The sequence below is a fragment of the Hordeum vulgare genome, chromosome 4H, assembly GCF_904849725.1.
Source record: "Hordeum vulgare subsp. vulgare chromosome 4H, MorexV3_pseudomolecules_assembly, whole genome shotgun sequence".
NCBI lineage: Eukaryota > Viridiplantae > Streptophyta > Magnoliopsida > Poales > Poaceae > Hordeum > Hordeum vulgare.
In genome coordinates, this window is record NC_058521.1 from 268,120,167 (window position 1) to 268,192,255 (window position 72,089).

Genomic DNA, 72,089 nt, shown 5'->3' on the forward strand with positions numbered 1-72,089 from the left:
CTCTAAATATAGGCCAACGGAGGGCATAGGAGGAGGTGGGACCCACCCAGGCGACCTCCTGGCGCGGCCTAGGGCCTGGCCGCGTGAGCAGGCCGCCTGGGAGGCCCCTGGCTCCCCTATGGCCCTCCTTCGGTGATACCGAAGCTTCTGTTTTGCTGATTTTTTATTATTTTTTCTGGATTTTTTCGGGCTTTAGAAAATTGGGTAAAAGCCCCTGCAAAAAAGACATCAGCATACAGAAACTGGCACTGGGTGCACTGAGTTAGTAGGTTAGTCCAAATATGTGTAAAATGATATAAAACTGTAGCAAAACATGTAAGAATATCATCCAAAAGATCATGGAACAAGCAGAAATTATAGATATGTTTGGGACGTATCAGCTGCTCGCAGCCGGCTTCATCATGGAAGTTTTCCACCTGGACTGGCTGGCAACCCAGTCCTAGTGCTGAAGAAGAACAAGACATGGCGCATGTGTATCGATTACACAAGCTTGAATAAGGCGTGCCCAAAAGACCCCTTCACCCTTCCATGCATAGATCAAGTGATCGACTCCACGCTTACTCCGGCTACCACCAAATCAAGCTAGACCCGGCCGACCGGCTCAAGACCTCCTTCATCACACCTTTTGGATCCTACTGCTACACGACGATGACATTCGGCCTGAAGAACGCTGGCGCTACCTTCCAGCGCTGCATGCAACAATGCCTCCTATCGCAAATCGGTTGGAACATTCACGTCTATGTCGACGACATTGTCGTCAAGAGCAAGCAGCATTTCACTCTCCTTGAAGATCTGCGGGAGACCTTAGCCAACTTGCGCGAGTACAAGATCCGGCTTAATCCGGAGAAGTGCGTCTTTGGAGTTCCAGCCGACAAGCTCTTGGGTTTCTTCATGTTGGCTCGCGTCATTGAAGCTAACCCCGAGAAGATCAGAACCATCGAGCGCATGGCCAAGCCGGCTCGACTCGTCGGTGTCTAGAAGTTTGCCGGCTGCCTGGCATCCCTCCGCCGGTTCATCAATCGGCTGGGAGAGAAGGCGCTACCACTCTATTAACTCATGAAGAAGACAACCATATTCGAGTGGAATGATCAAGCGGACGAAGCTTTCGCGACCTCAAGCGTGTAATATCTAGCATGCCAATCTTGGCCGCGCCAGCAGAGAGGGAGCCCATCCTCATCTACATCGTAGCAACCACACGCGTGGTGTGTGTGGTTTTGGTAGTGGAGCGCAAGGACGAGGGCAAGGTGCTGCTGATTCAGCGCCCTGTCTATTATCTGAGCGACGTCTTGTCCGCCTCCAAGCAAAACTACCCCCACTATCAAAACATGTGCTATGGCGTGTACTTTGCCGCCAAGAAGCTGAAGCAATACTTCCAGGAGCATGCCATCAAGGTGGTGAGCACTTCTCCACTTTCAGAAATCCTAGGCAACCGTGATGCCACGGGTCGGATCGCCAAGTGGTCCATCGTCATGGCCGACCATGACATCCGCTACGAGTCGCGCACCGCCATCAAGTCTCAGGTGGTGGCCGACTTCCTTGTCGATTGGGCCAAGACCCAATTGTTGTCGCCGCCTCCCGAGTCCACACATTGGCAGATGCACTTCGACGACTCGAAGATGCAAACTGGCCTGGGATCCGACATTGTCTTGACGTCTCGCAAAGCTGACCAGCTCAAGTATGCTCTCCAGATACATTTCGCCGCCTCCAACAATGTCACCGATTACGAGGCACTCGCACACGACCTTTGTCTTGCCAGAGAAATCGGCATCCGGCGGATCCTTTGCTTCGGCGAGTCTGATCTTGTGGTGCTGCAAGTCTCTGGCGAGTGGAACGCTAGGGACACCAACATGGCCAGCTACCGCTTCCTCATCCAGCAGCTTAGTGGCTCCTTCGAGGGTTGCGGGTTCCATCATGTCCCCCGAGCGGACAACGAGGCGGCTGATACATTGGCAAAAATGGGCTCCACAAGGCAAGCAATCCTAGTAGGCGTCTCCTTCGAGCAACTCCACAAGCCCTCCATCCAGCCATCTCCGGAGTTGGCATCAATCTTCGTGCCTGCGGACCCATCCGTCCCAATGACTCTGGGCCCAGAGAAACCATAGGGATCATCAACTCCGCCGGCTATGCTCGCTCTGCCGGCTCCGGCAATCTTGCTGGCTCTACCTGTTTTGCCGGCTCCAGCAACTCCGCCAACTACGCCAAACCTCGAACCCTGTCGGCTCAACACCTAGTGGGTGGCCGTCATGGAGGTGGACAGCATGCCGGCTGCTATGATGGCACCAGAGATATTAGGTCTTGAGCCGAGGACCACAACAACAAACTTGGGGCTTCAGATGCCCCTAACCTTCAGGTCGAGCTGGAGTCGGCTCCCGTGTCGACTCCCTCATGAGCACACCCCATCCTGGCCTTCCTTCTTTGCGACGAGCTTCCTCAAGATGAGGCGGAGACGCGGGAGATCCAACAATGATCTCCGGCGTACGCCATCATCAACCATGAGCTGGTTCGACGTAGCGTAACCTGCGTGTTTGAACGTTGCGTCGAGTCAGAAAAACGGCAAGAAATCCTCAAGAACATACGCCAGGGTGAGTGTGGGCATCATGTCGCCTCCAGAACCCTGGTGGCCAAGGCGTTCCACCATGGATTATGTTGGCCAACGGCCCTCGAGGAGGCGACAGCCTTGGTCGACAAGTGCGAAGGATGCCAGCACTTCAGCATGCAAAGCCACTTGCGGGCCTTGGTTCTCAAGGCCATCCCCCTATAATGGCCCTTCGCCATCTAGGGGCTGGATATGGTGGGTCCATTCAAGACCGCTCCAGGCGGCATGAAACATCTCCTCGTAGCCGTCGACAAATTCACCAAGTGGATTGAAGCCAGGCCAATCAAGAAGTTTGATGGTCCCAAGGCCGTCAAGTTCATCAAGGACATCTCCGTCCGCTACGGCGTCCCCCACAGCCTCATCACCGACAATGGTACCAACTTCGCCAAGGGTGCAATGGCGCTCTTCTGTGCCAAAGAGCGCATCCAGCTCGATCTGGCGTTGGTGGCGCACCCGCTGTCAAATGGCCAGGCAGAAAGGGCAAATTGCGTAATCCTGCCCGGCATCAAGCCAAGACTCGTCTGGTCAGTCGGCTGCTGGATCAAAGAGTTGTCGGCTATGCTGTGGAGCCTCCACACCACGCCGAACCGGTCAACCGGCTTCACAACATTCTTCCTTGTATATAGGTCCGAGGCAATCATCCCTGCGGATGTCGAGTTTGACTCGCCTCGTGTTACCCTATACATGGAGGCAGATGCAAAATATGCAAGAGAAGACGGCGTCGATCTACTCGAGGAGGCACGAGAGTTGGCCCTGAGCCGGACGGCCATCTACCAGCAGAAGCTGAGGCACTACCACAGCAAGAAGATCATGCCTCTCTCCTTTCGTGAGGGGGACTTGGTGATACGTCCATTTTGCATCATGCTTTTATGTTGATATTTATCGCTTTATGGGCTGTTATTACACTTCACGGTACAATACTTATGCCTTTTCTCTCTTATTTTATAAGGTTTACATGAAGAGGGAGAATGCCGGCAGCTGCAATTCTGGTCAGAAAAAGGAGCAATTTTGAGATACCAATTCTGCGCAACTCGAAAAGCCGTGAAAATCAACGAGGAATTATTTTGGATTTTATAAAAAATACTGCATGGCAGAAGTACCAGAGGGGAGCCACCACGAGGCCACAAGCCTACCAGGCACGGCCTACCCCCTCACCATGCCAAGGTGGCTTGTGAGCCCCCTGTTGCCCCTCTGGCTCCCATCTTTTGCTATAAGGAGGGTTTCGTTCTAGAAAAAATCAAGAGGAGGCTTTCGGGAGGAATCGCCACCGCCACGTGGCGGAAATTGAGCAGAACTAATCTAGAGATCCGGCAGGGCCGTCCTGCCGAGGAAACTTCCCTCCCGGAGGGGGAAATTGTCGCCATCGTCATCACCAACACTCCTCTCATCGTAGGGGACTCATCACCATCAACATCTTCATCAGCACCATCTCATCTCCAAACCCTAGTTCATCTCTTGTAACCAATCTCCGTCTCGCGACTCCGATTGGTACTTGTAAGGTTGCTAGTAGTGTTAATTACTCTTTGTAGTTGATGCTAGTTGGATTACTCGGTGGAAGATCATATGTTCAGATATCTAATGCTATTCAATACCTCTCTGGTCATGAACATAATTATGCTTTGTGAGTAGTCACTTTTGTTCCTGAGGACATGGGATAAGTCTTGCTATAAGTAGTCATGTGAATTTGGTATTCGTTCGATATTTTGATGCGTTGTATGTTGTCTTTCATCTAGTGGTGTTATGTGAACGTCGACTACATAACACTTCACCATTATTTGGTCCTAGAGGAAGGCAATGGGAAGTAATAAGTAGATGATGGGTTGCTAGAGTGACAGAAGCTTAAACCCTACTTTATGCGTTGCTTCGTAAGGGGCTGATTTGGATCCACTTGTTTAATGTTATGGTTAGACTTTGTCTTAATTCTTCTTTCGTAGTTGCGGATGCTTGCGAGAGGGGTTAATCATAAGTGGGATGTTTGTCCAAGTAAGGGCAGCACCCAAGCACCGGTCCACCCACATATCAAACTATCAAAGTAGCGAACGCAAATCATATGAACATGATCAAAACTAGCTTCATAGAAATTCCCATGTGTCCTCGGGAGTGCTTTACCTCATATAAGAGTTTGTCGAGGCTTGTCCCTTGCTACAAAATGGATTGGGCCACTTTGCTGCACCTTTGTTACTATTGTTACTTGCTACTTGCTACGAATCATCTTATCACACAACTATCTGTTACCGATAATTTCAGTGCTTGCACAAAATACCTTGCTGAAAACCACTTGTCAGTTCCTTATGCTCCTCGTTGGGTTCGACAGTCTTACTTATCGGAGGACTACGATAGATCCCGTACAATTGTGGGTCATCACTTGGTACTCAGAAGAATCCAGCGAACAGCCATCCAGCACAAGCTCTCTTCCCGATGGGAGGGACCCTTCATCATTAGCAGGGCTTTGCACAACAATGCATATTGTCTGATAGACGCCCAGAAGACACAGAAGCGCAAGAGAGCGACTCCGGCAAAGAAACGGAGCATCCATGGAGAGCGACATTGCTTCAGCCGTTCTACTTCTAGAACCAAGAGAGAAAAACATGTACGTATGTATCCTTTACCCTTTTCGAGATTTCAATGAATGCAATGGGTGCTCCAAGACAGTACTTGGGGTATACCTTTTTCAACTTCATGAAAAAAGTTGTCAATACAAGAGTGGGCTCTCCGGCCAACTCTTCAGGCTCGAGGGCTCGCTAGACGGCCCGAGCTACTTCCTTAGTCGTAGTCGAATATATAGTGCACGTCAAGCCGAAACCCTTACCACCCCGCACAAGCTACAAACCGGCTCCTGGCTATCCGACTACAGGGATCGTGGGAAGGAAGGCCGACTACAAAAAAAATCCGACTACGAAAGGGGTTGTCGGCTCGGGTTGGTTTGATCGCTTCTGATCTTCCTTTCTAAGGAGGCCTCTGCTGGCTCGCTCCAATTCTAATTATCTCGGTGACTTCAAAAAATCCGAGGCTCACGCCTTTGAAGACAGAAGCCCCATCCCAAGCACCGACCGGCTCCCAGTTGTCGGACTGGCGGGCTGGATCCTGGAGGAGGCAAGTTGTTGGACAGATGGAAGCTAAAGAGAAACAAAAGACAGAAGCGAGCCGGCAAGCACAACCTTCACAAGCACAATGCAAGTACATAAACGTATATTACATTCAAAAGCATGTAAAGGCCCACGGTCGAAGTTCATTACATAACACCCCAAGTGGGTGGAACTGCTGGACTAACAAAAGAAGCGCAGAAAAACGAAAAAAGCTTCAGTTGGTGGCGGCTCCACCCATCGCTCCGGCGTCACCGGTGGCACCTAAGGCGGAGGCGCCAGCATTGCCAGCCCCGCTTGAGGTAGAGACGCTGTCATCCGCCCGAGCGCCTTCGGCACCGTCCCTTGCGGCAGAGTCGACATAGGCCTCGTCCCTGGAGTCGGCATCCTCAAATGTTGTCTCGTCGGAGCTGCCATCGACATCGTGGTGAGCCAGCTCGAATTGATCCTCCGGGATCACACTGCCATCAGCTTCACGCTCGAGGTTGAACTCATTCCATGCAGCGAAGGATGCGATGTCGCTGGCCATCACCTCCAGCTCGTCCTCGACGGCTGCGAGCTCCGCTTCTGCGTCGGCGCGTTGTGCTGTGAGTCGGCACAAGTCTAGGTATTTATACCATGAGTTGGCCAAGTGGAGCGCCATATACGCTCCAGCTCGTGCGGCCGACGCACGCGAGGCATCCAGACGAGAGCTTCTGGCTTCAAGCCAGCGGGACAATCAGCTCATTAACGCCGGCTCCACCGTATCGGGCCAAAGGTCCTTCACCATCGTGAGCTCGGAATCCTGGAGCCGGTTCATATAATACGCCAGCTCCCACATACGGGCCTTGGAGTCAATGGTTATCTCCTCCACAGTCCAGTCGGCGATGGTGTCCACCTCAACGCCGACAGCACGTCGCTCGTCACGATTGGCCTCCACGGCTGCTTCCGCCGCATCCGTGTCCCTAGGAAGAGTTCTAGGAGCACGAGAAGGGGAGAAATGTGAGGAAACATAGAAAATAGAAGTTAACGGCAAGAAAAACATAAGATAAGGAAAGGGCGGCTAATGGTTGAGGTGAATGTCGACCTCACCCGCCTCCTCTAGAGCCTCGCGGTCCCGAACCATGCGCACTTGAGCCAGGCGGGTCATCTCGCCCCGAAGGGCCTAGGCCGCCTCGGTCTCCTTCACCAATTGGGCCTGCGCGTCCTTCGGGGCGGCTTCCCGCTACGCCTTCTCATCAAGGTGCAGCTTCTCCAAGCGCTCCAGGTCGGTAGCGTGGGAGGCTTCCTTCAGCTTCAGGGCATCGTATGGGCGGCGTGCAGCAACTCCAGCTCCGTCTGATGGGCCGCCTCATGGTCCTTCTTCTTCTTCTAGAGAAGTTCCACTTCCTGGCGCAGCCGGCCGTCTTCACCATGCAAGGCATCACGCTCCAACACGGCTTGGTCGAGCCGGCCTTGAAAATCGTTGGTCCGCATCTCGGCCTCTTCGAGCCAGGCCAACAGCGCGTTGTGTGCTTGCACTTGTCTGTTGTGGAGATCCTACGGCAAAGAGAAGCAAAACAAATCAAGAATAAGACTCGACCCGACTAACTCTCAGTCGGACCGACTCTCGGGGCTACACCTAGTGGGGGCGCTTGCGCGCCCCCACTGAAAACGAAAGAAGAAGGCAAGACGCCGCAAGTAAGACTAGGCTCGGCTAACTCTCAGCCGACCCGACTCTCGAGGGCTACAACCAGTGGGTGCGCTGGCGCGCCCCCACTAAAGCAAAGAAAGAAGAAGAAAAATCTCAATCGAAAGGTGCGGGAATTGAAGACTTACCGCGGTCCATTCCTCGAGGCGGTTCAGGTATTTCTTGGCCACCAGGGCTGCCAGTGCCACCTTGTTGCGGCTGCAGGAATACGCCGCTACAAGGGCAGAGACCCCACTCGGAGTGGCGTCAGGAGGCAAGTTCGCGCGGCTAGCCTTGGCCGCGTTCCAGGACTCTAGGGGCCGGCTCCTGGAGAAGGGGCCGGCTCCGGAGGCGGATGGGCCATGGCCGGACGCGACCATGGTGCCGTCTCCTGGCCGCGCGCTTTTGGCCGGCTCCCTTGACGCATCCGTCCGGCTAGGTGCCTACGGACCCTCGGTCTGCACGGTCTTATCCTTCACCACCAGGGCCGTCTCCGTGTCGGGTGGTGGGATCTTCGTTCCCGGCGCGTCCGTTAGCGCCTCCAGTGTGATGACCACTCCAGCGTCAGGCGCGTCGGGCATCACATCCAAATCCACTCGCGCGGAGGCATAGCCTGGCCCGGTGGCCTTGATGGTCTCGGTCACGCTTGCTCCGGCGCGAGCCGACTCATCGGTCTGGGCCTCCACATTCGCCCGCGAAGCGGGATCATGCTTCGTTTTCGAGCGCCTCTCCTTGGTGGTCAACTTCTGGGCAGGGCTGGCTGCGCACTTGTTGGGTTGGGCCTGGTTCGCAGCCGCCTTCCGGGCCGCCTCCTTCAAGGGACGGTTCTCCTGCTCGATCAGCGCCATCTTGGCGGCATCAGCTTCGGCCAAGGCGGTCTGCTCTACAGCAGTGGCATCACCTTCCTCCGCCGTCTGGGCCTCCCTGCTCGCCATAAATTGGTAAGTGCATATTTCCTACCCAAGAATGAAGAAAGGGGGAGGAAAGAAGGAATGCAATTACATACCCAGCAACAACGAGAACTGGCCGTCTACCAGCGACGACTCACTCCTTCTTCGAGCCTCCCCCGCGACCTCCAACATGAGGCCATGTTGTAGTTTGTTTGGAGGTCGGCTTGGCGGTAGCGACCTACATGCCTTTCCGCCACGCTCCTTCGCCCTCCGCGCCCGGCTCATAGGCGTCTCAATGTTGCCGCGTCATGGGAGGGCTGGAGACCTCCTCTAGCTCTTCCAGGTCATCCACGTCAGCTACACCGCGCAATGGAGGCGACACATCATCATCATCTGTCCAATCAAGCAACGTAGACGCAAAAAACTCACCAACCAGTTCGGTGTCCTCCGACTCCGCCACGTCTTCCACATCTTCGGAGGAGGATGGTTGAAGCTCCACCTCGTCCTCATCCTCGATTTCAATGGGGCCCGACACCTCCATGTGGGCAGCCGGGGGCTGGTAAACTTGCAGATGCTCTAATAGCTGAGGATGTAACCGGCGTCCGGCGTGAGATGTCGGATGGTATTCTACAAAAGACAAGAAACACAATCAATGAAGGAACATACCGTTGGAGCCGGATGGCTTCGGTCGTAAGGGGCCATGCCCCACTCCCATTCACCACCTTCATCCATGGAGGCGGAGGAGATCAAGATCACCTGGTGTGCAATCCTGCCGGCTCGCAGGGTCTTCATAGAGAGCCGGCATGGATCATGTCGGCCACCCATCTGGTAGATCAAGTGCGGCCGATACTGCAGAGGCAGGATCCAGCATGCCATCCTGGTGGAAAACAAATCTCTGGCCAGAAGGCCTTGAGTCTTCAAAATCTCTAGGTGGGCGCATATCTGCTTCACCTCTGGGATGGGCTTCAGAAGCGTACTATTCCAATTTAGCTTCGCAATCGGAGGCATGTTGATGTAGTCCGGGAGGGGATCCAGATTCATAACGTAGAAGAATCCCCTATGCCACTCCTTCACCGTATCCGGGAGAAGAAGCTTCGGGATGCCGGAGGCAGACCAGTGATGAACGAGGGCAGCGCCGTAAGGGGTCATCCTCTTGATACTAGGAACATCGGTTGGCATCGACTGCTGCTTGAAGAAGAATAGTTGGCGCCAAAAATCCAAGCGGGGTTCAATCCCCACAAACCCCTCGCACTGGGTGACTAAGGCCGCCAACTGGAGGACGGCGTTAGGCGCAAGGTGGTGCGGCTGCAGGCCGAAATGCACCAAAAAGCGCGAGAAGAAGTCGATGGCGGGTAGCCCAAACCCGCGGAAGAAGTGCTCTTGGAAGACCACCACATCGCCGGAGATCCTTCGGCGTCATGGAGGCGCACCACCATGCGTTCCGCCAAGGGCAGCATACGGCGGTGGCGAAGCACCTCAATGTGACCGTCGACGACGTCGCTGCCTTCCCAGGAACCTCGTGCTTTCGCCTTCTCGGCGGCGGCTTGGGACATAGTAGAGCGGCGGCGAGAAGCTCTACAAGACGCGTGAAGCTCCGGCGATGAACGGCGGCGAAGGCGTGAATGGTGTCTCCTTTTCTCTCTTGCTCGTGGAGGGAAGGGGCACTGGAACAGAGTAGGACGAGGGCAAATGGCCTCTTCAGCGCCCCCACCCCTCTATTTAAACCACAGAGGAGAACGTGGGGAGGGGATCCGGTGCGCACGATCCCCATCCCCCCGGAATCAGGAAGGAGCTTTAATGCGCTCCGAAATATCAACTGTCGTGGCACAATCCGCACAGGATCCCCACGGGCCAGTGCCTTCATGCGTGTAGCTTGTTAGGGCCCAGCACCCAAAGCCCGACACATGGCGCACCATTTCTGCGTGCGAAGAAGCCGAGGCATCCGCCGGAAGCCAGCCGGGTCCCGGCCAGACGCCTTCCATACAACGACTCTCAAGGCCCGCGGGCGGGATACTCAAGCCGGCGAGGCCCTTTGCCTCGAGACGGCGGACTTGCCCTACTTCGGGGACTAGTGACGGGGATAACCCTGGGGTAGGCTCATCAAGCCTACTCCTCTATACTTGTGTATAGAAAGGAGGAACAACATCCTCAACCGCCATCTCCTCCTTACCGGCTACGAATTACTTGTCGGCTAGGAGTGTAGCCGTCTACTCTATGGCCGACTGGCGAGACCGTTAACCGGGTGAAGGGCACCTGTCGTATCAATCCCCAGGATGTGACGGGGGCCTTCGATTAAAGGTGATGGTACCTTAGCACGGGAACGATGGAGAAGCGCACGCATGGCTACAGTGGTGGTCGCCGTACCGCTGACCGATGCCGGCTCTGAACCGTATACCTTGCACAGTACCCGCGTGCCATATCCCACTCCATTACCTGGCCCGGCCTCGCTACAGTAGAGATGGTCGTACCGCTTACTGGCGCCGGATCCCGCTAGACGACGCCAGTTGTACCGCATGCGCCTTGCATGGGTAGCACGCACCAATCCCATAGGCTAGCCGGCGGGCCCCATGTCCATATGGGACCTCGCAGCCAGCGGGGCCCTCAAACATAGTGGTCCCCCTAGCCGGCCTAAGAGGCTGCTAGCCGGGTCCCCCATAATGTACCTTATATCCACTTCGTAGGCCGGTGGGTTCGACAATAAAACCCCCCGGCCCCCTCAATGCAGAGGGTCGGCCATTCTTGAACCCACACACAAAGGAGAGGCAAAACTCGAGCCGTCTTCTCATTCTTCCTCCTCCATCTAACAGCTCAAGGAGCATACTATAAACACTCTGGTTCATCAACCACTCCGGCAAGACTAGGGGTATTATCTCCCACGGAGAGCCCCGAACCTGGGTACATCATGCGTCTTGGTCGCTAGTTACCAATCCCGTTCCCGAAGCCCCTCGGTGTCCTTTCGGTCCCAACCACCCACGATAAGCCTACCTATGGCAGCTGTCATGAGAAAACAATGACAATGACTCAAGTGGAAGTGCCACAAGTAAGTGGTACTATCATTACTACTTTAATTCTTTTGGCATCAATATTATGAACATGTGTATTACTACGATCGAGATTCAATAAACCATTATTCTCTTTAAATGATTAATCGTATTGCGATAAACACAATCTAATAATGGCTATGCTCAACGCAAACACCAAATAACAATTATTTAGGTTTAACACTAATCCCAATGGTAGAGGGAGCGTGCGATGTTTGATCACATCAACCTTGGAAACACTTCCAACACATATCATCACCTTGCCTTTACCTAGTCTTCGTTTATTCCATAGCTTTTATTTCGAGTTACTAAAACTTAGCAATCGAACCGGTATCTAATACCTTGGTGCTACTAGGAGTACTAGTAAAGTACACATCAATATCATGTATATCCAATATACTTTTGTCAACTTTGCTAGCATTCTCGTCTACGAAGTATCTTGGGTAGTTCATGTTTAGTGACTGTTCCCCTCATTCTAGAAGCACTTAGTCTCGGGTTTGGGGTCAACCTTGTCTCTCTTCACAAGAGCAGCAACTGGTTTGTCGTTTCATGAAGTATCCCTTCTTTCCCTTGCCCTTCTTGAAACTAGTGGTTTTACTAACCATCAACTATTGATACTCCTTTTTGATTTCTACTTTCGTGGTGTCAAACATCACGAATAGCTCAAGGATCAGCATATCTATCCCTGATATGTTATAGTTCATCACGAAGCTCTAGTAGCTTGGTGGCAGTGACTTTGGAGAACCATCACTATCTCATCTGGAAGATTAACTCACTCTCGATTCAAGCGATTGTAGCACTCAGACAATCTAAGCACATGCTTAACGATTGAGCTTTTCTCCCTTAATTTGTAAACAAAGAATCTTGTCGGAGGTCTCATACCTCTCAACAAGGGAACGAGCCTAAAATTCTAATTTCATCCCTTGGAACATCTCATATGTCTCGCGACATTCGAAAGTCAGCGCCTCAACTGTAAGTCGTTTAGGCATTATGCACTGAAGTATCATGTAGTCATAAAAAATGTGTATGTCAGATCTTCGCAACATCTAAAGACGATTCTTGGGGTTTAGCACACCGGACGGTGCATTAAGGACATAAGACTTCTATGCATCAATGAGGACAATCCTCAGTTTATGGACCTAGTCCGCATAAATGCTACTATCATGTTTCAACTAAATTTTCTCTAGCAACATATTAAAGACGGTAGAGCTACAGCGCAAGGTGCAACATAATTTGCAAATACCTTTTGACTATGTTCATGATAATCAATTCAATTAATCATACTACTTAAGAACTTCATCTCAAATTGACATCCCACTAGTCATTCGAGTGTCGCATGATCCAAATTCACTAACACAAGTCCGATAATCACGTGAGTTGAGTTTAGCTTCAATGGTGAACATCTCCATATTGATCATATCATCTATATGATTCATGATCGACCTTACGGTCTCTTGTGTTCCGAGGCCATGTCTGTACATGCTAGGCTCGTCAAGTTTAACCCGAGTGTTCCACGTGTGCAACTGTTTTGCACTCGTTGTATGTGAACGTTGAGTCTATCACACCCGATCATCACGTGGTGTCTTGAAACGACGAATTGTTGCAACGGTGCACAGTCGGGGAGAACACAATTTTATCTTGAAATTTTAGTAAGGGATCAACTTATAATGCTAACGTCATCCTAAGAAAAAAAGGGGCATAAAAGGATTAACATCGCATGAAAATCATAAGTGACATGATATGGCCATGAACTTGTGCTTCTTGATCTCCATCATCAAAGCACCAGCATGATTTCCATCGTCACCGGCACCACACCATGATCTCCATCATCATGATGTCCATCATTGTGCTTCCATCGAGGTTGTCGCGCTAACTATACTTTTACTACTAAAGCTACTACCAGCAATAAATCAAAGCATCTCCAAGCGCAAAATATTTAAGGACAACCTATGGCTCCTGCCGGTTGCCATAGCATCGACATGCAAGTCGATATTTAACTATTACAACATGATCACCTCATACATCCAATATATCATATCATGTCTTTGGCCATATCACATCACATGCACACCCTGCAAAAACAAGTTAAACGTCCTCTAATTTGTTGTTGCATGTTTCACGTGGCTGCTATGGGTATCTAGTATGATCACATCTTACTTACGCAAAACTAGAACGGTGATATGCAAGTTGATATTTAACCTTCTCCAAGGACCGCCTCGGTCAAATCCGATTCAACTAAAGTTGAAGAAACAAGCACTTGCCAATCATCTTTATGCAACAAGTCGCATGTTAGTCGATGAAACCGGTCTCTCGTAAGCGTACGAGTAATGTTGGTCGGCGCCACTTCAATCCAACAATACCTCCGAATCAATAAAAGACTAAGGAGGGCAGCAAATTGAACATCAACGCCCAAAAACTCTTTTGTGTTCTACTCGAGATATCATCTACACATGAACCTAGCTCTGATGCCACTGTTGGGGAACGTTGCACGGGAAACAAAAAATTTCCTACACACATGCAATACCTATCCCTGGTGTTGATCATCTACGAGAGGGGAGAGTGAATCTCCATACCCTTGTAGATCGCTAAGCGGGAGCGTATATAACGCGGTTGATGTAGTGGAACATATTCGCGGTCCAAATCGCAGCCCGTATCGCGATCTCATCACGGTCTGTCCGCGATCCCATCACGATCCATCCCGATCTAGTGCCGAACGGACAACACCTCCACGTTCAGCACACGTACATCTCAATGATGATCCCCGCCTTCTTCATCCAGAAAGAGAGGCGGAGAGGTAGATGAGTTCTCCAGCATGGCGGCGTGGTGGTGGTGCTGGTGAACTCATCCAACAGGGCTTCGCCTAAGCACCGCCGAACTAGACTAGAGGAGAAACAAATCTAGAGAGAAGTAGAGGCAGCTATGGCTGATTTCTGTGTCTCAAAACCCTCAAAACCTCTAGTATATATAGGCGGAAGGCAGACTAAGCAGACTTGGCCCATACTCCAAGGATAAGGGGTCGGCCAAACCCTATGAGGAAGAGTCCACCTTCCCACAAGGGAGGTGGACTAGTTTGGGAGGACTGCTCCTTCCTTTCCTTTTAAAGGACTTTTGCCTTTTATCTCCACTCCTAGCCACATGTGCTTTTGAAATAGGCTTCGTCCAGCCCACTGATACGTCTCCATCATATCTACTTTTCCAAACTCTTTTGCCCTTGTTTTGGACTCTAATTTGCGTGATTTGAATAGAACTAACCCGGACTGACGTTGTTTTCAGCAGAATTGCCATGGTGTTGTTTTTGTGCAGAAATGAAAGTTCTGGGAACGTCCAGAAAATTTACGGAGAATTTTTTGGGAAAATATGAAAAATACCTGCGCAAAGATCCAGCGGAGGGGATGGGCCAGTGGGCCACAAGCCCTATTGCCGCGGCCACCCCCCTGGCCGCGCCAACCAAGTTTGTGTGGCCCACGTGGCTCTACCGCCCCCAAACTCAGCTCTATAAATTCACTTTCGCCCAGAAAAAAATCAGAAGAGAAGAGTTCTCGCGTTTGCGATTCGGAGGCGCCGCCACATCCTGTTCTTCATCTGAGGGAAGATCTGGAGTCCGTTTTGGGCTCCGGAGAGGGGAAATCGTCTCCATCGTCATCATCAACCTTCTTCTCTCTCCAATTCCATGAAGCTCTTCATCGTTTGTGAGTAATCTATACGTAGGCTCGTTGGGCGGTGATGAGTAGGATGAGATCTATCATGTAATCGAGTTAGTTTTGACGGGGATTGATCCCTAGTATCCACTATGTTCTGAGATTAATGTTGCTACTACTTTGCCATGCTTAATGCTTGTCACTAGGGCCCGAGTGCCATGATTTCAGATCTCAAATTATTATGTTGTCACCAATATATGTGTGTTTTAGATCCGATCTTGCAAGTTGTAGTTACCTACTATGTGTTATGACCCGGCAACCACGGGGTGACAATAAGCGGAACCACTCCCGATGATGACCGTAGTTTGAGGAGTTCATCTGTTCACCAAGTGCTAATGCGTTGTTCCGGTTCTTTATTAAAAGGAGAACCTTAATATCCTATAGTATCCTTTTGGTCCCCGCTAGCACGGGAGGGATGGACAATAGGTTTCATGCAAGTTCTTTTCCCTAAGCACGTATGACTAGACACGGAATGCATGCCTACATCACATTGACGAACGGGAGCTAGCCACATATCTCTCCGTGTTATAACTGTTGCATGGTGAATATTATCCAAATGAATCACCGACCCATTGCCTACGAGTTTGTCCCACTTCTGCTGTTACTGTTGCTGCTACTTTCTACTGCTGTCACTACTGCTGTTCCTTGCTACTTTGTTACTCGTTACACTGCTACTACCTGCTACAATACTGGTTCGCACGGCCTTGACGAGAAACAATATTTCCCGTCAACGGGCAACTTCTGGCACCATTGATACGACAGTTAGGAATAGTCTGCCATCAATAGATCATTTCTGATACCGTTGTTATCACACTACTTTGCTGCTGATACTTTGCTTGCAGATACTAATCTTTCAGGTGTGGTTGAATCTGATACATTCAGCTGCTAATACTCGAGAGTGTCCTTTCACCTCCTGACTGGCGAATCAACAAATTTGGGTCGAATACTCTACCCTCGAAAACTGCCGTGAACCCATGCGCTGGTGGGTCAATGCAAGACAATTGCTAATTGTTGAGCAAATGGAAGCAGTTCTGGCTCTGTTGTCGCGAAGGCATCAAGTTAGGGACTCGTCAACAACATTCTTCTAGTGCCGTTGCTGCGAATGTGCTAAGCAGCATTTTTCTGGCGCCGTTGCCGGGGATCTGCTAAGCAGCATTTTTCTGGCGCCGTTGCTGGGGAGGTATTGCTATATTCTCTGAGTCACTTGGGATTTATATCTCCTGATCACTAGGAAGAATCTGAAAGATCCAAAAACCAAAGTCTTGCCCTCAACCACGAGGGGAGGTAAGGAACTGCCATCTAGCTCTGCACTTGATTCACCTTCAGTTTTGAGTAAGTTTGCGACATCACCTCCTGCTAGAAATCTTGATATGTCGCCTGTGCTTGACGATGCTTATGATGCTACTGCTGGAGATGCTATGCCTAATATTGCTAGAATTGTTATGCCTGATACTGCTTTGCCTATTGATGCTAGAGATGCTATTTTTCCTGATAATGCTATGCCTGATAATGCTAGAAAAACTATGCCTCATACTGCTTTGCCTGATGATGCTAGAGATGCTATTTTGCCTGATGATGCTATGCTTGATACTGCTAGAGATGTTATGCTTGATATTGCTAGAGATACTACTTTTCCTGATATGCCACTAGGGGTATTCCTTGATGCTCATATTGCTACAGTTACTGCCAATGCTTGTGATGCTTCTGAAACTGCTGATACTATTGAGATAGAACCTGCTTTTGCTCGTGCTAGATCTAGCTCTCCTAGATATGAATTTTCTGATATACCTGAGGGTTATGTTATGGAGGGAGAGATAGCTGAGGATTTTCTTGCGTGTAAGGATGCCTATGACGCTGAGAAATTACTTCTCAACTGGAAGGAAATATCTCTGAAAGCTAGCATGAAATACGACCCGAAGTTTGCCACTTCACCTATCTTTATCACCGATAAGGATTATGAGTTCTCTGTCGATCCTGAGATAATCTCTCTAGTCAAATCTATTCCTTTCCACGGTTATGAGTCTGAGACGGTTGAAGCCCATCTTACCAAACTTCATGATATAGCTACCCTTTTCACTAGTGAGGAGAAGATCCGCCACTACTATATCCTTAAGTTGTTTCCTTTCTCTCTAAAGGATGACGCTAAAGCCTGATTCCCTTCTCTTGCTTCTGTATGTGTGAGTAGTCCCCAAGATATGGTCTATTACTTCTGTGAGAAATATTTCCCTGCCCATAAGAAGCAAGCCGCCTTGCAGGAAATATACAACTTTGCTCAACTCAAAGAAGAGAGTCTCCCACAAGCTTGGGGGAGGCTCGTCCAGCTACAGAATGCTTTGCCTGATCACCCTCTTAAGAAGAACGAGATACTTGATATATTCTGTAATGGACTTACCAATGCTTCTAAAGACCACCTAGATAGTTGTGTCGGTTGTGTTTTTAGGGAACGAAATGTAGAACAAGCTGAGACTCTACTGAATAACATCTTGATCAACTATAATGCTTGGACTATTCCCGAACCACCTCCTAAGCCAACTTCGAAGAAAAGAGGTATTCTATTCCTCAATCCCGAAGATATGCAAGAAACCAAGATATATATGCAAGAGAAAGGCATTAGATCTGAAGATGTCAAAAATCTACCACCTATCGAAGTGATCCACGGTCTCGATAACCCGATACACGTAGTGGAAGTAAATTCTCTGCGTAGGTTTGATGAGAGTGATATTCCTTTTGATAAACCTCCTAGCCTATGCTTTGATGAATTTGACAACTTTGTTGCCAAGCAACAGAGTTTCAATGATTATGTTAGCAGACATTTGGAACAAAGTACTCGTATGCTTAGTCATTTAAGTGCTTGTGTAGACAGAAATGTCAATGATCTGAAGCTTCTGAGTAAACATGCCTCTATGATTACTACTCAGGTAGAACAAGTACTTAAAGTTTAGAATGACCTGCTCAATGAATTAAAGGACAACTCTGTCAGAGTTATTACTAGAGGAGGCAAAATGACTCAGGAACCTTTGTATCCTGAGGGTCATCCTAAGAGAATCGATCAAGATTCTCAAGGAATTAATGCAGATGCACTCAGTCATCCTAAGGAGAAGAAGAAGGATGAAAGAAACTTGCATGTTAGTTCACCAAAAACTGTCACACCTGAAGAACCAAATGATATTTTTGCGTCTGATGCAGAAACACAATCCGGTGATGAACATGAACCTGGTGACAATATGGACAGCGATGTTCATAATGATGCTCAACCTAGCAATGATAAGGATGTGGAGATTGAGCCTATGGTTAATCCTGATAACCCACAACCTAAGAGATACGATCAGAATGACTTCACTGCTAGGAAGCATGGTAAAGAAAGAGAGCCATGGGTTCAGAGCGCTTTCTTCCTAAGCCATCCAAGAAAAAGGATGATGAGGATTCTGAGCGCTTTATTGAAATGATAAGACCCGTCTTTCTGCAGATGCGGTTAGTTGATATGCTCAAAATGTCTCCGTATGCCAAGTACATGAAAGATATCGTGACCAATAAAAAAAAGATACCAGATCTTGAGATCTCCACCATGCCTGCCAATTACACTTTCAAAGTGGAACTCCTAAGAAACTTGGTGATCCCGGAGTGCCCACTATACCTTGCTCCATTAAGGGAAACTACGTAAGAACTGCCTTATGTGACCTTGGAGCCGGAGTTAGTGGTATGCCTCTCTCTCTTTATCGTAGACTTGAACTGGATAAGTTGATACCAACTGAAATCTCTGTGCAAATGACCAACAAATCAACTGCTTTCCCTGTTGGCATTTGCGAGGATGTGCCTATTGTGGTTGCTAACACCACTATCTTAACAGACTTTGTTATCTTGGATATTCGCGAGGACGATGCCATGGCTGCCATGCTCAGAAGACCCTTTTTAAACACTGCAGGGGCTGTTATAGATTGCAACAAGGGCAATGCCACTTTCCATGTCAACGGTAATGAGCATACCGTGCACTTTCTGAAGAAACGATATCAAGTACATTGCATCAATGCTATCAAAAAAACTCCGTCGATTCTTATTGGGAGCTTTGAATGCCCTATTCCTCATGTCAAGATGAAGTATGATTTGCTTGTTGGGGAGATTCATATCCCCATTGAGGTAACTTAGTGGCTATTCGAAAATTCTGCGTTCTCTTTTGCGATTCGAGGAAGTTTTGTCATACGGATTTGATCAACCCCATTGACGGATTTCTTTCGATGACCATGAAATGGATGAATCAAAGAGTCACATACCTCTGTTTTAAGATTTCACTTTCTTTAGCTTAGAAGAAAAATGATAGGTTTAGTTTAGTTTTTCCTATTTTCTGTTTTACCATCTCGGAGAAAAATACCCCGAAAATAAAAGTTCTCCGATGGTCCTGAAAATCTAGTATGATTTTTTCTGCAATATTTGAAAAATACTGGGACTGAGAGCTGGCCTGGGGGCCACCCTAGTGGGCCACAGGCCCTGTCACCGCAGCCTACCCCCCTGGCCGCGGCAAGCAATCTTGTAGGGCCCATAGGGCCCCCCTCCACTCATTCCAGCTCCCATCCTCTTCTTCTTCCTCCAGAAAAAATTGTTTCGCAGCTCAAACCCGTGTTCTTACTCATTTGGCTGTGATTTTAGATCTCCTCGCTCAAAGCACAATTCTCCGAGCCGTTTTGGGGAAATTACTCCTTGGTAAGTGACTCCTCCATTGATTCAATTAGTTTTTTCTCTAGTGCTCTATCCTTCGCGTATTCTTGCTACCCTGGTGACCCTCTTCTTGAGTTTGAAATGTTGATTTTAGCTAGTCCCAAGTAGTTTTAGCGCGTGATACGGTCTCTAGGCACTAGTAGGAGTAGTTGCTACAAGGTGTGGTTGGTCTTTATTCACTTTTCCCTTGAACATCAAAATTACGGCAAAGAGAAATTATGTTCAGGAGGAAGTTTCATGGTGGTTCCTCGAGTAAGAAGGGTCCCCGTCTTTCTTTTTGGGAGCCCGATCCTTATCAACTAAGGGACGCACCGGTACAACCATGTGAATGGCCTTCCGATGAGTTCATGATCGAAGCAGGCTTCAAGGATGAGTTTGATACACTTGTCCACAATGCCGGGTTCGAAGAATTCCTCTCAGATAAATGTGAATAGTATTCTATGCTCACTGCCTCTTTCGTGCGTAGATTTAAATTTTCAGTTGGCCGTGACTCATCCATACTGTTTGATTTGTACAATAAATCCTATGCCATGGAATTGGAGGATTTCAATAGTATTTGCAAAATACCCGATGTGGGTAATCTTAAAGATCCTGCTAAATCTTCGGTTAGAGATTTTTTTCTCTAGTATATCTGTTGGAGAAACTAGAGACATCACGCAAGCTACCATAGGAAGCATTCATTTCCCTGGCTTGCACTACTCTGCCCTCTTCATAGGTAGGTGCATTAACGGTAAGGTTGAACATTGTCACCTATGCACATCCGACCTTAGTATCCTTAAGAGCACGGTTACAGGTGACAAAAGCTTCAACATGGGAGCTATTATAGCAAGGAGGCTGAATAAAAATGCTATTGAGGGAGATTTCTTTGGCGGCATCTATGCCACTCGCATAGCAAATTTTCTTGGAGTACCCATCCGCGCTGGAGATCCCCCGCTCCATACAACCTTCCTTGACGGCGTCTCTTTGACACGCTACCAGTTTCTTGAGAGGGATGATGAATCCCTCCTATACCGATTGATATTTAACCGGCAGCGTGTCTTCCTTATTACCCTTCCTGCTCCTGCTTTCTTTGACTTTCAGGTAAAACGGAGATACTACATAACCATAGGAGAGGCAGAGGAGTATGAGAGGGAAGCGACCGCTGCTCGTCTTCGCGAGGCAGCTATTCAGGCAGGGGCTGCAGCGCTCCTATATAACCCCGATTATGCTTTTGGATTTCGCCAAGACCGTCCTTGGGAGTAGACCAAGCTAGGCCAAAAGCCTAAGCTTGGGGGAGTACGTGTTCTCATCGACTTCACATTCACACTTATGCTTTCACTTTGTTAGCCGGTGTTTACACTTTGCCACTGTATTATCCATGCTAGTTTATTTTTGTTTTCTTGTTTTCTTGCTTTGTGTCCTTTCGAGAAAACCCAAAAAGATTTTCCTTTCTTCTTTCTTTTGCTTGTTGGGAGGTTTCCCGTGTAAATAGTTTTGTTTTTCTTTGGGTCAAGGTAGAAGATATTGGTTACAATGTTTAGTGGCTCTTGCATGCATACCTGTTTAGCTTTCAAAGAACCATATTACTTTGTCTTCTCCTTTGTGTTTGCCTGCAGATTCAGCTTAGTCCAATGCACGAGCACTCTTATTATTGTTCACATCGTTCGATCGTGCAAGTGAAAGGCAATAATGATGATATATAATGAAGTGACTGAGACTGGAAAAGCTGGTATATACTCTGTCTATTTTGTTTTTGTAAATATGACTAACTTGTCATCCCAGATTCAGCTTTGTTGTAAGAGAACTATGTTCGCAATGACAACTTAGAGATCATAGTTTATAATGCCATGCTTATTTAGCTAGGAGCTTATAATGGTTTGTCTTGAATGCCAACATAGATTTTTGAGATGACTATGATGTAGTATGATAGGATGGTATTCTCCTTTGAATGATTCAAGTGGCTTGACTTGGCGCATGTTCATGCATGTAGTTGAAACAAAATCAACATAGACTCTATGATGTTCGTGTTCATGGTGATTTATATCCTGTTCATGCTTGCACTCAACGTTAGTCAAACTCATTGCATCTTGATGACTATTGTCGCTCTCTAGTTGGTCGCTTCCCAGTCTTTTGCTAGCCTTCACTTGTACTAAGCGGAATACTGCTTGTGCATCCACTTCCATAAACCCAAGAGTTTTTCCATGAGAGTCCACCATACCTACCTATTTGCAGTATCTACCTGCCATTCCACGTAAATTTGCATGTGCCATTCTTTAAACCTTCAAGACATAATCTGTTTTGCATGCCCGAACCGCTCATGTGGTGACAGGGGTCTATTGGTATCTTCCATGTTAGGCGTGTTATTCTCGACATGTGTTTATTCACTGTCATTCACGAGAAAGGGGCCGGTAATTGGAATGCCAAGTTGCACGCTTAAATCGAAAACATAACTGTAAAACAAGACTCCCCCCGGATTGATGTTAGTATGGACGGTACTCGAGGATTCGGCTAGCCGTGGAGTGTGATTGATTGGTGGTGGGGGAGTTAAAACTTTACTTTTCTGTTTGGGAACCGCCTATATCATGAGTAGCGTGGAAGATATTGAGAACTCTTGGTCATCGCGTTGACAATGAAAGTATGCCATCCAAAATTATTATCTCTGTTTTCAAAACTTGAGCTCTGGCACCTCTGCAAATCAATGCTTCCCTCTGCTAAGGGCTTGTCTATTTATTTTCCTGTTGAGTCATCCTCTTCTTATATAAGCACCAATTAGAGAGAACCTCTGTCATTTTTATGCTTTGCTTTTGATTGATATTGAGTATGACTATGACTGGATCTTCGTTGCTATGAATTACAATGTTTAGTCAGCCCTTGATCTTTGATAGTGCTCTGCATTTATGTTTTGCGGTCTCAGAAAGAGCTAGCTAGATATCACCTATTCATATTGCTTCATGCTTGTTTTGATTGAATTGTTGGTATCTGAAACTCATTATTATTTGCTCTCTAGCTGATTATGCCATTGATATTATTTTACCGTGAGACCTTTGTGTCACCTGCTTATGTGGTTAACTTGTGATCTTGGTGAAATTCTGGTTATGAGTTAGACATAGTTGCAACAACAAGATCAAACTGAGTTTATCAAAGTTTTTCTTTCTCTTTCAGTTTGTCAAGTGAGTTGCTTGAGGACAAGCAAGGTTTTAAGCATGGGGGTGTTGATACATCTCCATCGTATCTACTTTTCCAAACTCTTTTGCCCTTGTTTTGGACTCTAATTTGCGTGATTTGAATGGAACTAACCCGGACTGATGCTATTTTCAGCAGAACTGCCATGGTGTTATTTTTGTGCAGAAATGAACGTTCTTAGAAAATCCTGAAAAGTTACGAAGAATTTTTCTGGAAAATATGAAAAATACCTGCGCAAAGATCCACCGGAGGGGATGGGCTAGTGGGCCACAAGCCCTGTTGCCGCGGCAACCCCCTTTGCCGCGGCAACCAAGTTTGTGGGGCCCACGTGGCTCTGCCGCCCCCAAACTCAACTCTATAAATTCACTTTCGCCCAGAAAAAAATCAAAAGAGAAGATTTCATCGCGTTTGCGATACGGAGGCACCGCCACATCCTGTTCTTCATCTGGAGGACAGATCTGGAGTCCGTTTTTGGCTTCGGAGAGGGGAAATCGTCGCCATCGTCATCATCAACCTTCTTCTCTCTCCAATTCCATGAAGCTCTTCATCGTTCGTGAGTAATCTATTCGTAGGCTCGTTGGGCGGTGATGAGTAGGATGAGATCTATCATGTAATTGAGTTAGTTTTGACGGGGATTGATCCCTAGTATCCACTATGTTCTGAGATTGATGTTGCTACTACTTTGCCATGCTTAATGCTTGTCACTAGGGCCCGAATGCCATGATTTCAGATCTGAAATTATTATGTTGTCACCAATATATGTGTGTTTTAGATCCGATCTTGCAAGTTGTAGTTACCTACTACGTGTTATGACCCGGCAACCCCGGAGTGACAATAACCGGAACCACTCCCAGTGATGACCATAGTTTGAGGAGTTCATGTGTTCACCAAGTGCTAATGCGTTGTTCCGGTTCTTTATTAAAAGGAGAACCTTAATATCCTATAGTATCCTTTTGGACCCCGCTACCACTGGAGGGACGGACAATAGATGTCATGCAAGTTCTTTTCCCTAAGCACGTATGACTACACACGGAATGCATGCCTACATCACATTGACGAACGGGAGCTAGCGACATATCTCTCCGTGTTATAACGGTTGCATGATGAATATCATCCAAACGAATCACCGACCCATTGCCTACGAGTTTGTCCCAATGCTGTTGTTACTTGTTTTGCTCTGCTACTGTTACTACTGCTGCTACTTGCCACTGTTGCTACTTGCCACTACTCTCACTACTGCTGTTACTCGTTACACTGCTACTACCTGCTACAATACTGGTTCGCACGGCATTGACGGGAAAGAATATTTCCCGTCAACGTGAACTTCTGGCGCCATTGATACGACAGTTAGCAATAGTCTGCCATCAACAGATCATTTCTGACACCATTGTTATCATACTACTTTGCTGCTGATACTTTGCTTGCACATACTAATCTTTCAGGTCTGGTTGAATCTGATACATTTAGCTGCTAATACTCGAGAGTGTCCTCTCACCTCCTGACTGGCGAATCAACAAATTTGGGTCAAATACACTACCCTCGAAAACTGTCGTGAACCCACACGCTAGTGGGCCATTGCAAGACAATTGCTAATTGTTGAGCAACTGGGAGCAGTTCTGGCTTTATTGTCGCGAAGGCATCAAGTCAGGGACTCGTCAACAACATTCTTCTAGTGCTGTTGCCGAGGATCTGCTAAGCAACCACCATGGCCTGGTTCACCTCCTCTCACAGCCCATAAGGCTCTTGGGTCGTGACACCCCTCCTCGTGGTCCCTAAGCACCCTCCCGAAACTCCTGGTACCCTACCGATGAGCCCGAAACTCTTCCGGTGACCCAAACAGGACTTTCTATATATCAATATTTACCTTCGGTCATCAACACCTGTAACTCAACTATACCGAAACGTCACCAACCCTTAAGTGTGGAGACCGTGCGGGTTCGAGAACTATGCAGACATGATCTGATACACTCCCCGGTAAATAACCTCCTCGGGACTTGGATGTCCATATTGGCTCCTACATATTCTACGAAGATCTCTATCAGTTAAACCTTTATGTCAAGGATTCACTTAATCTCGTATGTTGTTCCCTTTGTCCTTCGGTATGTTACTTGACCCAGATTCGATCGTCGGTATATCCATACCTAGTTCAATCTCGTTACCGGCAAGTCTCTTTACTTGTTCCGTAATACAAGATCCCGTGACTAACTCCTTATTCACATTGCTTGCAAGGCTTGTCGTGATGTTGTATTACCGAGTGGGCCCCGAGATACCTCTGCATCACACAGAGTGACAGATCCCAGTCTTGATTCACGCCAACCCAACAGACACCTTCAGAGATACCTTTAGAGTACCTTTATAGTCACCCAGTAACGTTGCAACATTTGATACACACAAGGTATTCCTCCGGTGTTCGGGAGTTGCATGATATCATGGTCGTAGGAACAGATACAATGACATGCAGAAAACTGACACGATCATATGCTACGTTTATAGTTTGGGTCTTGTACATCATATCATTATCCTAATGATGTGATCCCGTTATCAAGTGGAAACACTTGTCTATGGCCAAGAAACCTTGACCATCTTTGATCAACGAGTTAGTCAACTAGAAGCTCACTAGGGACAGTGTGTTGTCTATGTATCTGATACATCTCCAACGTATCTATAATTTTTCATTATTCCATGTTGTTATATTATCATTCTTGGATGTTTTACAATCATTTTATAATAATTTTATATCATTTTTGGTACTAAGCTATTGACATAGTGCCCAGTGCCAGTTGTTGTTTTCTGCATGTTTTTTACATCGCAGGAAATCAATCCCAAACGTAATCCAAACACAGCGAAACTTTTTGTGGATTGTTTTGGGCTAGAATACATCGAGTGGGCCAGGAACGCACCCGAGGGGAGCTCCGTTGCGAGCACAACCCACCAGGTTGCTCTTGGGGGCCCAGGCATGTCCGGCTGGGTTGTTCCCTCCTCGTTGGCCTCCTGCATCACCTCTTTGATCTATAAATACCACAATATTCTAGAAACCCTAAAAGGGGGACAAAAATCAATTCCAGCTGCCGCAGAGTCCAGAAACACTAGATCCAATTGAGACACCATCACGGAGGGGTTCATCGTGTCCATTGGTGCCTCTCTGATGATGCGTGAGTAGTTCTTTGTAGACCTGTGGGTCCATAGTTAGTAGCTAGATGGCTTCCTCTCTCTCTCTCTCTTGATTATCAATACAATGGTCTCTTGGAAATCCATATGAAGTAAGTATTTTTGCGGTGTGTTTGTTGGGATCCGTTGAACTTTGAGTTTATGATTAGATCTATGTTTTTATCCATGAAATTTATTTGAGTCTTCTTTGATCTCTTATATGCGTGATTGATTATAGCCTCGTATTTCTTCTCCGATATTTGGGTTTTGTTTGGCCAACTTGATCTATTTATCTTGCAATGAGAAGAGGTTCTTTGTGATAGGTTCGATCTTACGGTGCTTGATCCTAGTGACAGAAAGGGAAACGACACGTATGTATCATTGCTATTAAGGATAACAAGTTGGGGTCTATTTCTACATAAATAGATCTTGTCTAGATCATGTCATTGTTCTTATTGCATTACTCCGTTTTTCCATGAACTTAATACACTAGATGCATTCTGGATAGCGGTTGATGTGTGGAGTAATAGTAGTAGATGCAGGCAGGAGTTCGTATACCAATCTTGGACGTGATGCCTATATAATGATCATTGCCTGGATATCGTCATGATTATTTGAAGTTCTATAAAACCACTAGTGATGCCTATATAATGATAATTATTTTCCCACCTTTTGCTATTTTTCTTGAGAGAAGCCACTTGTGAAACCTACGGCCCCCGGGTCTCTTTTCATCATATTTGCCTTTGCGATCTATTTTCCTTTGCTTTTATTTTTAGATCTATTAAACCAAAAATACAAAAATACCTTGCTGCAATTTATTTGTTCCGCGATATATTTATCCTATCTACCACTTTTACCTCACGTTATTTGCCTATCTTGAGGCCCCGAACCCGAAAGGAATTTCTGACGCCATTGCCGGGGAAGATCAAGTCAAGATAGTCTCCCGCCAACGTGCCAATTTATGGCGCCGTTGCCGTGGAGGGATTGACAACCCCTTTAACACATAGGGTTGTGAGTATTTGTTATTTGTGTGCATGTGTTGTTTACGTGGTGTCAACAGTTTCTCCTACTTGTTCGATAACCTTGGTCTCATCACTGAGGTAAATACCTACCGTCGCTATATTGCATCATCCCTTCCTATTTGGGGAAATACCTACGTACTTCTAGCAGACATCGAAAGGAATTTCTGGCGCCGTTGCCGGGGAGAATCTTCAACATCAACCAGGTTCCTATCTTGAGTGCAATCTTGTTGTGAAGTCATCATGACTCAATAGAACACCAATTTGTGTGATTTCTGAAATACCAACAACAATGATTTTATCAGCACTCCAATTGCTCCTCCTGCCACTAGTGCGGAGGCTTGTGATATTAATACTGCCTTGCTGAATCTTGTTATGAAAGATCAATTTACTGGTACTCCTAACGATGATGATGCGTCCCATTGTGGGGACCCCGACTTACGAGTCGAGATCGCCGTGCTCAGTGATCCCAGAGATCAATGCTCACCGAACACAGATATCGAATAAAGAGTCTTACATCCAAGTACCGACTATTACAACACATGACCGAAGGGTCAAGTTCACAAGGCAGGGCCTAAGGCCGAATCACTCAGATACACTAGTAGCGGAAATCATAGGGGCTAAGCGGGTGCCCATGCCATCAAGCCTACACCGACAGGCATTCTTACTCGGAAGCGTCCTAGTTCGCAGGGGCGTCTCCGAAGACGTACTCATCTCCAAACTCCGGTCCTTCCATGTCTGGTCAATAACATAACCAGTGGCAAGCCAATGACTACTTTGAATGTACTCACAAACAACCCATGATATAAACAACGAAAGTGAAGGATAACAATAGCATGCATCTTTAGTGTAACAATAGAATGATTATGCATCAAGTTAAAGAATTACTTTTGAAGAACAGGTTACATATATCAATATATCTGTCGAGGGCTGAACCATCCGGGTTAACCCTATATGCCAAGTCACCGAACTTGGTCATATCATTAGTGCCACAACAACACCTCTTTCAACACCACACACACTCACAGTTTATGCAGACATAACCGGACGTAGTTTAAGCAGGATTACCCAAATGTCCTTGACCTTGGACACGGCTCCTCGAATAGTTTACACTCTGCAGAGGAAGTACACTGGACCCACGAGATGCGGGAAACTTCTGTGTCATCCAAGACTCGCGGTATATCACATACCCGAGGTAAGTACCCCGATCAATGCCTTTCGCTGACGATACTAGACAAAGAGGTCCCCTCGATTGGTACCCAGCCCACACGTTGTACGTCTTACGAGCACCAACTCTGGACAGTACCAACCATGCGGGGACCAACAGTGTCACTGGAACTCTTAAAAATGGCATAGTCATCCTACCTGGCACGCCCCCATCACGAGAGTGACCACACATCACTCCCGCCACTAGTAATGTGGCTCTTTGCTAGCACCGACTAGAGTAATTAACATAGCCCCGTCCCACGAGGGGTAACGTGGTCGTACTGGTAAGGTTGGGACGGTCGACACATCATAAATCTAATCCCATTTCCGAAACCATACTCACACAAATACTGGGTGCATCACTTCACCGAAAGTGACCACCTAACTCATCATCACCCTCGGGCATTAGTGGCACCCGACGGGGTTTTAGCAAACTCTTGCTTTATGTCAACAATATGCTCATGATAATACTACTTCTATCTTTACTTGTCAACATGGTATTAGCAGGACCCTTCAAGGGGTAGGGTCAAGCTCAATGCATGTGCTCTGGGGGAGCCTTCGATAAAATCATATCAAATGATTACCGACACTTATGATCATATGCAACAGGAATACTTACTATTTCATCATGCAAAGTAACATATGCTTAGTTATGGTCAAAGGGCTACTTGCCTTGGTCAGCTAAGTATCCGGGGTCTTCGAGGTCTTCCGCTCCGATTCCCTATTCACACGGATTTTCTATCATCGATAAAACAGTAAATAAGAAATAGCTCACACAGAAACAGATCACAAAGTCATTTCTAAAAATGTTCTTTATTAGTGATAAATCTAAGGTATCATTTAAAAAATGCATTAATTTTCCTTGAAGGAATATTTTTGAAATCAACCAAACAGAAGCAAAACTATTTCAATTTAGTCATTTCTATTAATGTAAAATAGAATAGTTGTTGGAAAATTCACCCAAACATATTATTAAATACTACACTTTTTTAGAAGAATCAGAGTGGAAAAAATATATTTTTACAATGGTTAAATGTTTTAATAAAAATCTCAGGAACCAGGGTTTTAAAAATAAAAGAAAATCGGCTAAACTCCCGGCCTGTCTCGCCCCGGAGTTGGGCTGGCCCACGGCCAGCTGACAGCCTGCCCAGGCGCACGTGCCGTCATGTTTGAACCTGACGTGCGGGGCCCCGCTATCAGTGGCTTAGGACAGCGCGGGGAGGAGGCTGGGCCACCGACAGGTGGGGCACGCCTGTCGGGGTCGTCGCCTACCTCTGGCCAGAGAGGAGGAGGAGGACGCCGGCGAGGTTTCCGATCCTCTGATGCCCCAACGAGGACTGGAACGGGTTCGCCTTACTATCTCTTGCTTGTTGGTGGTCGGAACAACGATGGGGAGGCAGGGGTTCGCCGGCGACGAGGAGGCCGTGGCGGAGGAGTTTCGGGAGGTGGTCGAGGAGGTGGCTAGAGACACGGAAATGCTCGGGCGAGTTGGGGGAAAGCTTCCTGGGGTTGAGAGGGTTAGTTTGGTGGGTTGAGAGGCGCAGGAGCCGTCGTGTAGCCGGAGATTGACCGGCGCTCCGAGGCGGAGGGGCCTCGGTCGATCTCGAGCATCGGGGCTCTGCTGGGTTGCTGGGGTGGCTAGGAAGGTACTAGTGATCGTGGTGAAGCTATCTAAGGGGTGGTGGAGCGAGGGGAGGGCTATTTATAGGCCCACGATGATGAGCAGATTCGGGAGTGCCGGTGACTCACTGTGCCGCGCATGGGGGTGCAGAGAGAGGCTGGGGTCGAAACCACGTTCTCAGGACGTGGTTTTGGACTGCCTGAACTATCTGCAGAAGAGGGAGAGAGAGAGGAGTCGAGCATTCGTGGCCGCGCAAACTTGGCCGGTTCTGGTGCGCGCGGGAGAGGAGGGGCCCTGAGGCTTTCTCGATGCAGAAGGGTTGTCGGGGAAGAGGTTGGACATCTCGGGGGAGGCTGCAACTGGCCGAGAACATCGCCCCCACCTCGGCGACTTCCTGTAGCGCGCCCAGAGCGCAGTTTTGGCATGCCACGGCATGCTGGTGCGCTCTGAGGCACTTTGGACGTGTCTAGCATGTCCTGGCACTGGTTGGGAGTGTAGCTAGCCGTTTAGTTCTTGTGGGAACTTCGGCTGGTCAAGGGAGACAAGAAATACTGGTGCTGTCAGCCATGAACTGAAATCTAAATTGGGGTTTTTAGCCTTTCCACTTTGAACTAGTGAGGGGCCAGTTGACTGGGGTTAGACACAGATGTTGGCCACTTAATCTATGAGTTTGAAGCAAAGGGGTTTGGTTTAGCTGTGGCTAAGGTGGCTTTTTCCTATCTGTCAGAAGGTGTTCGACAGCGGGTTAAGGGGGTTGCACCCCACCACTGGTGCTAAAACTTAACAGGTTTGGGTTTGGTGGTAAACCATGGGGTTTCACCAAATTTGAGCTCCAAAGGACAAGTTTAGCTTTGTAAACTTGAAAATACTCCAATATGACCAGATATGTCCCTTCCAAAGGGAGTGTGGGCAAACTAAGTGCCATAAATCCCATTTTTGGTGTGAAACCCTTATTTGAGGTATTAGGCACTCCTGCAAAGTTCCAACATAATTGGATAAACTTTGCTATGTAGAGTTGCTCTAACTTGATTCTGGACAGAAGGAGTTTTTTGGGGGTATTTGGGGTCCTTATTCACCTTTGATCAAGGTGAAACTTTATGTGGACACCAATTAGGGGTTAGGGATATCACTGGAATTTTCTAGGAATTTATTGAGAATATTTCCTTTGGAAACATTTCAAAATGCCAAAACACACAAAGAAAGCTTTCATGGTTTAATTCAATAAATATAATATAAAATTGGGTTTAAAATCCTATGTATGGAAAATATATGTCCTTCTCATCATCTCCAAATTTAATCAGATTTTTCTAAGGCAGCAAAGTATTTTTCCATGTAGGAATACCAATTCTGGCCTCAAAAATGGACATGTTATTTAATTAGGAAAATAATTGCAAAAATAATTATCTTTGTGGTTTGTGTAATATAAAGATAGGTTAAAATTAGATCACCAACTTTGGGTAGAAGCACTGCTCGCTATCAAGGGCATGTACAGCAACTCAAGGTAGGGTTTTACCTTGATGAGAAATAAGTAAAGGTTTTTGGAAAGCAATGTTATGAAATAGGGTCTTTTTCCTCACATGATCAAGCACACAAGCATACAATGTCAATCATGGTACTCACAACATTAGTTAAAAAAATAACTTGCTGAGGTTTTCACAGTACAGATAAGTTATAGCAAAAACAGGGTGTGACAGACCTATCCCCTTTACAAGAATCTCGTCCCCGAGATTCCTAAGCTAGGTGCTAAAAAGGTGTGGAAACTCAGATCGGAGATAGTCTTCACGCTCCCATGTAGCTTCAGCTTCGGTGTGGTTGCTCCATTGAACCTTGAAATACTTTATAGTGTGGCTCCTGGTGTAACGCTCAGCTTCGTCCAGAATGCGAATCGGCTTCTCGCGGTAGGTGAGATCGGGCTGAAGGTCAATGGCCTGGGGTCAATGTCCTTGTAAAGATCGGGACAACTTGGCGCTTGAAAACACTTCCGAAGTTGTGACACGTGGAAGACGTTGTGCACACCCAAAAGTTCCGGAGGTAGCTCCAACTAATAAGCAACTTATGCTCGCCTTGACGTGATCTTAAAAGGTCCAATGAACCTTGGAGCGAGTTTCCCCTTAACGTGGAAACGCTTAGCTCCCTTGAGAGGTGTGGCATGAAGGTACACCAGATCTCCGTGAACGAACTCCACATTCCTGCGGCGAGAGTCCGCATAGCTCTTTTGTCCTGACTTGGCAGCTTTCAGATTTTCTCGGACTAGTTGCACCTTGTCTTCTGCCTTGTGCAATACTTTTGGTCCAGAAATAAGCCCGTCACCGGTTTCAGACCAGTTGAGCGGGGTGCGACACTTCCGTCCGTACAATAATTCGAACGGGGCCATCTGGAGACTAGACTGGTAGCTGTTGTTGTATGAAAACTCAGCGAACGGCAAACAGTCTTCCCATTTGGCTCCGTGCGCCACGACGCATGCACGAAGCATATCTTCGAGTATCTGATTCACTCTTTCTGTTTGTCCTCGTGTTTGCGGGTGGAAAATGGTGCTAAAGGACAGCTTCGTTCCGAGGGCCTCTTGAAATTTCCTCCAAAACCTTGAGGTGAATTGTGTGCCTCGGTCAGATACAATCTCCTTGGGAACTCCATGAAGGCTTACTATACTCTCAATATAGAGACTAGCCAACTTGTTCCCATCATAGGTGGTGTTGACAGGGATGAAATGGGCCACTTTGGTCAAATGGTCGACAACAACCCATATCGAGTTCTGGCCCCTGCTATACCTTGGTAATCCGGTAACAAAGTCCATGCCTACCTTGTCCCACTTCCATTCCGGCACCTGGAGAGGTTGTAGCAGTCTTGCGCGTCGCTGATGCTCAACCTTGACTTGCTGGCACACGTCGCACTTGGCCACATAAGACGTTATTTCCCTCTTCATGTCGTGCCACCAGAATCTTCCTCCGAGATCTTGATACATTTTGGTACCACCAGGGTGAATGGAGTAGGGTGCATCATGTGCTTCCCGTAGGATTAAATCCTTGAGTTCAGCCTTGTTGGGTATGCATAAACGCTTCCCAAACCACACCACTCCTTGTTCATCCTCCAAGAATCCGGGGACCTTGCCTTCTTGAATCTTCTTCTTGATAACTTCAATGCTCTTGTGACCCTTCTGGGCCTCCTGGATGTCGTCTACCAGCGTTGGTTTGACTTCGAGGTTATCTAGGAATCCAGATTCCACTAGTTCCAACCCAAAGTTCTCCATTTCTTCATATAAAGCGGGCTGCCTTTCCTTAAGCATGACGTTCAAGGTGCTGGTCTTCTGGCTCAAGGCATCACCCACTACATTAGACTTAACCGGGTGATATTGAATGCTGAGGTCGTAGACCTTGATTAGCTCTAACCATCTTCGTTGCGTCATGTTCAATTCCCTTTCGGTGAAGACATACTTCAGACTCTTGTGGTCAATGTATATTTCACATCGCTTCCCCATAAGGTAATGTCGCCATATCTTCAGAGCATGCACTACTGCTGCCAATTCGAGATCATGGGTGGCATAGTTCTCCTCATGCGGGTGTAGTTGCCGTGACAAGTATGCCACGACTCTGCCATCGTGCATTAGAACTCCACCTAGCGCGGTCCTTGAGGCATCGCAATATATCACGAACTTCTTGCTGATATCTAGAGTGGACAATACCGGGGCGGTGGTTAGTCTCTTCTTAAACTCTTGGAAGCTTTCTACACATTCCGGCGTCCATTCGAACTTCTTGCCTTTCTTCAAGAGCTGGGTCATAGGTCGCGCGATGTGGGAGAAACCTTCTACGAACTTGCGGTAATATCCCACGAGTCCGAGGAAGCTCCTGACTTCCTTCACGTCTATTGGCGATTCCCAGTTGCTTACCGTGGTAATCTTAGAGGGATCAACTGCCAATCCACTTGTTGTCATGGTATGACCCAGGAATCAAACTTCGTTCACCCAAAACTGGCATTTGCTGAACTTGGCATACAGTTGGTGCTCTCGAAGCTTCTCCAATACTAACCTCAAGTGTTTCTCATGCTCTTATTCAGACTTGGAAAAGATTAATATGTCATCAATGAATACGACGACAAACTTGTCCAGGTATTCCCTGAAGACCTTATTCATGGGGTACATGAAGTAAGCTGGGTCATTAGTCAATCCAAAAGACATGACAGTGCATTCATACAGACCGTACCGGGTCACAAATGTTGTCTTTGGTATGTCTTCGGGTCGGATCTTTAGTTAGTAATATCCAGATCAGAGGTGGATCTCGGAGAATACCTTAGCTCCATTTAGCTGATCGAACAAGTCTTCACTCTTGGGGAGTGGGTACTTGTTCTTGACTGTGACCTCATTGAGAGAACGGTAATCGACGCAAAGTCTGATTCTCCCATCCTTCTTGGACACGAAGTGAACAGGTGATCCCCAAGGTGACGCACATGGACGAATAAACCGTTTCCTGAGTTGCTCATCCAGTTGCTTCTTCAACTCCGCTAGCTCTTCGGATCCCATCATGTAAGGCTTCTTATAGATAGGCCTTGATTCAGGCATGAGTTCGATGATGAACTCAATGTCTCGGTCAGGAGGCATCCCTGGTAGCTCATCAGGAAAAACGTCCGGGTATTCACAGACTAATGGCACTCTGTCAAGTCCTTCGTGTGACAGGTTGTTAACCCGTGGTACTCGAGCGGGTACTGGCTCAAAGACATACTTGACATTGACCCCTTGGTCACTTGTCATGCTAATGGCCCTGTTGGCACAGTCCAAGATGCTTTGATGCTTGGCCAACCAATCGATGCCGAGAATTACTTCTAGGCCTTGCGACTTAAGCACAATGAGATCCACTGAGAAGCTCGTCCCGTTGATAGCTATCCCGACCTTCCTACATCCTAGGTTGGTCCTCAAAACTGCTCCCGAGATTTAATTGCCATATTCCCATGAAGCAAGGTAGGTTCTAAACCACACTTTTCTGCAAACTTTTGCGTAACAAAAGAATGCGAAGCACCACAATCAAACAATACTATTGTTGGGGTAGAGTTGAAGAGCAACGTACCTAGAATGTAGTCTGGGTCTTCATGTGCCTCTTCTGCAAAAATATGATTAGTCTGCCCCTTGTTGTGATACTGCTGATATCGGGGAACCTGATTCTTGCCCGGTGCTCCTTGGCCTGGATTTGGCGCATTGGGGCGCGGAGCAACGGGTTTCTTGTTTGTACACATCCGAAATAGGTAACTTGCGTTGGAAGATTGGTCTTGACCCCACCGTTGTTTGGCGGATTGCTTGCTGGCTTAGCGTTGACTTGCTGTTGTGGCTGGAAATTCTGGCGAAGTGTCGAATACTTATACTGTTGCTGCTGATAGTTGGGTCCTGCTGGAGCTGACTGCCATGGTCGTGGCTTCGAGCTACTTGGTCCTCCACTACCCATTAGCTTGCGCTTACGGGTGTTGTCCATTGCATGATGCTTGTCTTCCAACATAAGGGCCTTATTAACTAGGTCGCTGAAGGTACGACATTCACAAACAACCGGCTGATACTGGAGTGACTGATGCAGTCCTTCCATATAGCGTTCCACATTGGCAGCCTCAGTGTTGACGTCTTCACGTGCATACCTTGATAGGAGGTTGAACTTCTGCAAATACTCCTTGACAGATCCACTTCCTTGACTTAAGGCTCGGAATTCTCGCTTCTTAATGGTCATCATTCCCGGAGGGATGTGAGCAGCGCAGAATCCATCCTTAAACACGGCCCAAGTGATGACTTGACCTGCTCACATGATCTGAAATCCATCCCACCAAGCTCTGGTTGTGCCTCCGAGATAGTGGGTTGCATAGAGGACTTTCTCAGGGTCATCAGTGCACTTGACCAGCGCGAGAAGGTCTTCGATACTGCTGATCCAGTCATCGGCATCCAAGGGTTCAGTCGTTCCCGTGAATATGGGTGGCATAGTTCGCATAAACTCATAGAGAGTTGAGTGACCGTTGCCAATCCCGTTCCGCGGTGGCTGGTTCACCAAGGTTTGAGCCAGCTGCTGGATAGCGGCATTGTTGGCTTGACGCTCCTCTCAAAGAGCTTGAAGGAACTGAGCCATGGTCAAGCTTTCAGGAGGATGCGGTGGCGGTGGAACATCGTCTTGCTGTTCGTGGTGATCTCCTGCTTGAGCTTCCCCTCCGGTTCCCTGCTGTTGTCCTGAAGATGCAGAGCCGGGGTTGCCGAAGGTGCTGTTGCAAGTTGCATTCACCATCCTGTCAGGGGAGCAGACAGGTCAATTTGCCGAACTGGTTGCATTCGAAAGGGATAATGTTCTAGTAAAGAGGGGGTCTCGTGTCGTGCTAGTGTGCAAGATTTTTAAGACAATGGTTTTGAGAACAACTACTACATTAAATTCGAATACAAGCAATGTAGTCGCTCACAAGCTGCCTAAGGCAGAATGCGACTTGCATCCAACGGGCTTACACAACACCTGGGGTCAGACAGTCCTGATACAAGAACTCCTAAGCTTGTGTACATCCTAGTTGCCTACGTTGCTAAGCGATCGACTGCGCGGTCTCATAAGCTGGTTCCGTCGGATCATCGTCTTTGTCTTCATCTCTATCTTCATCTTCATTATTGCTTCCCTTCCTTGAAGGAGTAGGGGAAGGAAGCGGACCATCTCGAAGTCTCTTGGTTGGCGAGGTAGCGAAGAGTTCGGTGTACTCTTCTGCGGTCAAGTGACGACTCTGAAGAGGAATGGCCTGAAGCGGGGGTATTCCTCCTCGGAAAGCAAAGCCAGGTGATATTATGGGTGCTCCTTCTTTCTTCACCTTGTGGTTCTTCATCTTCTCTGTGCGAAGTACGTCCTTGACTTGGTGCAGCTCTTGGCGGATCCTAGTCGACTCCTTGATCAAAAGATGCATCAAGGTGTGTGAGGAGAGACTAACGTAGGTCTGAAACCTCAGTGGCGTCCCGTCCTCGGATGAGGGGTTGAGTGTCCAACTCCCATCTACCTTATCTTTAACAAAAGGTAGGTAATGAGTAGCTAGCTCGTCAGCCATCTCAAGAAGGATGTCGCGGAGTCGCACGAGTGCCTCTCGTGCCGCAGTTTCCATGGCCAACATCTGATCCTCTATCTGTCGTCCCTCAAAGAACCAGCTAGTTGGGGAGTCGTTAGCCTTCACTATCACGTCCATGTGATACTCCTTGGTGTCGGCGTTGACCCAGTGTTCATGGTAGAGGAAGATGGGTGTGCGACGTACTTGACACTTCTCGAGGCTATCGCTCAAAAGCAAAGGAAAGCCCGTCTCCAGAAGCATCTCAGGTACGGTGGCCATCTACAAGGTGTACAGGAGAGGGTTAGAAATTTTTAGTGGGTGCAGGTTCTCAGGTCAATCTTATGTGCACTAATCGTTTTGGCTATCGTCCATGCTACCTAAGGCTTCCTATAGTCAGGATGGCTCTGATACTAGCTCTGTGGGGACCCCGACTTACAAGTCGAGATCGCCATGCTCAGTGATCCCAAAGATCAATGCTCACCGAACAAAGAAACCGAATAAAGAGTCTTTCATCCAAGTACCGATTATTACAACACATGACCGAAGGGTCAAGTTCACAAGGCAGGGCCTAAGGCCCAATCACTCAGATACACTAGTAGTGGAAATCATAGGGGCTAAGCGGTGCCCATGCCATCAAGCCTACACCGACAGGCATTCTGACTCGGAAGCGTCCTAGTTCGCAGGGGCGTCTCCGAATACGTACTCATCTCCAAACTCTGGTCCTTCGAATGTACTCGCAAACAGCCCATGATATAAACAACGAAAGTGAAGGAGAACAATATCATGCATCTTTAGTGTAACTCCTCTTGGTGGAATGATCATGATTCTGCATCAAGTTAAAGAATTACTTTTGAAAAACAGGTTACAGATATCAATATATCTGTCAAGGGCTGAACCATCCGGGTTCACCCTATATGCCAAGTCACCGAACCTGGTCATATCATTACTGCCACAACAACACCTTTTTCAACACCACGCACACTCACACACACTTGGTTTAGGCAAAAATAACCGGACGTAGTTTAAGCAGGATTACCCAACTATCCTTGACTGTGGACACGACTATTCTAATAGTTTACACTCTGCAGAGGTAGTACGCCGGACCAACGGTGTGACTAGAACTCATAAAAATGGCATAGTCGTCCTACCTGGGACGACCCAATCACGAGAGTGACCACACATCCCTCGAGGGACTAGTAATGCGTCTCTTTGCTAGCACCGACCAGAGTAATTAACATAGCCCCGTCCCTCGAGGGTTAACGTGGTTGTACTCGTAAGGTTGGGACAGTCGACACGTCATAAATCTAATACCATTTCTCAAACCATACTCACACAAATACTAGGTGCATGATTTCACCGAAAGTGACCACCTAACTCATCATCACCCTCGGGCATTAGTGGCACCCGACGGGGTTTTAGCAAACTCTTGCTTTATGTCAACAACATGCTCATGATAATACTAGTTCTATCTTTACTTGTCAACATGGTATTTGCAGGACCCTTCAAGGGGTAGGGTCAAGCTCAATATATGTGCTCCGGGGGAGCCTTCGGTATAATCATATCAAATGATTACCGACACTTATGATCATATGCAACGGGAATACTTGCTATTTCATCATGCAAAGTAACTTATGCTTAGATATGGCCAAAGGGCCGCTTGCCTTGGTCAGCTAAGTATCCGGGGTCTTCGAGGTCTTCCGCTCCGATTCCCTCGTCACACGGATTTTCTATCATCGATAAAACAGTAAATAAGAAATAGCTCACACAGAAACAGATCACAAAGTCATTTTTAAAAATATTCTTTATTACTGATAAATCTAAGGTATCATTTAAAAAAAATTCCTTAATTTTCCTTGAAGGAATATTTTTGAAATCAACCAAACAGAAGCAAAACTATTTCAATTTAGTCCTTTCTTTTAATGTAAAATAGAATAGTTGTTGGCAAATTCACCCAAACATATTATTAAATACTACACATTTTTAGAAGAATAATAGTGGAAAAATTATATTTTTACACTCGTTAAATGTTTTTATAAAAATCTTAGGAACCAGGAATTTAAAAATAAAAGAAAATCGGCTAAATTCCCGGCCTGGCTCGGCCCGGAGCTGGGCTGGCCCATGGCAGCCGAAAGCCTGCCCAGGCGGGCGCACCGTCAGGTTTGAACCTGAGGTGCGGGGCCCTGCGGTCAGTGGTTGAGGACAGCGCAGGGAGGAGGCTGGGCCACCGACACGTGGGGCACGCTTGTCGGGGTCGTCCCCTACCTCTGGCGAGAGAGGAGGAGGAGGACGCCGGTGAGGTTTCCGATGCTCTCATGCCCCAACGAGCACTAGAATGGGTTCGCCTTGCTGTCACCTACCTGCTGGTGGTCGAAACAGCGATGGAAAGGCAGGGCTTATCCGACGACGAGGACGCCATGGCGGAGGAGTTGCGGGAGGTGGTCGAGGAGGTGGCTAGAGACACGGAAATGCTCGGACGAGTTCGAGGAAGCTTCCTGGGGTTGAGAGGGTTAGTTTGGTGGGTCGAGGGGCGCAGGAGCCGTCGTGTAGCTGGAGATCGACCGGAGCTCCGAGGCAGAGGGGCCTCAGTCGATCTCGAGCACCGGGGCTCTGCTAGGTTGCTGGAGTGGCTAGGGAGGTACTAGTGATCGTGGTGAAGCTATCTAAGGGGTGCTGGAGTGAGGGGGACGGCTATTTATAGGCCCGCCATGGTGAGCAGATTCGAAGCACCGGTGACTCACCGTGGCGCTCATGGGGGTGCAGAGAGAGGCTGGGGTCGAAACTACGGTCTCACGACATGGTTTTGGACTGCCCGAACTATCTACGGCAGAGGGAGATAGAGAGGAGTCGAGCATTCGTGGTCGCGCAACCTTGGACGGTTCTGGTGCGCGCGGGCACATATCGCATGAGTTCTAGCGCGGGAGAGGCGGGTCCTGCGGCTTGCTCGACACAGAAGGGTTGTCGGGGAAGAGGTTGGACATCTCGGGGGAGGTTGGAACTGGCCGAGAATGTCGTCCCCACCTCGCTGACTTCCTGTAGCGCGCCCAGAGCTCAATTTTGGCATGCCATGGCATGCTGGCGCGCTTTGGGCCACTTTGGACGTGTCTAGCATGTCTTGGCACTGGCTGGTAGTGTAGCTAGCCGTTTGGTTCTTGTGGGAGCTTTGGATGGTCAAGGGAGACAAGAAATACTGGTGCTCTCGGCCATGAACTGAAATCTAAATTGGGGTTTTTGGCCTTTCCACTTTGAACCTATGAGGGGCCAGTTGACTGGGGTTAGACAGAGATGCTGGCCACTTAATCTATGAGTTTGAAGCAAAGGGGTTTGGTTTACCTGTGGCTAAGGTGGCTTTTTCCTATCTGTCAGAAGGTGTTCGACAGTGGGTTAAGGGGGTTGCACCCCACCACTGGTGCTGTAACTTAACAGGTTTGGGTTTGATGGTAAACCATGGGGTTTCACCAAATTTGAGCTCCAAAGGACAAGTTTAGATTTGTAAACTTGAAAATACTCCAATATGACCATATATGTCCCTTCCAAAGGGAGCGTGGGCAAACTAAGTCCCATAAATCCCATTTTTGGTGTGGAACCCTTATTTGAGGTATTAGGCACTCCTGCAACGTTCCAACATCATTGGATAAACTTTGCTATGTAGAGTTGCTCTAACTTGATTCTGGACAGAAGGGTATTTTGGGGTATTTGGGGTCCTTATTCACCTTTGATCAAGGTTAAACTTTATGTCGACACCAATTAGGGCTTAGGGATATCAATGGAATTTTCTAGGAATTTATTGAGAATATTTCCTTTGCAAATATTTCAAAATGCCAAAACAGACAGAAATAGCTTTCATGGTTTAATTCAATAAATATAATATAAAATGGGGTTTAAAATCCTATCTATGGAAAATATATGTCCATGTGATCATCTCCAGATTTAATCAGATTTTTCTAAGGCAGAAAAGTATTTTTCCATGTAGAATACCAATTCTGGCCTCAGAAATGGACATGTTATTTAATTAGGAAAATAATTACAAAAATAATTATCTTTGTGGTTTTGAAATATAAAGATAGGTTAAAATCAGATCACCAAATTTGGGTAGAAGCACTGCTTGCTATCAAGGGCATGTAGTGCAACTCAAAGTAGGGTTTTACCTTGATCAGAAATAAGTAAAGGTTTTTGGAAATCAATGTTATGAAATAGGGTCTTTTTCCTCACATGATCAAGCACACAAGCATACAGTGTCAATCATGGCACTCACAACATTAGTTAAAATGTTTTTTAACAAGCTCAGGTTTTCACAGTACAGATAAGTGATAGCAAAAACAGGGTGTGACACACATCTTAACACATTCATGGAATTATGCGATATGCAGAAGAAAAAAGATTGGACAATGATGTTGTCAAGTTGAAATTATTTCTGTTTTCGTTGCGAGATCGTGCAAAAATTTAGTTTTCTTCTTTTCCTCGCAATAGTATCGATTCTTGGAAAAAGTGCAAGGATGCTTTTATTACTAAGTATTTTCTGCCTGCCAAAAATATTTCCCTTAAAACCCAGATCATGAATTTCAAGGAACTTGAACATGAGATGTTGCACAATCTTGGGAAAGGATGCAATTTATGCTAAGGAATTGCCCAACTCATGGGTTAAATCTTTGGATGATCATACAAAAATGTTATGCAGGGTTGAATTTTGTTTCTCGTAATCTTTTGGATTCCGCCGCAGGGGGTACTTTTATGGAAATTACTTTGGGTGAAGCTACTATGTTGCTAGACAATATTATGGCCAATTACTCACAATGGCATACCGAAAGAGCTCCTACTACTAAAAAGGTCAATTCGGTAGAAGAAATATATTCTTTGAGTGTAAAAGTTGATGCTCTTATGTAGTTCGTTGCTAATAAAAGATTTCCTATCGATTTTAATGATGTGCCTTTGTCTACTTTGATTGAGCAAAATAGTAATGCCGTAGATGTGAATTTTATTTTGTGAAACAATTTCGATAACAATGCTTACAGAGGTAATTTTAATCCTAGGCCTTTTCCTAGTGATTCATCTAACAATTATGGTAATTCCTATGGTAATCCTACTTATAATAATAATAGAAACACCACTGATCTTGAGAACAATATTAAAGAATTTATCAATACTCAAAAAACTTTCAATACTTCGATAGAAGAAAAGTTGAATAAAGTTGATGATTTGTCTAGAAGTATTGATAGAATTCTCATGATGTAGAAACTCTCAAGATGAAAATTTGTGTGCCTAAAGTTGAAGAATCGGTTAAATCTCTTTATGTTTCTATGGTTGACAATAAGGAAAGAACCGCTATGCTTAGAGCAAAAAGATAACTTTTAGAAAGAGCATTTTCTAATGATTACTTTCATAAAAGTGATGAAGGTCTTAAAATGATTGGTGTTTCTTCTATTGATTCTTTGTTTAGTAAAATCAATATTGATCATAAAGGGACTGGAGAAGAGTCAACTTTAGTTAGAAGGCGTCCCTATGATTCGGAGGGTGAAAATCTTGTTGAGAAAATTGATAAAAGGGGGTTTGAAGAGGTCAAAACTTTAACTAGTGATGTGCCCACTAATTTGGATTACAAAGACTTTAATTATGATAGTTGCTCTTTGGTTGATTGTATTTCTTTGTTGCAATCCATGATAAATTCTACCCATGCTTATGAACAAAATAAAGCTTTTACTAAACATATGGTTGATGCTATGATGAAAGCTTTTGAACAAAAATTGGAATTAGAAGTTTCAGTTCCTAGAAAAATGCATGATGAGTGGGAACCTACTATCAAAGTCAATATTAAAAATTATGAGTGTTTTGCTTTATGATACTTGGGTGCTAGTGTTTCTACAATTCCGAAATCTTTATGTGATGTGCTTGGTCTTACCAATATTGAAGAATGCTTTTTAAATTTGCACTTGGTGAATTATACTATTAAAAAGCCTATGGAAAGAATTAATGATGGTCTTATTCTTGCACATAGGAATTAGGTGCCCATAGATTTTATTGTTCTTGATATTGATTGCAATTCGCCTTGTCCTATTATACTTGGTAGATTGATTTTACGTACTATTGGTGTCATGATTGATATGAAAGAAGGCCATATTAAATTTCAGTTTCCACTAAGGAAGGGAATGTAACACTTCCCTAGAACTAGAATTATGCCACCATATGAATCAATAATGAGGGTGCGATATGGATCTAGAAACAAAGATGACAACACTTAGATCCTACGCATTATGCCTAGCTAGGGGTGTAAAAGGATAGCGCTTGTTGGGAGGCAAGCCAACTTGTTTGTTTTTTATTTTTGGTTTTCTTGCTCTTTTCAATAAAATACACAATTATAACTCTGGTTAGATGTGTTTTTGTGGTTTAAATTTGTGTTTGTGCCAAGGAAGGCCTTTGGGATGATTTGGGTGAAAGTTTATTTGATCTTGCTGAAAAACAGAAACTTTTGCGCTGATCAAAGTATTTTTAATTTTTAACATAAGCGTAATTTTGAGTTGATTCTTTTTGCAGAATATTAACAAACATATTATTCACGTTTTCCTAAAGTTTTAGATTTTTTTTGTGTTAGAGAAGTATTCAAAGTAGTCAGATTGCTACAGACTGTTCTGTTTTTGACAGATTATGTTTTCTTTGCGTTGTGTGCTTGTTTTGATGATTCTATGGTTTTCTTTGATGAGTTTTTGCCATAGAAAAGTTGGAATACAGTAGAAATAATGCAAAAATAAAATATGAATAGGTTTTCAACAATATTTATGGTAGTGGTTTGCTTTCTTATAGTAACGGATCTCACGAAGGTTTTGTTGAGTTTTGTGTGATTGAAGTTTTCATGTTTTGGGTGATCTTACGATGGATGAAGGAATAAGAATTAGGAAAAGGCTAAGCTTGGGGATTCCCGAGGCACCCCAAGATAATATTCAAGAAGTAGCAAGCAAGTAAGCTTGGGGATGCCTCCGAGTGGCATCCCCTCTTTCTTCTAACAACCATCGGTATTTTACTTGAAACTATATTTTTATTCGTCACATATCATGAGTTTTGCTTGTACCATCTTGTATGATATGAGTATTTTCTTGTTTTACTTTGTGTTTTAAGTCTTGAATCCTTGCTAGACACACCTTTTTGAGAGATCCAAAAATTATACTATGCTTACTCCTACGTTTCACTTAAATTTTTAGAGCCATGGATTTGCTCTAGTACTTCACTTATATCATTTTGAGCACAGTGTGCTTTGTTATTTTTGAAGAAATGCTCTCATGCTTCACTTAGATTTATTTGGGAGTTATTTTCATGCCATGTTTAGGGGATGCTGCGAAGTGTTTTGTGTAGTTTTAGCTCATGCTTAGTGCTAGTGATTTGTAGTTTTTGTTGCCCTCTACAACCGTGTTAAATTTCATGCCATGAAACTTGTTGTAGGATTTGTTGCTATCAACATGTCACCAGATTAAAAACTGCAAGTGCAAACTGAGATTTTCACTAAGTCCCAATCTGTATTATTTCTTGCCATGTTGAGAGCTTGATTGCCTTTGTTTCATGAACCCACCAATGTTGTTGTTAGTTAGGTATTGTTGTTCTCTTTGACATCTTCATATCCATGCCTTGGTGGAACTTATTGAGTAGATGTAGATACTAGTTTGCATATGACCAAAGTGGTATGTTGCTGTTAGTGGACAGATTGGGTTTTGATTTGTTTTGTGCTTTGTGTGGGTTGTGCTTTGTTGTCTTGTGTGTATTTTTGGTCTATTGCACCTTGAATTTTGTGCCCTGTCCAATTTCATACTTGGAGTGCCAAGTAAATGCCCATAGCTCCCTCACAAATGTTGTTTAGTCATTGTTGCCTTGCGTACCTTGTTTTGTGATTTCCGAGAGATCTGTAGCTCGGTTTGCGATGATATTTATAGGGTTTGCGCCGTATTCTCATGATGCATCCATTTCGACCATGTTCATGCATGTCAAAATTAATAAACTTGAGGTTATGTCCAGAATGCTAACAACTTAATAAATGCATGAGAAAATTGACTAGTTAGCATTACCATGCTCCTTCCATACCCACACTCATGCATCATGTTGTTTGAAGCATTGCACTTTGCCGTGTGTTCATTGGATGTGTATTTTTTAGGGAGAAAAGGTGTCTGAGAACGAGTGTGAGGATCAGGTTGAGTACGTTCCTAAGGAGCAAGAGTTGTACCCTTCATAAGAACCAACATGCAAGATGATTCTGACCTTGATATCGTCTCTTATTTTGTTGTGCTTAGATGACTCGTTTCCATCGCTATTTTATCGCTTCCTGCCACCTGAAAATAAGCCTCCAAACATTGCCATGAAAGCGTCTAACTCCTCCTCAACCTAGCAAATATTGACTAGCTAAGATAGAGCTTGCTCAACACTCTTATATCATTGCTACTTGCAGGTGCGTGCAGATCCATGTGTTTACGGGCTTTTGAATATCATCTTATTACTGCTATTTAATTTAATGCACCTATATACTTGGTAAGGGGCAGAAGGCTTGGCCTTTTTCTGGGTGTTTTGTTCCAATTTTTTTACCTTTGTTCCGGCTACCGGTGTTATGTTTTGTATTGAGCGCTCCGAACACGCTTGGGGTTGTTATGGGGACCCCCATGATAAGTTGTTTTGGTTAAGACTTGTCTGGCAAGACCCAACTTTGGTACTCAATTCGCTAACAACCTAATAATAAAAATCATAGGGAATAGTTACCCCGAGGATAACTAATCAACCCGCGGGCCAGTGCTCCTCATGAGTGTTGGTTCAACCCATAGCATCGTGCGGGGCTAACCCAGGGCAACTTGGGTGATCTCTATCACGCCCCCGAGCATGTAGCTTCTCCGCCGTGTCCTGAGACTGAGATACACGGCTCTTATCGGGTTCGTTGACATGTTGGGTGATCTTGCTGGATTTGTCTTCACCTCCTCGAGGTGTGTTGTGCATCGGGATTCTGAGGATACTTTGAGGTATCTCAAGGTTGAGGTTTTCCACTAAGGAATGCAAGTAGATCACGGGTTTTCGGTGGTCGAGGCTTACTATGAAGCTTGTGGTAATTTGTGATGGGTTCTTTGGAGCACCCCTGCAGGGTTAATATCTTTCGGAAAGTCGTGACAGCAGTTATGTGGAAACTTGGAAACTTTGTTTAACATTGGGTTCTAGATAACTTGAAGTAAACTTAACTAAAATATGCCAATTGTGTGCGAAATTGTGACTACCTCCTTCGGGAGCTCCTTCTCTGATTGAGGACGCGGTGGGATTATGACTGATGTAAGTAGGTGTTCAGGGTCACTTAGTGCTCATTATTAATTCACGACCGTCATGCGTAGACCACTCACGTTACTTCATGTTCTCGTAAGTTAGCCACCATATATGCTTAGTGCTGCTGCAACCTAAACACTAAACCTTCCATACCCAATAACTTTATTATTTCCGATATCATGGTCACAAGATTGCTGAGTCCTTGTGGCCACATGTACGTGACGTACCCCGGCGATTAGAGGACCTTGGTCGTCTCCTGGGCTAGCAAGACACATCGTTGCAATTTTATCGTTTATCTTGTCTGTAGTCGGACCCTGTCTTATGGATGATTTGAAATAAATTGTTGAGTGACTTGTAACTTAACTTGTGGTGAGTGTATACCCTTCCATATACTCATCTCTTCATCTATATATTGCGATGATTTCTTTACTTGTGAAATGCTAAGATGCGCCTCTTACCCTATTGAGTCCTCGTCCACAAATATGGAAGGTGTCGCACTTTGGACGTTACAATAATGCATATGATCAAGTGTTTCCATCTTTTACACTCAACCCATAATTTGCCCTCACGGTGGATTCATAAGGTGTTTTGATTCTCTTTCTAGGGAATTGTTCCATCCCTTTCTTTAATGGAAAATGGAACCTTATGTTTCCTCTTTCATATCAATAATTGCACCCATAGTTCACAGGAAAGATCTTCCAAGTATTATTGGACAAGTAGGATTGCAACCAATATGTAGCACAATGAAATCTACAGGCACATGCTTTTTATTTGCAATAATGAGAATAACATTAGTTCTACCTAAGGGTTTCTTAATGGCAGAATCCGCAAGATGCAAGTTTAGGGAACACTCTTGAATATTGGTGAGACGAAGAACATCACAAAGAGATTTAGGTAATGTTGAAACACTAGGACCAAGGTCACACAAAGCATTGCATTCATATTTATTTATCTTTATTCTGATAGTAGGTTCCCACTGATCATTAAATTTTCTAGCAATAGAAACTTCAAGTTCAAGTTTCTTATCATATGCTTTTATCATTGCTTCCACTGTATGATTAGTGAAAGCCCTGTTTTGTTCATAAGCACTGGGTGACCTAATAATGGTTTGCAACAAGGAAATACATTCTACTAAAGAGCAACTTTCAGAATTAAAGTCCGTGTAATCCAAGATAATGGGCACATCACTAGTTAAAGTTTTGACCTCTCCAAACCCACTTTTTCAGTTTTAGCATTAGAATCATCACCCTTCAACTAAAGTTGAATCATCTACATTCCCTTTATCATTTATATTCAGAGAGGTAAATAAAGATTCAATAGGAGAGGTGCCAATCATTTTAAGATCTTCATCATGATTTCGGCAAAAAATGAGTGGGAGACCTTTTTCTAGGAATTCCCGCTTAGCTTTCAACTTAGCGGTCATCTACTACTTTCATTCATAGATATTTGTATAGATTTAATAGTATCAATAAAATCATGCTTGGGTGGCAAACCTTTACTTTTAAGAGTTTCTACATCAATAGCAATTATATCCATGTTTTAAGCCAAAGTTTCAATCCTATGCAGCTTCTCCTCTACCATAGTATTCAAAACTTTTTGAGAATTAATAAATTCGGTAATGGTGTTTTAATTATCGTAGGATAACTTATTATTAGTAGTAGAAGGATTTCCATAAGAATTTCCATAAGAGTTGCCATAACCACTAGAGGGATTAATGGGATATGCCCTAGCATTGAAATTACCCGTGTAGGCATTGTTGTTAAAAATATTTTGCAACATAAAATTCACACAATGGCATAATAATTTTTCTCAATTAAAATAAAACAGGTGTAACGCCCAAGATGCAATCCTATCCTTATTTTGGCGTGAGGGCTTCGACAAAGATAGAAGCGCATCTGGTCATTTTGCAAGAATGGATATCGTTACAAGTACATGTGCTAAAAAGATGAGTATATGGAATTGGATTACACTCGCTACAAGCTACATCAAGTTCACATCAGTACAACAACATAATCAGTCATCATGAAGAAGAGAAGGGTCCGACTACAGACGAAGAAAACGATAAAAGAACGACGTCCATCCTTGCTATCCCATGCTGCCGGTCTAGAACCCATCCTAGATCAATGAAGAAGAAGAAGAAGAAACTCCAAAAGCACAATCATCGCGCTCACGTCTTAGTATCACTTTACCTGTACCTGCAACTGGTGTTGTAGTAGTCTGTGAGCCACGGGGACTCAACAATCTCATTTCCAAAGGTATCATGACTAGCAAAGCTTAATGGGTGAGGTGAGGTTAAGTGGTTAGGCTGCAGCAAGCGACTAAGCATTTGTTTGAAGTGGCTAACTTACGAGTACAAGAATAAAAGAGGGGATGAACTACGTGTAACGGACGTGAACTAATGATGATCAAATGAATGATCCGGAACACCTACTTACATCACACATAACCCCACCATGTCCTCTTCCAGGTACAAAACTCACGAGAAGAGATAGTCACGGTTACGCACATAGTTGGCATATTTTAATTAAGCTTACTTCAATTATCTAGAACCGGATGTTAAACAAAGTTTCCACGTTGCCACATAATCACGGGCACGGCTTTCCGAAATATTTAACCCTACAGGGGTGCTCCAAGTCGTGCATCACAAAATACCACAAGCTGCATAGAAATCCTAGATCACGAAACTCATGATCTTGTCGGAATCCTTAGTGGAAAACCTCTACTCTAAGAAAGTATCAAAGGCTCACCGGAACCCCGATGCACAAGATATTTTGTAAAAGGTAAAACTAATCTAGCAAGGCCACCCGGCGTGCCGACAAACCCGATAGGAGCCGCGTATCTCGTTCTCCGGGCACGACCGGATGAGCTAGACATCGGGTTGGCTGAAACCCCGGGTGACCAGGGGCGCCGTACATCGCTCAGGTTGAACCAACACTCATGAAGGGCACTGGTCTGGGTGTTGAATAATTATCCACGGGGTCCGGAAAGTCCCTATGCAAGTTTATTCGGTTATTAGGAAAATGTAGTACCAAAGTTGGGCATTCACACACCAGTCTTAATCTAAAACTAATTATCATGGGGGTGCCCATAACAACCCCGATCGTGTTAGGAGCGCTCAATTATGTAATATAACACCGGTAGCCAAACCTAAGGCGACAAAGCTAGAACAAAACACGACGCTAGAAAGCCGAGCCTTCCACCTTTCATCAAGTATATAGGTCTATTAATTTAAATATCATTAATATGGTGATATAACAAGGAACCCATGTTATCACATGGAAGCAACTGCACCTGCAACTAGCAACGCTATCCAATGGTTAAGCAAGCGGTAACATAGAAAATCAGTGGTATGCTAGGTTGTAGAAAGGTTGAAGGTTTTTATGGCAATGTTGTGAGGCTTATTAAACAGGTGGTAGGCATTGAGACATAGTGATAGAAACGAAACAACTAGCATGGCAATGATAGTAATGGTATCTAGGGAAATGATCATCTTTCCTGAGATCCCGCTTGGAAGAAGAACGAATCCGTGAAGCAGACGAACCGATGTAGTCAAACGGATCCTCACATTGCAACACGCTTGCGGAACTCTATCTAGAAGAAGCAATCCGGAAACAAGAATCAACACGCAATATTCACCACGACACATGCATGATATGAATCACAACCTAATATGATGCGTGTCCTTTTCAATTATGCAAGGCATGGCATCGCAATTCAGAACAATCAAATGTTACACATTAAGTGAAGCTCAATATGCAACGAGTTGCATATTGACAAAACTCCATATACAAATTATTTTGTTCACTCCCGTTTAGGTACACGACAATATTAAATGTTGTTTAAACATGGCAAGAGGTGAAGCACAAATAAACTACCTATCGAGGCATGTTATATGGGGTCAGAAACAACATATAGCATTTCCAAAATGACCCCATACGTTAACTTTGAAATATGTCCAGCTCTGTCCTAAACATATTTATGTTTGTTAAACAACAAAACAAAGTGGTTCACGTGAAACTACACGTCATCCTAGTCGGTTTACATATATAGCTCATCTCCAACGGAGCTACGGTTAACTAGCTTCGAATTAAACCATTTAACATGGCATCACACAAAACAAGGAAAACAACAAGGTTAACAGTTTTAAATATGCATGCAATTTTGAAAGTATTTATCTACACAAAATTCAACACGTTTTACATATCTAACTTGCTTCTATCCGACGCATAGTTTAAAAGATACGGACTTTTTAAAATAGGCATCTAATGAAAATTGCAGTTACTTAGACAAAAGAAAAACTACGCGCGTTAGACACAGGCTGGGCTAGCCACTACCATTGATAGTGGGACGGCACAAGTGGTCAACTGGTCATCTCAAGATTAGTCAACAGGGCGCTGGGGCCCGGGTGTCATTGTCTCACCAAAACATGAAAAAGATAAATGGCCCAGCAACTAAATTGCCTAGTCAGGGATTCGAACGAGGGTTCTCCTGCTTGCTAGTGTTGGCTCGGCTCCCAGTCCGACTAGGAGGGCTCGAGCCCAGAAGCTCCCACGGCTATTGCTCCTGTTCGTGGCTGTAGAGAGAGAGAGGGCACAAGGTGAGTATGCGCACAAGAAGAAACGGAGAAGGAGAGGAGCGCATGTCGAGTGGCACCGACTGGCAGCAAGGTCAACTACAGGGCATCACTGGTGGAGTCCGGCGGCTCGCCAGCCGACGGAGGCACTAGTCAAGGGAGCAAGGAACTTGGTGGTGCTACTTCCGGAGGCAAGGGAGGATGCGGCTGCTCTGGTCACCAAGGTTGCTGACGCCGCGATGAGGCCTCGGGCCAGCGAGCAGGCCAGCACGGTCGCTGCTGCTGTAGGATGCGTGGGCGACGGCGACGGGATCGAGGCCACCCTCGATCTGCTATCGGGCGCTGGGGATCTCAGACCGAGGAGGGGAAAACAAGGACGGGATCGAGTGGAGGTTGGATGCGGTTGGCCCGATGGGCAAATCTAGGTGAGGTGGCGGCGCTGCGGGCTTAGGGTAGGATCCCTAGAAAATAGGATTTCGTCTCATTTCGACTAGGTGATCTGTATATAGCTATGGGATTAGGGTGGAGTCTATTAGGACCCTCCGATATAGATCGAACGGTTGAGAACGATAGGTTAGGGAGGTCCAATGGACAAACCGATGACGGTTTAGGGTAAAACAGGGTTGATCCGGATCCAACGGTCACGTCCGTATAATTTGGGTTTCGGGAGGTTTCTCGACTAGGTTGCGGGCAGGTCGGCGCATTGTGCACAGTGGCTAGGCGGGGATGAGAGGGAAACGGGCAACCCGGCGGCAGAGTTTAAAATATCGAAACGTCCCACAGTTGACCGACCATAGTGCCGCTACAGATTTAACGGTTCGGGTATCAAACAAACTCCGGTTGCGATGAAATTCGCCACGCGGCCCACCTACATACAAACAAGAACGCGCGCCAAGTTTCAACCCAATCCAAGAATGTTTTATACACAGCTTTAAAAACAAATATTTAACGATGTCGCGGGCATGTGTGTGTGTGGTCGGTCTCGAAATGGTCCACGACGAAAATGGAGAGAACCAGCAACTACAAACGGATGCAAGTTTTTAAAACTGGTGGCAACGGAGTGCCGATGCAATGCGGATGATGCGATGGTACGATGATGAATGCGACAAAAAATCTAATCGCATGACGACAATGAACTAAAAGGGAAAACTGCTGGAGCATTGGTCTCGGGTTGTTACAAAAGAGCATGTTATTAGGATCAACATGAGCATTTCATTAGCAACCAAATTCATAAGAGCATCCTCTTTTTCATTGAAAGTAGAGATTTCCTCCACAGAATTAACCTTCTTACCAGTTGAACCTCTCTTGGTATGCTATTGAGAATTGTTTGTGGTGATGTTGTCCAGAAGTTTGGTGGTCTCTGCTCAAGTCACCTCCAGGAGGGTACCACTTGCAGCATAACTAGAAGATTTCTCTATACAAAGTTTAGCCCCGCATAGAAATTTTGGATAATCATCCACAAGTTTAAACCATGCGTAGGGCAATTTCTAATCATTAACTTCATCCTCTCCCAAGCTTGTGCAACATGTTCATGGTATTGATATTTAAAATTCATTATTTGATTTCTAAATAAGATGATCTTAGCAGGAGGAAAATAGTTGGCAATAAAAGCATCTTTACACTTATCCCATGTTCCAATACTATTACATGCTAAAGATGAAAACCAAGACTTAGGTTTATCTCTTCATGAGAAAGGAAATAATTTTATTTTCACAATATCATTATCCATGTCCTTTTGTGCACAGCACAAAGTTCAACAAAGGTATTAAGATGAGCAATGGGATCCTCATTAGGACCTCCCGAAAATTGTTCTTTCATGACAAGCTTCAACAATGCAGCATTAATATCAAAAGCCTCCACACTAGTGGTGGGTGGTATTGGAGTACTAATAAAATCATTATTAATAGTATTTGAGAAGTCACACGATTTAGTAGTATCTCGAGGCATAGTGAGCAAGCAAGCAAAGTGACAAGCAGGACAAGTAAACCAGCGAGCAAAGATGTAAACTAGTGACAAGCAAAGGTAAATATTTTTTATTTTTTATTTTTTTAAGCAAGAAAAATATAAAATAAAACAAAAATGAGAACAAGTGAAAGATATTTGGTGATGATATTCCCAGCAACTGCGCCAGAAATCCTTCCTGATACTTGTGATCTGCGTTGGGTTTTCCGTGAAGAGGAATGGGTAAGTGAAGCACTATACGGGTAAGTATTTCCCTCAGTTATGAAACCAAGGTTTATCGAACCAAAAGGAATATCAATCCTCAACCGTCTTTAGTGGTTGCACACAAAAGAGCAAACAACTTGCACCCAACGCGGGCAAGAGGGTTGTCAATCCCCTTGATCTCGTTATTTGCAAGAAAATGAGGTGTGTAGATAATTGTAGATAATAATAACTTGCAAAATAAAATAAAATAAAACTATTAACAACGAGGAAATTATAAGTTTTCTGAATATATAAATGAATAGATCGTGGGGCCATAGAGTTCCCTAGTGGCATCTCTCGTGAAAGTAACATATGGTGGGTAAACAAATTACTATTGGGAAATTGACACAACAACGAATAGTTATGCGATTTTCACGGCAATGATCATGTGTATATAGGCATCACGTCCATAAGTAAACAGGGTGCACTTACTACCATTACTCCACTTCAAGAGCGCTTCTATGCTTGCCTCTACGTATTAAGTTCATGAAACACAGTAATGCTTGGAGAAGGATAACATGATGTTGAAAAAGTAAACTAAGCCAATATGAATAAGAAACAATTCCTTATTTAACAGTATCTTAAATTTTGTTTCCTTATTTGACACTATAAAACTTTTTCTTTCCTGTATAACAACGAGTCTAAATTTTATGCCCTTTCTAACACTTACATCCATTTCAATCCTAAATGAGATTTGAAAAGACCGTTTTACCCCTCATGTGGTATGTGGTGTGTAGGGTAGTGACACCCGGAAAACATCAGTGTAGGGCAGTTACATCCAGAAAACATCAGTACAAGGCAGTAGCACACACACATGCAACAACAGTAACACATACACACGCAATAACACACACGCACACGCACACACAACAATACATACACACACAACAACACAAGCACTCGCACAGACACGCACGCATCACACACATGCAACAACAACACACACGCACAAAGCACACACACCCATGCACACACGTAACACACCCATGGATCACACACGCACGCAGCACGCACATGCAACAGCAACACACATGCACGCAACACACACACACCCATGCTCAACGTAACTCACACATGCAGCAGTAGCTCACACGCACGCATGCATCACAACACATGCATGCACGCACGCAACATCACATGCAGCTGCACACCCGCACAAACATGCAACAACATAAACGCACACACGGAGCATGAATAGCACTCGTGCGCGTGCATACACAAAAGAAGCATCACACACGCGTGAGCCCACAAACATATCACATCAGGGGCAAAAGAGTCTTTTCAGCTATCATTTAAGCTTAAAATGCACAAAAGTGTTATAAAAGGCATAAACTTGAGACGTGTTGTTAGATAGGGAAGAAATTATTTGTCGTTGTTATAAAATTTTAGCACGGTGTTAAGTAAGGAATTATTTCTATGAATAAACCCCATCGCGTTATCCTTAGTGGCAGCAACACAAAGATGCAACTTGCCCCCTTATGTCACTCAGATATAGAACCTCGCCACGTTAAACCCACTACAATGCACCCCTTTTGGTGAAGAAATACCAAACTACTTGGCCAAAGCAATTCAATAGATTGGAGAGAATTATAAAGCTAAGATGATCATGCAAATAAGAATCACGAAACTCACAGAACACTCAAATACTTTTCATGAATAATCTGAACATAAACCCACAATTCATAAGATCCCAACAAATACACCATACAAAATAATTACATCGGATAGGTCAAAGCGAAGACGCGATGATCATTCTATTAAAGATCAAGAGGGAGAGAGAGAGCCATCTAGATCCTAACTACAGACCCGTAGGTTTGTGGTGAGCTACTCACATATCATCATGGGACCACAAAGGTTGATGAAGAGGCCCTCCGTGATTGACCCCCCTCCGGGAGAGTGCCGAAACAGAGCTCCAGATGGGATCGTCGTGGAATAGAGACTTGCGGCAGCAGAAAACTGGTTCTCTCATATATTTAGGGTTTTTGTAATATATGTTAATTTATAGGGTAAAGATTGGAGGAAGTGGGGCCATTAGAGAGGGACAAGTCATTAGGGCGCGCCCACCCTGTTAGGGATACACAAAACGGGTAGGCCCATGAAGGGTCAAAATACCATAATAGCATGGGGTCCACACATGAGGTGGGTCCAGACAAATACATACATACTATCCACTCAGACAAGTACATTCCATCCACTCAGATGATAGTCAACTACTCAACCGTATGACTCACTCGGGTATGCGAAGACCTATAGTCGGCAAGGCAGTCGAAGCATAGAGGTGAGGGGGTGGCGCACTCTATATAAGCCACCCCTCCACATAGTCAAGGGAGGATCATTCTTTCCCCGGAGCTCTGGCTCTCCCTCTAGTCTCAGGACTTACCTTGGCCATCTGTTCTCCCCTTTTTCTAATACACCATGTAACTCGGTGTTCATAAAAGATAAGCAAAGCCTCTCCGGAGAACGATATGTATGGATGTTATCTCCATCGCGAGAGGCCCGAACTCGCTAAAATCACCGTGTCATCCATTTGCATCTCGATAGATCATGCTCCTTTATCCTACCCCCTTTCTATTGTCGGAATCGTTACCATAACAAACCCCCTGGTCGCGCCATGTTGGCTTGTGCCCCCCTTGTGAGGCTTCCGGCCTCCTCCCGAAGCTTCCACGTCTTGTTTTTGTTCAGAAAAATCATAAAAAAGTTTCGGGGCAATTGGACTTAGTTTGGATTAGTAAACGTGCAAAGCAAAAAAACACGTAGAAAACAACAAATAGCAGTGGGCACTGGGTCAATAGGTTAGTCCTCAAAAATAATATAAATTGGTGAATTATGACCCAAAAAGTATCCTAGGATGATAATATAATAGCATGGAACTAAAAAGTTATAGATATGTTGGAGGCGTATCATGTGTGTAGATGCTAACAACGAGAATTTGTGTGATTATCCTACTTGTTTCATAACCTCGGTTCTCACTGAGGCAAATACTTAAATCTACTACACTTCACCACCCCTCCTCTTCGGGGGAATATACAACGTGGTTTAAAAGTAGCAGCCACCTTGTAGCATCCTTCTTACAATTGTTAGTTGTTACTTGTTACGAATTACTCCACTATAAAATTGTGTTTTACTGCTACTCTTACTGCTTGCAGGAATTACCTTGCTGAACACCACTCGTCATTTCATTTTTATCCTTGTTATGTTAGATACTCTTACTTATTGAAAGGAAAATGATTGACCGCCTATACTTGTGGGTCATCAAGACACTTTTGTCGTACAGTTGCCGGGGAGCGAAGCACCTTTGGTAAGTGGAATTTGGTAAGGAAACATTTTTGTGGTGTGCTAAAATTTACTGACACTTGTTACTATGGAAGATAATTCCTTGAAGGTTTTGTTTTGGTTATCTTTACCTCGATCGGAAGTGGCAAAAGTCGCTCCTCAACTTACCAAACATTTTGTAAATAGTTATTATGAGATTCGCTCTAGTATGTTAGAGAAACTACTAGCCAATCCTTATGCACGAGATGGAACAATACACCCTCATATGCACTTGATATATATAGACAAAATTTGTATATTATTTAAGCTTGCAGGTTTATCCAAGAATGGAGTTAAGAATAAGGTATTCCCTTTATCTTTGGAGGGAAAGTCATGAATATGGTATAGGCTATCTGGTGATGCTCGAACATGGGATTGGAATCGATTGAGGCTGGAATTCCACTAGAACTTCTATCATTTGCATCTGGTTTATCGTGATCGAAATTATTTATATACTATTTGGCCTCGTGATGGAGAAAGTATTGCTCAAACTCGGGGAGGCTTAATTCTATGATTCACACATGCCCTAATCATGAGCTTTCAAGAGAAATGATTATACAAAACTTTTATGCTCAACTTACTCATGATGATCAATCAATGCTCCATACCTCTTCTACATATTACTTTATGAAGAGGAGTCATGAATTCATATGGGATGTACTAGAAAGAATTAAACATAACTTTTAAGATTGTGAAGTTTAAATCTTGAACATGATTGTGTTAATTTGTTTTGTGGAAATTGAAGATTTTCGTCAGTTTAGTGCAAAATATGGACTTGACTCTGAGATAGGAGCTACTTTCCGTGAATCATTTGCTACTCATGTTGATCTCCCTAAGTAGAAGTGGTTTAAATTTCATCCACCTATTGAAGAAACTGTTGAGGAACCTATTATAGCTAAAGAAGAAACAATTATCTATAATGTTGATCCAGTCGTATCTACTACTTATATTGAGAAACCATCTTTCCCTGTTAGGATGAAGGAACATGCTAAAGTTGCAATTGTAGTTAATAAAAGTAATATAAAAACACATAAAACCTCGAAACAAATAAAAGTGCAAGCTAAACTTGCCATGATTAAAGACTTACTAGTTGGTAACTAATACGTCCATTTTGCATCATGCTTTCATGTTGATATTTAGTGCTTTTTGAGCTACTATTACACTTCGAGGTACAATACTTATGCATTTTCTCTCTTATTTTGCAAGGTTTACATGAAGAGGGAGAATGCCGGCAGCTGGAATTCTAGCGTGAAAAAGGAGCAAGTTTGAGATACCTATTCTGCGCAACTCCAAAAGCCGTGAAAATCAACTAGGAATTTTTTTGGGATTTATAAAAAACACTAGGATGAAGAAGTACCAGAGGGGCGCCAGCAGGAGGCCACAAGCCTGCTAGGCGCGGCCTCCCCCCTGGCCGCGCCTAGGGGGCTTGTGGGCTCCCACTTGGCCCTCTGGCTCCCCCTCTTTAGCTATAAGGAGGGTTTCGTTCCAGAAAAAATCAAGAGGAGGCTTGTTACGGCAACAAAAGTCCTTCCCCGGCAGTGGTGCCAGAGATCCTTCTATCGTCTCTTGAGCTTGCATTGGTTTTTCCCTTGCAGAGGAAAGGGTGATGCAGCACAGGAGCAGTAAGTATTTTCCTCAGTTTGAGAACCAAGGTATCAATCCAGTAGGAGAATCTCGTCAAGTCCAGTGTACCTACGCAAACACAAAAGAGCTTGCACCCAACGCTTTAAAGGGGTTGTCAATCCCTTCAAGATTGATTGCAAAGTGAGATCTGAAGGCGGAAAGTGCAAGGAAGTAAAAAGTGTAACGCTGAAAATATGGTGTGGAGTAGACCCGGGGGCCATAGTGTTCACTAGAGGCTTCTCTCAAAATAGCAAATATCACGGTGGGTGAACAAATTACTGTCGAGCAACTGATAGAACTGCGCAAAGTCATGACGATATCTAAGGCAATGATCATACATATAGGTATCATGTCCAAGACAAGTAGACTGATACTTTGTCCATCTAATACTATTACTCCACACATCGGCCGCTATCCAGCATGCATCTAGTGTATTGAGTTCATGACGAACAAAGTAACGCCTTAAGCAAGATGACATGATGTAGAGGGATAATCTCAAACCAATGATGAAAACCCCATCTTTTTACCCTTGATGGTAACAACACGATGCGTGCCTCGCTACCCCTTCTGTCACTGGGTGAGGTCACCGCACGGTATGAACCCAAAACCAAGCACTTCACCCATTGCAAGAATCATAGATCTACTTGGCCAAACAAAACCCACAACTCAAAGAGAATTACAAGGATATGAAATCATGCATAAGAGAGATCAGAAGAAACTCAAATAAGATTCATAGATAATCTGATCATAAATCCATAATTCATCGGATCTCGACAAACACACCGCAAAAGAAGATTACATCGGATAGATCTACATGAAGATCATGGAGAACATTGTATTGAAGATCCAAGAGAGAGAAGAAGCCATCTAGTTACTAGTTATGGACCCGTAGGTCTATGGTGAACTACTCAAGCATCATCGGAGAGGTCATGGTGTTGATGAAGAAGCCCTCCGTATCCGAATCCCCCCTCCGGCAGGGCACCAGAATGTGCCCAGATGGGATCTTGCGGAGATAGAAGCTTGCGGCGGCGGAAAAGTACTTCCGATGATCTCCTGATTTTTTATGGAATTTTAGGGAATATATAGGCGCAAAACCTAGGGCAAATGAGCCAAAGGGAGCCCACAAGCCAGGGGCGTGGGCCCCCCTGGCCGCGCCATGAGGGCTTGTGGGGTCCCTGGTGCCCCCTGCCCTGATTCTCTGGATTTCCGATCTTTTTCTGTTCCGGGAAAAATCTTTTTGGCAGTTTCATTCCGTTTGGACTCCGTTCAAAATACTCCTCTAAAAGGGGTCAAAAACATGGAAAAAACTAGAACTGGCTCTTGGCACTGAGTTAATAAGTTAGTCCCAAAAAATATATAAAGGGCATGCAGAACATCCAAAGTTTGACAAGATAATAGCATGAAACCATCAAAAATTATAGATACGTTGGAGACGTATCAAGCATCCCCTAGCTTAACTCCTGCTCGTCCTCGAGTAGGGAAGTGATAAAGACTGAATTTTTGATGTGGAATGCTACCTAGCATAGTTGTCCTTTGCAACTTCTTTCATGTGACATCAATGTTCAGATCCGTAAGATTTGAAAAAATAGTTTGCTATTGACATGAAAACAATAATATTTCAAGCAAACTAGCAAGGTAATCATGAACTTTCAAAATAACAAGGCCAATTATAGTTATCCCTACAAAATCATATAGTCTGGCTATGCTCCATCATCCTCACACAACTAATATAAATCATGCACAACCCCGGTATTGGCCAAGTAATTGTTTTCGCACTCTTACTTTCTCAAACTTCTAATAACTATCACGCAATACATCAGCGTGAGCCATGGATATAGCACTATAGGTGGAATAGAGTGTGGTGGTGGTTGTGAGACAAAAAGGAGGAGATGGTCACATTGACTCGGCGTATCAAAAGGCTATGGAGATGCCCATTAATAGATATCAATGGGAATGAGTAGGGATTGCCATACAAGGGATGCACTAGAGCTATAAGTATGTGAAAGCTCAAAAGGAGAACTAGTGGGTGTGCATCCAACTTGCTTGCTCTCGAAGACCTAGGGCAATTTTGAGGAAGCCCATCATTGGAATATACAAGCCAAGTTATATAATGAAGATTCCCACTAGCATATGGTAGTGACAAAACAAGAAGCTCCCAATCATGAAGAACATGGCGTTATTATGAAGCACAAGTGTGGAAAAAAATAGTAGCATTGTCCCTTCTCTCTTTTTCTCTCTTTTTTCATTTGGGCTCTGAGGCCTCTCTCTCTTTATTTGGGCTCTTTGGCCTCTTTTTTCTCTTTTTTTTATTTCCTCACATGGGACAATGCTCTAATAATTATGATCATCACACTTTTATTTACTCACAACTCAAAGCTTAGAACAATGATGACTCTATAGGAAATGCCTACGGCAGTGTACTGGGATGTGCAACGATCTAGCTTGGCGTATGACGTTGAAACATATCGCTAGCTATCTTACGATCATGCAATGGAAATATGAGAGTGACGGCACAAGTCATGAGACGGAACGGTGGGAGTTGCATGGCAATATATGTCGGAATGGCTATGAAAATGCCATAGTAGGTAGGTATGGTGGCTGTTTTGAGGAAGGCGTATGATGGGTTTGTGCACCGGCGAAAGTTGCGCGGCACTAAAGAGGCTAGCAAAGGTGGAAGGTGAAAGTGCATCTATACCATGGACTCACATTAGTCATGAAGAACTCACATACTTGTTGCGGAAGTTTTTATTAGTAATCGAAACAAAGTGCTAAACGCATACTCCTAGGGGAAGGGTTGGTAGGTGTTAACCATCGCGTGATCCCGACCTCGACACAAAGGATGACAATCAATAGATCAATTATGCTCTGACTTCCTAACATAGCGGTTCACAATACGTGCATGCTACGGGAATCACTAACTTCAACACAAGTATTTCTAGATTCACAACACCCTACTAACATATCTCTTAATATTACCAAATCCACGTCTCGAAACTAATTGAGAGGTATCAAAACTTCTCTTTCTACTGAATGCACATGAAGATGGAGGTTTTTGTATCCACTTTGGGTACCTAACACGTTTGGGGTTACTTTCGTAACATAAGCCAACTACCAAGTCACGCACCGCCGTGCTCTAAAAGATATAACTGAAGCACGTAGAACAAAATTATCTAGCTCAAAAGATATAAGCGAAGCACTATGAGCGTTCTAGCAAAATCGCGATGAGTGCATGTCTCTCTCTCAAAAAGGTGTGCAGCAAGGATGATTGTGACACAACAAAAAGAAAAGACTCCTAGGATACAAGACGCTCCAAGCAAAACACATATCCTGTGGTGAATAAAAATATAGCTCCAAGTAATGTTACCGATGGATTGAAGACGAAATAGGGGATGCTTTCACGGGGCATCCCCGAGCTTAGGCTTTTTGGTGTCCTTGAATTTGGCTTGGGATGCCTTAGGAATCCCCAAGCTTGAGCTCTTTCCACTCCTTATCTCTTTTTCCATGATAACATCACCCAAAACTTGAAAACTTCACAACACAAAACTTAAACAGAAACTCGTGATAACATTAGCACAAGAAAACAAACTACCACATCTTTTGGTACTGTAGAAATTTGAATTCTATCTATATTGGTGTTGGGCTAATGTATTCTCACTTTTCCAAGGCTAGTACCCCCCCCCCCCCGATACTAACCATAGTTTCATAAAAACAAGCAACCAACTCAAAAAAACAGAATATGTCAAAAATATACCAGTCTATAGCAATCTGTATACTTCGTATACTTCTGGTACCTCAAAAATTCTGAAAAATTACGACTGGCTGGTAAAAAGGCATATCAACCAGCTAGAAAAAAATCAACTCAAAATATATTTCTGAATAAAAATGAAAAATCATCTCGTGAGCGAAAAGTTTTTGTCTTTTTCCAGCAGGATCAAACAACCATCACCAAGACTAGTCATAAAGGTTTTGCTTGGCTCAAACACAAAAAGAAACACAAAGAACACAATCAAAACATAATTATGATGGTGTGGAAGCAACAAAATAGAAAGAAAAAGATAATTTCATTGGGTTGCCTCCCAACAAGCGCTATTGTTTAACGCCCTTAGCTAGGCATAAAACCGACAGAATCACGTACCGTCGTCTTTGGTGCTGAAACCATAAGTGGCCCTCATCATGGATTCATAAGGCAATCTTATTTTCTTTCTAGGGAAGTGTTCCATGCCCTTCTTTAAAGGAAATTGAAATCTAATATTCCCTTCCTTCATATCAATGATAGTACCGATAGTCCTTAGGAAAGGTCTACCAAGAATAATAGGGCATCTAGGATTGCAATCAATGTCAAGCACAATGAAATCCACGGGTACATATTTCCTATTTGCAATAATAAGAATATCACTGATCCTTCCCATGGGTTACTTGACAGTAGAATCCGCAAGATGCAAATTAAGAGAACACTCTTCAATCTCATTAAAACCCAGAACATCACATAAAGACTTTGGAATCGCGGAAACACTAGCACCCAAATCACACAAAGCATTGCATTCATAGTTTTTGATTTTGATTTTGATGGTAGGTTCCCACTCATCATGAATCTTTCTAGGGATAGAGACTTCCAATTCAAGTTTCTCTTGAAGATATTATATCATAGCTTCGACGATATGATCGGTAAAGGCCTTGTTTTGGCTATAAGCGTGTGGAGAGTTTAACATGGATTGCATCAAGGAAATGCATTCAATCAAGGAGAAACTATCATAATTGAATTCCTTGAAATCCATAGTAGTAATTTCATTACTACTCAAAGTTTTAATATCTTCTACTCCACTTTCAATGCTTTTAGCATCAAGATAGATGGACTCTGAATCATTGGGGCACTTTTCAACCAAAGTGGATTCATATCCAGCCCCGGCATCATTAGGTTTGACACAAGAAAACAAAGATTCAATGGGAGTCACACCAAGCACTTTAAGATCTTCGTGATTCTTATCACGAGAACACGCCTTTTTAAGCCATTCATGTCTAGCACGAATTTTGGCGGTTCTTTCTTTGCTCTCAATCATGGAAACACGCGTAGCTTTCAAAGCTTCATCCATGTTGATCTTGTGAGGAGCACATCTAAATTTCAAAGCATCAACATCACTAGACATTCTATCAACGCTCTTAGCCAAATCGTCAATTTTGAGTAGTTTTTCCTCTATGGACGCATTGAAAATCTTTTGAGAGTTGATGAACTCTTTGATATTACTCTCTAGATCACAGGGTAATCTATTGTAATTCCCATGAGTATTGTTGTAGGAGTTACTAGGGAAAGGCCTAGGAACATAGTTTCCTCTAAAAGCATTGTTGTTGCCAAAATTATTCCTACCAACAAAATTAAAGTCCAAGCTAGCGTTGCTACTCTCAATCAAAGAAGACAAGGGCATATCATTAGGATCTAAAGGAGAACTTCTACTAGCAACCAAATTCATTAGCTCATCCATCTTAGCACTCAACAAGTTAATTTCTTCTAAAGCGTGTACCTTCTTACTAGTAGGTGACCTATCAGTGTGCCACTCAGAGTAATTCGTCATGATGTTGTCTAGGAGCTTTGTGGCTTCCCCTAACGTGATTTCCATGAACGTTCCACCTGAGGCAGAGTCCAAGATATTTCTAGAAGCGAAATTCAAACCAGCGTAGAAGATTTGTATAATCATCCAAAGACTCAAGCCATGAGCGGGACAATTTCTAATCATCAATTTCATTCTCTCCCAAGATTGTGCAACATGTTCATGGTCAAGTTGCTTGAAATTCATGATATCATTACGGAGAGAGATAATCTTAGCCGGCGGAAAATACTTGGATATATAAGCATCTTTGCAATTATCCCAAGATTCGATACTATTTTTGGGCAAAGAAGAAAACCAAGTTTTTGTGCGATCTCGCAACGAGAATGGAAAAAAGCTTCAATTTAATCACATCATTATCCACATCTTTCGTATTTTGCATATCGCAAAGCTCAATGAAGGTATTGATGGGATGCAGCATCTTCACTAGGAAGGCCGGAGAATTCCTCTTTCATAACAAGATTCAGCAAAGCGGCATTGATTTTGTATGACTCCGCACTAGTGGCGGGAGCAATCATAGTACTAATAAAATCATTATTATTAGTATTCGAGAAGTCACAAAGTTTGGTGTTTTCATTCATGGTGACTTCAGCAAGCAAGCAAGCACACAAGCGAACAAAGAGCAAGCGAGAAAAAGGGCAAACGAAAAGGCAGACGGAAAAGGAAAATTGTGAAGTGGGGGAGAGGAAAACGAGAGGCAACTGGCAAACAAAGTAAATGCTAGAGATGAGTTTGCGACACCTACTTGGATGAGTTCTTGACTTGATCCTCCCCGACAACGGCGCCAGAAATCCTTGTGCTACGGCAACAAAAGTCCTTCCCCGGCAGTGGTGCGAGAGATCCTTCTGTCGTCTCTTGAGCTTGTGTTGGTTTTCCCTTGAAGAGGAAAGGGTGATGCAGCACAGGAGTAGTAAGTATTTCCCTCAGTTTGAGAACCAAGGTATCAATCCAGTAGGAGAATCTCGTCATGTCCAGAGTACCTACACAAACACAAAAGAGCTTGCACCCAACGCTTTAAAGGGGTTGTCAATCCCTTCAAGATTGATTGCAAAGTGGGATCTGAAGGCGGAAAGTGCAACGAAGTAAAAAGCGTAAGGCTGAAAATATGGTGTCGAGTAGACCCGGGGGCCATAATGTTCACTAGAGGCTTCTCTCAAAATAGCAAATATCATGGTGGGTGAACAAATTACTGTCGAGCAATTGATAGAACCGCGCAAAGTCATGACGATATCTAAGGCAATGATCATACATATAGGCATCACGTCCGAGACAAGTAGACCGATACTTTGTGCATATACTACTATTACTCCACACATCGACCGCTATCCAGCATGCATCTAGTGTATTGAGTTCATGACGAACAGAGTAACGCCTTAAGAAGGATGACATGATGTAGAGGGATAATCTCAAACCAATGATGAAAACCCCATCTTTTTACCCTTGATGAAAACCACGCACTTCTCCCATTGCAAGAATCATAGATCTAGTTGCCCAAACAAAACCCACAACTCGAAGAGAATTACAAGGATATCAAATCATACATAAGAGAGATCAGAAGAAACTCAAATAAGATTCATAGATAATCTGATTATCAATCCACAATTCATTGGATCTCGACAAACACACCGCAAAAGAGGATTACATCGGATAGATCTCCATGAAGATCATGGAGAACTTTGTATTGAAGATCCAAGAGAGAGAAGAAGCCATCTAGTTACTAGCTATGGACCCGTAGGTCTATGGTGTACTACTCACGCATCATCGGAGAGGTCACGGTGTTGATGAAGAAGCTCTCCGTATCCGAATTCCCCCTCCAACACGGCACCAGAACGTGCCGCAGATGGTATCTTGTGGAGACAGAAGCTTGCGGCGGCGGAAAAGTAGTTTCGATGATCTCCTGATTTTTTATGGAATTTTAGGGAATATATAGGCGCAAAACCTAGGGCAAATGAGCCTCAGGGAGCCCACCAGCCAGGGGGCGCGGGCCCCCCTGGTCGTGCCATGAGGGCTTGTGGGGTCCCTGGTGGCCCCCTTCCATGATTCTCCGGCTTCCCGATCTTTTTCTGTTCCGGAAAAATCTTTTTGGCAGTTTCATTCCGTTTGGACTCAGTTCAAAATCCTCCGTTGAAAGGGGTCAAAAACATGGAAAAAAACAGGATCTGGCTCATGGCACTGAGTTAATAAGTTAGTCCCAAAAAATATATAAAAGGCATGCAAAACATCCAAAGTTTGAAAAGATAATAGCATGAAACCATCAAAAATTATAGATACGTTGGAGAAGTATAAAGGCATTTCGGAGGACTCGTCGCCGCCACGAGGCGGAACTTGAGCAGAACTAATCTAGAGCTCCGACAGGACGATCCTGCTGAGGAAACTTCCCTCCTGGAGGGGGAAATCGTCGCCATCGTCATCACCAACACTCCTCTCATCGGAGGGGACTCATCACCATCAACATCTTCATTAGCACCATCTCATCTCCAAACCCTAGTTCATCTCTTGTAACCAATCTCCGTCTGCGACTCCGATTGGTACTTGTAAGGTTGCTAGTAGTGTTAATTACTCTTTGTAGTTGATGCTAGTTGGATTACTTGGTGGAAGATTATATGTTCAGATCCTTGATGCTACTCATTACCTCTCTGGTCATGAATATGATTATGCTTTGTGAGTAGTTACTTTTGTTCCTGAGGACATGGGATAAGTCATGCTATAAGTAGTCATGTGAATTTGGTAGTCGTTCGATATTTTAATGTGTTGTATGTTGTTTTTCCTCTAGTGGTGTTATGTGAACGTCGACTACATAACACTTCATCATTATTTGGGCCTAGAGAAAGGCATTGGGAAGTAGTAAGTAGATGATGGGTTGCTAGACTGACAAAAGCTTAAACCGTAGTTTATGCGTTGCTTCGTAAGGGGCTGATTTGGATCCACTAGTTGAATGCTATGGTTAGACTTTGTCTTAATTCTTCTTTCGTAGTTGCGGATTCTTGCGAGAGGGGTTAATCATAAGTGGGATGCTTGTCCAAGTAAGGGCAGCACCCAAGCTTCGGTCCACCCACATATCAAACTATCAAAGTAGCGAATGTGAATCATATGAACATGATGAAAACTAGCTTGACAGAAATTCCCATGTGCCCTCGGGAGCGTTTTACCTCCTATAAGACTTTGTCCAGGCTTATCCCTTGCTACAAAAGAGATTGGGCCACTTTGCCGCACCATTGTTACTTTTGTTACTTGCTACTTGCTACGAATCATCTTGCCACACAACTACTTGTTACCGTTAATTTCAGTACTTGCAGATATTACCTTGTTGAAAACCACTTGTCAGATCCTTCTGCTCTTCGTTTTGTTCGACACTCTTACTTATCGAAAGGACTAGATAGATCCCCTATACTTGTGGGTCATCAAGACTATTTTCTGGCGCCGTTGCCGGGGAGTGAAGCGCCTTTAGTAAGTGGAAATTGGTAAGGAAACATTTATATAGGGTGCTGAAATTAATTGTCACTTGTCACTATGGAAACTAATCCTTTGAGAGGCTTGTTCAGGGTATCTTCACCTCTAACGGAAGCATAAAGAGTTGCTCCTCAACCTGCTGCACCTACTGAAAATATTTTCTTTGAATTTCCTTCGGGTATGCTTGAGAAACTGCTGGCTAATCTTTTTGCAGGAGATGGAACATCACATCCAAACTTGCATCTAATCTATGTAGATGAAGTTTGTGGTTTATTTAAGGTTGCAGTTTTGCCCGAGGATGAGGTCAAGAAGAAGGTCTTCCCTTATCTTTGAGGGATAAGGCGTTGACATGGTATTATATTTATAATTTTTGGCCTCGTGACAGATAAAGCATCGCTCAAGCTTGGGGGAGGCTTAAATCAATGTTATATTCATGCCCCAACCATAAGCTCTCGAGAGAAATTATCATTCAGAACTTCTATGCTCGGCTTTCTCATGATGATCGCACCATGCTTGACACTTCTTGTACCGGTTCTTTTATGAAGAGAGATATTGAGTTTAGATGGAATTTATTGGAAAGAATTAAACACAACTCTGAACATTGGGAGCTTGATGAAGGTGAGGAGTCAAGTATGAATTTCAAGTTTGATTGCGTTAAATCCTTTGTTGAAACAAATACTTTTTGTGATTTTAGAGCTAAGTATGGACTTGACTCTGAGATAGTAGCTTCATTGTTGAATCATTTGCTCCTCATATTGATCTCCCCAAAGAGAAGTGGTTTAAATATCATTCTCCCTTAGAAGTCAATGTAGTTAACCCCAATCCAATTCAAGAGAGAGTCATTGCCTATAATGATCCTCTTGTTCCTAGTGCTTACATTGACAAACCACCTTTCCCTATTAGGATAAAGGATCATTCTAAAGCTTCAACTGTGATATGTAGGGGCTACATTAGAACACCCACACCCCTTGAGCAAATTAGAGTTGAACCTAGCATTGATATTATCAAAGATCTCCTGTCCGACAATGTTGATGGCCATGATATTCAGTTCTGTGGAAATGTTGCTAGAATTGCTAAACCACACGCTAGAGACAAACATAGGCCTCTTGTTGGCACGCCTGTTGTTTCTGTTAAGATAGGAGATCATTGTTATCATGGTTTATGCGACGTGGGTGCTAGTGTTAGTGCAATACCTCAATCCTTATATGATGAAATTAAAGACGAGATTGCACCTGTTGAGATACAACCCATTGATGTCACTATTCAGCTTTCCAATAGAGATACTATCTGCCCTGTGGGAATTGTTAGGGATGTTGAAGTATTGTGTGGTAAAACGAAGTATCCTGCTGATTTCCTTGTTCTCGCTACCACACAAGATAGCTTTTGTCCCATCATATTTTGCCGACCTTTTCTCAATATTGTCAATGCTCATATTGACTGTGAGAAGCAAACTGTCACTGTTGGCTTTGAAGGTGTGTCACACGAGTTCAATTTCTCCAAGTTTGGTAGACAACCTCATGAAAAATAGTTGCCTAGTAAGGATGAAACTATTGCCCTAGCTTCTATTGCCGTACCTCCTACTGATCGTTTAGAGCAATACTTGCTTGAGCATGAAAATGATATGCATATGAATGAAAGGGATGAGATAGATAGAGTTGTCTTAGAACAATATCCTATCCTTAAGAATAATTTCCCTGTTCAACAGCGTGGAGATCCACCCCCACCAAAGGGTGATCCTGTGTTCGAGCTTAAATAGTTGCCTGATACTCTTAAGTATGCTTATTGATGTCAGCTATGCTTCCCCTTGCAACGACACCATAAGAATGCTGCTAGCACTCTCCGGCAATCGGAACTAGAAGAATGTTGTTAACGGCCCACCAGCGCATGGGATCGTAGCAATTTTTGAGGGTAGAGTATTCGACCCAAATTTGTTGATCGCCAAACAGGAGGTGAGAGAATACTCTCGAGTATTAACAGCTGAATTTGTCAGATTCAACCAGACCTGAAAGATTAGTATCTGCAAGCAAAGTAGTAACAACAAAGTAGCGAGTAACGACATTGGCAAGGAACAACAGTAGTGACAGCAGTAACAAGTAGCAATAGTAGCAAGTGATAGTAGTAGCAACAGTAGCAGCAGAGCAAGACAAGTAACAGCAGTAGCAACAGTAGTAGTAGCAACAGAACAAGACAAGTAACAACAACAGTAGGACAAACTCGTAGGCAATGGGTCGGTGATTTGTTTGGATGATATTGATCGTGCAACAGTTATAACACGCAGAGATATGTGGCTAGCTCCCGTTCGTCAATGTGATGTAGGCATGCATTCCGTGTGTCGTCATACGTGCTTAGGGAAAAGAACTTGCATGACATCTATTGTCCATCCCTCCCGTGGCAGCGGGGTCCAAAAGGAAACTATGGGATATTAAGGTTCTCCTTTTAATAAAGAACCGGAACAACGCATTAGCACTTGTGAACACATGAACTCCTCAAAATATGGTCATCACCGGGAGTGGTTCCGGTTATTGTCACTCCGGGGTTGCCGGATCATAACACATAGTAGGTAACTACAACTTGCAAGATCGGATCTAAAACACACATATATTGGTGACAACATAATAATTTCAGATCTGAAATCATGGCACTCGGGCCCTAGTGACAAGCATTAAGCATGGCAAAGTATTACCAACATCAATCTCAGAACATAGTGCATACTAGGGATCAATCCCCATCAAAACTCACTCGGTTACATGATAGATCTCATCCTACTCATCACCGCCCAGCGAGCCTACAATAGATTACTCACGAACGACAAAGAGCTTCATGGAATTGGAGAGGGAAGAAGGTTGCTGATGACGATGGCGACGATTTCCCCTCTCAGGAGCCCAAGACGGACTCCAGATCTGCCCTCCAGATGAAGAACAGGTGGTGGCGGCGCCTCCGTATTGCAAACGCGATGATAACATCTCCTTTTATTTTTTTGGGATGAAAGTGAACTTATAGAGCTGGAATTGGGGGCGGCAGAGCCGTGTGGGCCCCACAAGCCTGCCCACTGCCACCAGGGGGGTGGCGGAGCCAGGGCTTGTGGCCCACTGGCCCACCCCCTCAGGTGGAACTTGGCGCACATACTTTTCATATTTTCCAAAAATGCTCCCCGTAAATTTTCGGGACGTTTGGAGAACTTCGATTTCTCCAGAAAAATAACACCAAGGCAATTCTGCTGAAAACAGCGTCAGTCCAGGTTAGTTCCATTCAAATCATGCAAATTAGAGTCCAAAACAAGGGCAAAAGAGTTTGGAAAAGTAGATACAATGGAGACGTATCAACTCCCCAAGCTTAAAACCTTGCTTGTTCTCAAGCAACTCAGTTGACAAACTGAGAGAGAAAGAAAAACTTTGACAAACTATGTTTGATCTTGTTGTTGCAACTATGTCTAACTCATAACCAGAATTTCAGCAAGATCACGAGTTAACCACATAAGCAAATGACACAAAGGTCTCACGGTAATCTAATATCAATGGCATAATCAGCTAACGAGCAAATAATAATGAGTTTCAAATACCAACACTTCAATCAAAACAAGCATGAAGCAATATGAATAGGTGGTATCTCGCTAGCTCTTTCTAAGACCACAAAACATAAATGTAGAGCACTATCAAAGATCAAGGGCTGACTAAAAATTGTAATTCATAGCAACAAAGATCCAGTCATAGTCATACTCAATATCAATCAAAAGCAAAGCATAAAAATGACAGAGGTGCTCTCTAATTGCTGCTTATAAAAGAGGAGGATGACTCAACAGGGAAATAAATAGACATGCCCTTCGCAGAGGGAAGCATTGATTTGCAGAGGTGCCAGAGCTCAAGCTTTGAAAACAGAGATAATAATTTGGGGTGGCATGCTTTCATTGTCAATGCAATGACTAAGAGTTCTCAATATCTTCCATGCTACTCTTCCTATAGGCGGTTCCCAAACAGAAAAGTAAAGTTTTAACTCCCCCACCACCAATCAATCACACTCCACGGCTAGCCGAATCCTCGGGTACCGTCCATACTAACATCAATCCGGGGGGAGTCTTGTTTTACAGTTATGTTTTCGATTTAAGCGTGCAACTGGGCATTCCAATTACTGTCCCTTTCTCGTGAATGACAGTGCATAAACACATGTCGAGGATAACACTCCTAGCATGGAAGATACCAATAGCCCCCTGTCACCACATGAGCTGTTCGGGCACGCAAAACAGATTATTTCTTGAAGGTTTAGAGAGTGGCACATGCAAATTTACTTGGAACGGCAGGTAGATACCGCAAATAGGTAGGTATGGTGGACTCTCATGGAAAAACTTTTGGGTTTATGGAAGTGGGTGCACAAGAAGTATTCCGCGTAGTACAAGTGAAGGCTAGCAAAAGACTGGGAAGCGACCAACTAGAGAGCGACAACAGTCATCAAGATGCAATGAGTTTGACTAACATTAAATGCAAGCATGAACAGGATATAAATCACCATGAACACGAACATCACAGAGGTTATGTTGATTTTGTTTCAACTACATGCATGAACATGCGCCAAGTCAAGCCACTTGAAACATTCAAAGGAGAATACCATCCTATCATACTACATCATAGTCATCTCAAAATCTATGTTGGCATTCAAGACAAACCATTATAAGCTCTCAGCTAAATAAGCATGGCATCAGAAACTATGATCTCTAACTTGTCATTGCAACATGGTTCTCTCACAACAAAGCTGAATCTGGGTCGACAAGCTAGTCATATTTACAAAAACAAAATAGATAGAGTTCATACCAGCTTTTCAGTCTCAGGCACTTCATCATATATCATCATTGTTGCCTTTCATTTGCACGATCGAACGATGTGAACGAGAATAAGAGTGCTCATGCATTGGACTAAGCTGAATATGCAGGAAAACACAAAGGAGAACATGTAAGCATGCAAGAACCACTAAGCATTGGAACCAATATCTTCTACCTTGCCCAAAAAAACTATTTACACGGGAAAGCTCCCAACAAGCAAAAGAAGAAAGAAAAATCTTTTAGGGTTTTCTCAAAAGGACACAAAACAAGAAAAAAAGAAAACAAAAATAAACTAGCATGGATAATACAGTGGCAACGTGTAAACACCGGCTAACAAAGTGAAAGCATAAGTATGAATGTAAAGTCGGTGAGAATACGTACTCCCCCAAGCTTAGG